The 72,089-nt window shown below is 38.0% G+C and overlaps 1 long non-coding RNA gene across 1 annotated transcript; it reads right to left on the bottom strand.

Annotated features, from left to right (window-relative positions):
• Positions 1-30,063: 30,063 nt before the first annotated feature.
• On the bottom strand, positions 30,064-71,525 carry LOC131810804 (uncharacterized). The gene is made up of 5 exons (XR_009345721.1): positions 70,492-71,525; positions 64,701-64,812; positions 62,347-62,414; positions 54,518-54,711; positions 30,064-30,524 (listed from the first exon to the last, which is right to left on the bottom strand). It is a non-coding gene; the product is annotated as an uncharacterized LOC131810804 (long non-coding RNA).
• Between the last annotated feature and the right edge of the window lie 564 nt (positions 71,526-72,089).

Raw genomic sequence — 72,089 nt, 5'->3', positions numbered from 1 at the left:
TTAAATGTGTAGATTGCTTTAGGTAGCATAGACATTTTCACAATATTTATTCTTCCAATCCAGGAGCATGGAACATTTTTCCATTTCTTTGTGTCTTCCTCAATTTCTTTCATGAGTACTTTATAGTTTTCTGAGTATAGATTCTGTGTCTCTTTGGTTAGGTTTATTCCTAGGTATCTTATGGTTTTGGATGCAATTGTAAATGGGATTGACTCCTTAATATCTCTTTCTTCTGTCTTGCTGTTGGTGTAGAGAAATGCAACTGATTTCTGTGCATTGATTTTATATCCTGACACTTTACTGAATTCCTGTATAAGTTCTAGCAGTTTTGGAGTGGAGTCTTTTGGGTTTTCCACATATAGTATCATATCATCTGCGAAGAGTGATAATTTGACTTCTTCTTTGCCGATTTGGATGCCTTTAATTTCCTTTTGTTGTCTGATTGCTGACGCTAGGACCTCTAGTACGATGTTGAATAGCAGTGGTGATAATGGACATCCCTGCCGTGTTCCTGACCTTAGCGGAAAAGCTTTCAGTTTTTCTCCATTGAGAATGATATTTGCGGTGGGTTTTTCATAGATGGCTTTGATGATATTGAGGTATGTGCCCTCTATCCCTACACTTTGAAGTCAGTTTTTGAACTCATTTTTATCTAGCCCTCATTTGACTCTTAATACTCAGTCTGACACAAGAAAAAAAGAATTCCTTATAGCTCTAAGGGGAATGTGGTTTGAGTCTGAGATTACAGGAGCCTATAGAAAGCCCTTAACCCTCAGTTCTTCACATAGTTACATCAAGGACAATACAACTATAGCTAGTAAATTAGACTGGATGGACAAAGAAACAACATCTAGAACTTTTCTTTTTCTACACTGTGTAAACATTGTCTGAAAATAGTTTGTTCCAGTGCAACTTCTCACAGGTACAGTAAAGGCAACATGGTTAAGTACTTCAAATACCTCAACTATTACCACATTTGTAATAGGGGGAGAAAAGTGAATACTGCAAACCTTTCAAAGCATGGTGGCAAATTTAACAATAAGGAAACGTTTTCTTCAGTATATAGTAGATACCTTCAAGGTGACATCTACATTAAGATGTTAGATTAAGTGGGCCAGACACAACACTATGGAATGGCATATAATTTGTAAGGAATAAAAGATAAGATATTACATTATGTCAAGCTGGGAAAGATTAGTTGTTTAATGGAGCAAGAAAGAACCTTAAATTATGAATATATAGGAGAGTGAGGTCAAGGCAGTAAATAGTTCTACTCAACTAACCACAAGTGCTGAGGAGCAACCAAAACACTGTAGATCCAATTTAATACCTTTAAATATGCCACCAAAATCTCTACTAGAGATTGCTCTACTAGATCAATCAGGAGTCATAAAACTACAGCCTATGATCTGTTTTATAAGGCCCATAAGTTGAGAAGGTTTTTTTATATTTTTAAAGTGTTGCTAAGAAGGGGAAAAAATGGAATGGAAAGAAAAGTGACACAGACTTTTCCCACAAATATGATTCATAAATTATAAAATATTTGGTACTTAATCCTTTACTGAAAAAGTTTGAAGACCTCTGTTAAAGATCAATGAAAGAATGGGCATGTTTCTAGGTTGGCAAGAAATAGCATGAAAACCCTAGAAGACTAACACAATTGCACAATTTTATTTACCCAAAAAACAAGGTTCAACAACCTATACCAAACTAATGTGCTTGTTTACTAAGTAAACTTATTGATTTTGGGGCTACAACAACAGAGTTCAGTCATTGTCACAGAGACAGTATGGCTTAGGACAGCTCACATCGTCACTATTTTGACTATTTAATATTAAGTTTGCTGACTTTGAAATAAAGGACAGTAGTAAGGCTCTTGCTATTCACTCTGCAATGTCCTTTTTCATACTGGTAGATTCTGCTCCTCAGAAGCAAGGGACACATCAGCTTTTTCTAAAAATACTTTAATCATGGTGGCTATTTTTCCTTGAATGGTTTGTTGTCCTTCTAGCCACTGCTGTTTTGTGCTCCATCATGTTGCTCTAGACTTTGCTACTGGAAACACAGACAGTTGTGAAGACACAATACTTACTGACACAAACATAAGGCATGCTGATCCCATGATTGGTAAAATTCAACCAGTTATTTCTACCTCAGACAATAACTGATTAAGATCTTTTGGTTGAAACATTATATAAGAGTTGAGTTGAATAATCCCTCTGTAAATAAATGGGTGTAAGAGAAATATATACTATAACAATATGATCACCTTTTCTATATTAATTTTATTGAGGACATTGCCATTCATGTAGTATAATTATATATTGAGTGTCTCCTTTCAGGGTTTTTTTTTTATGAGGACACTTGAGACAATGTCCCCTTTTCAAGCTGTGTCTGGTGAAACATGGACCCATGTACAGTTTTCCTGGGCACTCCAGAGGACAGATTTCTGGCAACTTCTAAAGCACATATTGCCAAGACCAGCATATTCTCTACAATCCAGAAAGCAGCAACTCTGCCCTCTCCACAAGGCCTGTATCTCATTCCTGAGGGGAAAGAAGGTGGTACCTTCCTTAGGTACTCTCTCTCAGCCATAGGAGTAATGGCTGCTCCTTATATAAGTTATTCCTTTGTTTTTTGGAAGTTATTTTTATTTCTTACTACCCAATGTCTTGTTACGTCAACCTCCAGATAGAGCTAATAATATTTTATCTTGAACTTTCCCTGTTAAAATTACTGGGTGGTTTCTGCCTCTCTTCACTAGACCTAGACTAATTCACCTCTTGTTTCTTTGACTATTTGTTTATAGTTAATTTGTGTATGTATCCACTTACATACATCCACATATACACTTGTATAATGTATGATTTAATAATAGAAATATGTTCTTTTACACATCATTATATATTCTATAATCTTTAGATAAATGAATTATTTTTAAAATATTATTTATTGAGTTTACTATACACATTTAAACAAATGCATCTATGAAATTATGCTAAATAATAAATAATTATTATTATAAATAAGTATAAGCAATTAATTATAAACATACCACATTAATATGTGTTTAGTTTTAACTACCAATCCCTGAAAAGTTGATAATCCAGGAATGACTATTTCAGGATTTTAGTACTACCTCCAGGGCTGCCACATTGCACAGCTGGCTCTTGTGCCTTGAAGTCTGGTTTTATTAAAGTCTTCTGACTCATTGCCGAGGCTCTTTCTAACATTGAGCTCACATATGCTCTTACCACCCGCGTTGTGCTAGTGGCACCTGCTATGGCTGCCTTGACTACATCCTTCTCATCTGCATGAGCAGTTCTGTTTCTTGCAGGAAACCCTGCCACTTAGGCAGGAAAGGGAATAGATTTCTCCAAGGATGCTGGAGGAAAAGCCATCTTCAAGGAGTAAAACAAACCCTCTTCTATGGTGTTTCTTGTTTCTCCTTGAAATATATTCCCTGGCTATAACAAAGGTGCCAGCTCTCAAAACAACACTTTTTCCTTTCTTTTTTGTTTTGTCCCCTCACCCCCGCTATTGACTCTAGGAAAGGGAGTGCCCGACACCTGTTAATATCACCAAATTCAGCAGTAGCATAGTTGGAAGTTCTAAATCTTGTGTCTGAGAGAAGGCATCAGAGGAGTTGGGTAGTTCTTAATACATCTACATCTAAGTCATAAATTTAAAACCAAGTCCTAGCTCATGATCAAGAACAAGGATATACAACTCAGCATTTTTAAATAGAAAAAAATAAAAGTACTTTAAATGTCCTATACTAGTCAATTATTCAAATAAATCAGGCTTCCCTCCACAATACACTGGCATACCATCATTAAGAATTAGGTCACAGAATAATATCAGATGACACAAAGAAATTATTCTCATGCATTATTAAATTAAAACAAAAGCAGTAAACACAAATTTTATTTTTTTAACATATATATACCAACAGACAAAAACATGTACTCAGACCACCCATATAGGTGAATAAAAAAAAAAAATGAACAGTTGTTTTCTCTGAGTAATAGAACTATGACCGTACTACTGTACTACCTTGCCTGTGCTTTTCTAAAGTATTCAAACTCTTTTTAATAAATTTGTGTTCTTTCCATAGTTAGAAAAAATACCTTTAAAAAGGACACAGAAATGGTTGAATTAAGTCAAAACTTCCAAATTCCAGAAAAATCATAATCCTTGATATAGTTGTAGAATAGAAATGCATTCTTGCTTGCTTTCTTGGTATTCATTTTAATAACAACACTTCCTGATCAAGATTGGTTGCTGACCTAATGGAAGCAAAAAGCAATTCCATAGAATCAAATGTTTTAATAAGTTAGTTTTAGTTGATTAGTTATTCAACAATATAAGTCTCTAAGAGTCCAGCCAGCATGGGGATGGTTTTAGCCGCCAGATGTATGGATTAGCTTGGATAAACGATGACGATGAAGATATAAGATAGATGATAGATGATAGATAAATAGATGATAGATAGATGAGAGATAGATAGAGATAGATAACATATTTATCATGGGATTGACAAACAGTGAATTATTTTTTTTTAAAACCATCTCTTCCGGGGTGCCTGGGTGGCTCAGTGGATTAAGCCGCTGCCTTCGGCTCAGGTCATGATCTCAGTGTCCTGGGATCGAGCCCCGCATCGGGCTCTTTGCTCAGCGGGAGCCTGCTCTCTCTCTCTCTCTCTGCCTGACTCTCCACCTACTTGTGATCTCTCTCTCTCTGTCAAATAAATAAATAAAATCTTTAAAAAAAAAAAAATCTCTTCCATGGAGGCAGTGTTGCATTTACCTAACTTAAGATTTTCCTTATCAGTAAAGGGGAGATCAAAATAGCTAAGGAAATGAATGAATGAATACTAATACATGGAAACAAAATACAAAAGCATTTAAATTATTCCTGATAGAAATTTGTGTTTTGGGTTTAAGAAGACATACATCATTCTCTGTCTTTTACTATTTGCTATTTGACTGACTGCTTGCCTAGAAACTAATCCTAATTTAGCAACTATTATAAAAATGTCAGATATTCAGTGAAGCATTTGAGAAATAACAAGTTACAATTATACACATATGTAAAAAGTATTATATATTATTGCTATTCCTATCGTTATGATTTTTATAATTGTTACTGCTACCAATTATATATATAATATATAGTCATATGCATACATACATATATAATAATAATATGGTGGTTATTATTACTGCTACTACATTTACCATTTGTAAATGTTTACAACATGCCAGGTATTTTGGGTCATCTGGTTAGCTCAGTAGGTTAAGGATCTGACTCTTGATTTTAGCTCCAGTCATGATCTCAGGGTCATGAGATTGGGCTCTGTGTTGGGCATGGAGACTGCTTAATATTCCCTCTCCTCCTCTCTTTTCCCCTCTCCCTGCCTCTAAAAATTATTCCAGGTATTTTGGTAAGCCCATAATCAATATCATCTTATTTAGTTTTCTCAACTTTCCTATGATGTAGGCATTATTATTAGAAAAGGAAACAGGGTCGGGAGAGGGTGGCTGGGCTATGGACATTGGGGAAGGTATGTGCTATGGTGAGTGCCATGAAGTGTGTAAATATGGCAATTCACAGACCTGTACGTCTGGGGCTAATAATACATTATATGTTAATAAAAATTTAAAATTTAGGGGTGCCTGGGTGGCTCAGTGGGTTGAGCCGCTGCCTTCGGCTCAGGTGGTGACCCCAGGGTCCTGGGATCGAGTCCCGCATCAGGCTCTCTGCTCATCAGGGAGCCTGCTTCCCTCTCTCTCTCTGCCTGCCTCTCCATCTACTTGTGATTTCTCTCTGTCAAATAAATACATAAAATCTTTAAAAAAAATTAAAATTTAAAAAAATTTTTTAAAAGGAAACAGGATCAGAAAGATTGAGTGACTTGCTGAATGTCACACTGTAAGTATCTGAAGCAGTATTCTTGATTCCCAGGTCTGTTCTCTTTCCACTATCTTAATATACTGATTTTCACATAGCACAGTGTTTTGGGGGTGGTCTTGAAGATACTCAAACTAGCCGCTTAAGTCTCTTAAGCCCAAGGATATGAGGATTGTTTACAGAAATGAATTACCAAGAACTCTATCAACATTGAACCAACAAAAGAATTAAACAAAGGGAAAGATGTGGTGAGAAATATAATCAGACTCTGCTCTTACTTACCAGATCCATGAGAGCTAGAGGGGGATAGTGCTTTTATAATCATTTTTGATTCCAGCACTGGTAGCACAGAACTACCTAGTCATAAATTGTTTTGTGAAGTCAGAAGTCTCTTAAAGAGATAGCTGTAGACAATCCTTTCTGTCCAAAGCAGTGAACAGAGTAAACACCATTATTGAGTGAAAACTGTGAATACAGTTTGAATTCACCAATTCCAGTTGTAAATTTTCTTTTTAATATCTATATAAAACAGGGAAATCACTGAATTAACAGGTAGAAAACTAGAATTCTAGGACCAGTTCTATATATTGCTGCAATCCCCTTGGTGTTCATATTTCTCCCTTTTCAATGGTAGTATATAGATCTATTATATTTATTTTAATGATTTTTTTTTACAAGAGTCCAGTGGCACAGTGAGCTTGGAAATGTTTTGAGGAGTATTAAACATTGTGGGATATGTGTCAATTTGGAAGACATTTTTTTTATTTCAAATAATTTCGTCAGTAGGGGTCAACTTTTCAAATAACTTTTATTTGAGTGTTCCTTTTCCTATTACAAAAATAATACATCTTCAGGGTCCAAAGTGTCAAAGTTATAGGAAGAAATAATTAAAAGTCCCTTATGTAGTGGCTGGCTGGATTGCCTTGTTTTAATATGTGAGAGTCAAATGTGTGCATCTCTTCCCAATCACATGTCCATTGATATTGTGCTGGTAGCTTGAAATCAACCATGGTGAGATTATTTACACCACAGAAATGGGCAAATGTTACAAAGCAGAGCTTTCTTTCCTGAAGAACCATTTTTTAAACATTTATCAGCATACTACTGCCCATAATCCTAAGGCTTTGTCAATTTGGTGAATCTTAAATCAGATTGCTATCCTTGTAGCAAGTAAAAGAATCAAAAGAGATTAAAAAAAAAGAAGAAGAAGAACCAGATAGTCTGTCTTCAGCCTTTAAAGTGTCATCATCTAACAGAGAAGGTAAAAAGTATCTGAATAAACAATGAGAAAATATGCTTTATGAGCCCTTCAAGGCCTGCATTGGCTTAGGTCCTTTGCATGAGTTGGGTATGTGAAAGGGTTACACAACCTGTGGGTTTTCCTCCTTCCATCCTTCCTCCCAGACTCCCACGCTCCCTCCCTCTCTCTTCCCTCCTTTCTCTCCATCCCTCCCTTCCTTTCTCCTTCCTTCATTCCCTGCCTCCTTTTTTTCTTTCAATATCGTCCCTTCTTTTTTAAAGATTTTTAACCATAAATGCCACCAGTCAGAGGTCTGTAGAGGTTTTGCCTATGCCAAAGTTGTTTCATTAGTGTCTCATTCTTAATGAGAGCATTTCTGATCTTGGCATTGATGGCCAAGAAATAAGGTTAGAAGCCTTACCTTAAACATTTGAGTTCCCTGTTCAAGCTCCAGTTTATGTTTTGTTCCAATACACTATTTTGATGGCAAATAGGGCCTGGAAGTGCCACCCCAGCTTGCCTTTTATCCCCTTATTCTATGAAACTATGTTCATAGCTGTCACCACCCCCAGAACATCAGGAACTAATTTTCCAGGGATTTCAGAAGTTCAATGAGGACATTTGAAACATAAGACTTATTTTCTCCATACTTACCCATGTTCAGTCCATATACACAAACTTTAAAATGACATTTTGTCCACCAGAGGGCACTCATATTGTTCCAAGTATAGAGCTAAGAATTATGACGATTTAAAGAGAAATCATAGAGTCAGAAATGAAATAACGCCCCAGGACTACTTAAGTCTTCACTAAATCTAAACAGAAGAATAAAAGTAAATTTTTAAATTCCATTTTATTTCCTCTTCTCCTACCCCTTCACCCTCCTGCCAATACACACAACACAAAACACAAAATATTTTCAAGTATATTTGTAAATTCAAGAAGAGGGGGGAAAAAAGAAGAAGAAGAAGAGCTCAGGATGATAGTCTGTATTCCACTTGTTCAAAGTGCTAGCTTTAGAAGAGGGTATACATTTTTTTAAAATGTGGGAGTGTTGGAAGTGCAGAGAAATATCAAGAAATTGGCTTTCATAATAGTACATCCTTGGTGCTTTAAGATGGTACGTCTCAAGTTGTTTTCCATTGTGGAGCTCATGAGCTACACGCTTCAGATGAAAGGACTCCTGCTCTTGTCTTGGAACTTTACACTTCTTGGGCACTAGAAAACCAGAAGCTGCCACAAGACTGTGGTCTATTGTGTTGACAGCCTCAGCCACAAGTTATTCTAAGTTCTCATGACAAAAAAAAAAAAAAAAAAACAACCTTGTGATTTCTGAAACATGTTATGTAACTCATTAGTGGTTTCAACTAAGTCCTGTTTATTGATCTTAAACTTTCGCTCTCTCTCTTCAATGCAAGTCGACTTTCACCTATGTCTCCATCTTTTCCAAACATTCCAGCATTATGAATCCACCAGCTAGACCTTAGCAATTGCTCAGTTTAAGGCACTAGATCTGAAGTAAGTAGTCGCTCTCATTCCAGTTTTGCTACCATGTCAAACATTGGTTTCATCCGTTTTTATTTCTCTACAGGGACATTTTTATGCAGATCTTTCAAAATTAGACCAATAAAAAGATCCATTAAATTATATCCGCTTCAGAATTGCTCACCAAAGAAAAGTCTCAATTTCTTCTCAGTTTTAAAAAGTTGTCAGTTATATTGGTCTGAAATTCTCCTTTTTGGTAGGGTCTTTGCCTAGTTTGGGGATCAGGGTAATGCTGGATTCATAGAAAGAGTCTGGAAGTTTTCCTTCTGCTTCAATTTTTTGAAACAGATTCAGGAGAATAGGTGTTATTTCTTCTTTGAAAGTTTGGTAGAATTCCCCGGGGAATCCATTAGGTCCTGGGCTCTTGTTCTTTGGGAGGTTTTTGATCACTGCTTCAATCTTATTACTAGATATTGTTCTATTCAGGTTGTCAATTTCTTCCTGATTCAATTTTGGGAGTTTATAGTTTTCCAGGAATGCATCCATTTCATCTAGGTTGCTTAGCTTATTGGCATATAACTGTTGTTAATAACTTCTGATGATTGTTTCTACTTCCTTGGTGTTCGTTGTGATCTCTCCCTTTTCATTCATAATTATATGTATTTGAGCTTTCTCTCTTTTCTTTTGGATTAGTGTCACCAATGGTTTATCGATCTTACTGATTCTTTCAAAAAACCAGATTCTAGTTTCATTGATACGTTCTACTGTATCTCTGGTTTCTACCTCATCGATCTCAGCTCTAATCTTGATTATTTCCCTTCTTATGATGTGGAATTAGTTTGATTTGTTGTTGATTCTCCAGTTCTTTAAGGTGTAGAGACAACTGCTGTGTTCTGGATTTTTCAATTTTTTTGAGAGAGGCTTGGATGGCTATGTATTTCTCCCTTAGGACCACCTTTGCTGTACCCATAGGTTTTGGATCAAAGTGTCTTCATTGTCATTGGTTTCCATGAATTGTTTCAGTTCTTCTTTGATCTCCTGGTTGATCCAAGCATTCTTAAGCAAGATGGTCTTTAGCTTCCAGGTGTTTGAGCTCCTTCTGAACTTTTCCTTGTGATTGAGCTCCAGTTTCAAAGCATTGTGATCTGAGAACGTGCAGGGAATAATCTCAGTCTTTTGGTATCGGTTGAGTCCTGATTTGTGACCCAGTATGTGGTCTATTCTGGAGAAAGTTCCATGTGCACTTGAGAAGAATGAGTATTCTGTTGTTTTAGGGTGGAATGTTCTGTATATATCTATGAGGTTCATCTGGTCCAATACCACTGATGAATATGGATGCTAAGATTCTCAAGAAGATCCTAGCAAACAGGATCCAACAGCACATTAAAAAGATTATCCACCATGATCCGGTGGGATTCATCCCTGGGCTACAAGGATGGTTCAACATTCGCAAATCAATCAATGTGATAGAACAAATTAATAAGAGAAGAGAGAAGAACCACATGGTCCTCTCAACTGATGCAGAAAAAGCATTTGACAAAATCCAGCATCCATTCCTGATTAAAACGCTTCAAATTATAGGGATAGAGAGAACATTCCTGAATTTCATCAAATCTATCTATGAAAGACCCACAGCAAATATCATCCTCAATGGGAAAAAGCTTACATCCTTCCCGTTAAGATCAGGAATATGACAAGGATGCCCACTCTCACCACTCTTGTTCAACATAGTATTAGAAGTCCTAGCAACAGCAATCAGACAAGAAAGGGAAATAAAAGGTATCCAAATTGGTAATGAAGAAGTCAAACTCTCTCTCTTTGCAGATGACATGATTCTTTATATGGAAAACCCAAAAGACTCCACCCCCAAACTACTAGAACTCATACAGCAATTCAGGAACGTGGCAGGATACAAAGTCAATGTACAGAAATCAGTGGCTTTCTTATACACTAACAATGAAAATACAGAAAGGAAAATTAGAGAATCGATTCCATTTACTATAGCACCAAGAACCATAAGATACCTGGGAATAAACCTAACCAAAGAGGTAAAGGATCTGTACTCGAGGAACTACAGAACACTCATGAAAGAAATTGAAGAAGACACAAAAAGATGGAATACCATTCCATGCTCTTGGATCGGAAGAATAAACATTGTTAAAATGTCTATACTGCATAGAGCAATTTATACATTTAATGCTATTCCGATCAAAATTCCACTGGCATTGTTCAAAGAGCTGGAGCAAATAATCCTAAAATTTGTATGGAATCAGAAGAGACCCTGAATTGCTAAGGAAATGTTGAAAAACAAAAATAAAACTGGGGGCATCACGTTAGCTGATTTCAAGCTTTACTACAAAGCTGTGATCACCAAGACAGCATGGTACTGGCATAAAAACAGACACATAGACCAGTGGAACAGAGTAGAGAGCCCAGATATGGACCCTCAACTCTATGGTCAAATAATCTTCAACAAAACAGGAAAAAATATACAGTGGAAAAAAGACAGTCTCTTCAATAAATGGTGCTGGGAAAACTGGACAGCTATATGTAGAAGAATGAAATTCGACCATTCTCTTACACCGTACACAAAGATAAACTCAAAATGGATAAAAGACCTCAACGTGAGACAGGAATCCATCAGAATCCTAGAGGAGAACATGGGCAGTAATCTCCGCGATATCAGTCACAGCAACTTCTTTCAAGATATGTCTCCAAAGGCAAAGGAAACAAAAGCAAAAATAAACTTTTGGGACTTCATCAAAATCAAAAGCTTCTGCACAGCAAAGGAAACAGTCAAGAAAACGAAGAGGCAACCCACGGCATGGGAGAAGATATTTGCAAATCACAGTACAGACAAAAGGTTGATATCCAGGATCTATAATGAACTCCTCAAACTCAACACACACAAAACAGACAATCATAGCAAAAAATGGGCAGAAGATATGAACAGACACTTCTCCAATGAAGACATACAAATGGCTAACAGACACATGAAAAAATGTTCATCATCACTAGCCGTCAGGAAGATTCAAATTAAAACCACATTAAGATAACACCTTACACCAGTTAGAATGGCCAAAATTAGCAAGACAGGAAACAACATGTGTTGGAGAGGATATGGAGGAAGGGGAACCCTCTTACACTGTTGGTGGGAATGCAAGTTGGTGCAGCCTCTTTGGAGAACAGGGTGGAGATTCCTCAAGAAATTAAAAATAGAACTTCCCTATGACCCTGCCATTGTACTCCTGGATATTTACCGCAAAGATACAGATGTAGCAAAAAGAAGGGCCATCTGTACCCCAATGTTTATAGCAGCAATGGCCACGGTCGCCAAACTGTGGAAAGAACCAAGATGCCCTTCAACAGACAAATGGATAAGGAAGATGTGGTCCATATATACTATGGAGTATTATGCCTCCATCAGAAAGGACGAATACCCAACTTTTGCAGCAACATGGATGGGACTGGAAGAGATTATGCTGAGTGAAATAAGTCAAGCAGAGAGAGTCGATTATCATATGGTTTCTCTTATTTGTGGAGCATAACAAATAGCATGGAGGACATGGGGAGTTAGAGAGGAGAAGGGAGTTGGGGGAAATTGGAAGGTGAGGTGAACCATGAGAGACTATGGACTCTGAAAAACAATCTGAGGGGATTGAAGTGGCTAGAGGGTGGGAGGGCGGGGTACCAGGTGGTGGGTATTATAGAGGGCATGGATTGCATGGAGCACTGGGTGTGGTGAAAGAATAATGATACTGTTATGCTGAAAATAAATAAATTTTTTTAAAAAATTTTAAGAAAAAAGTTCTCAGTTAAACCAGCTTGGAATGATCTAAAAATCCAGCTATTTAGTATCTTGGTAGTACAAACACTTACCAAAAATACTTCACAAAAGGAAGAAAAAGCAAAATAATTTAATGGTTTTGGGTTTTTTTTCTTTTTTTTTTTTTTTTTGTCCATTTGGATTACTGATGGCAAACTAATCATCAGAGAATTGTTAAATAAACATTCATAAGCTTGACCTTTATAGCATTGGCCCAATGTTGCCAAGTACTGTAAAGCTTTGAAAAAATTGACCCTTTGGTACTGCCAAGACTGAAAGCAAAATTGGACCACCTTGCCCAATTCACATCTGAGTTCAGTTTGTTCTCAGAAGAGTTTAACCCATCTTGCTGAGTTGGTCTCAATTCAGATGAGAAAGCAACAATGTTATATGAAGGAGCCGAAATAGGTGAATATTCACTTAAGTCTTCCCTTGAGGGGAAAATGTAGTTTATTATGTTTGAATGGTCCTTATTTAATTGCCTGGTATTAGGGAATCAGATAGCTGGCAAGAAGTCTTCAAAAATAATGTACATTATTACAAAGGCTTCCAACTGAGTAGGATTAAGCTGAAGAGAATTAACTCCTTTTCTAATACATGAGATGAGATACAGAAAGAATTCCATAATTCAGATTTAATATGAGAAATAAGGTATAAAAGTTATTATTTCATATGGGTATAGAGAATGGAAATAGCAACAAGATTAAGAAAAATGCAAAAGGGCCATGATTTACACTGAATTGTTGTGTTGTGTGTGGTTTTCTTTTTTTCTTCACTAGTTCTTCTCAAGAACGTGGCCGGTGGCAATTACTCTCAGAGTATGAATTTTTGTGGGTACATCACCTTCAAGTTTGGAAAGATTTACTGAAGACAAGTTGTTATCATAAGACACACTGTAACTTCACTGACTAGGTTAAAAAAAATAGCTGAGTAGGCATCTATTTATTAAATAATAGTAATGATAGTACGAAAATAGTATCACATGCATATCCACTGCCTTTTTTTATCTTCCCAGTGACCTAGTTAGTATCTACTCCTTCTGTCAGATGTCAGTCCAATTATGAATCCTTGGGGAGAACTTCAAACACTCTGATTAAATCAAATACCCTCTTCTCCTGCCCCACCTCCAATCCCATGATAAGCTTTCAAAGTATCATGACTTTCTCCTTACAAGAGCTGGCAAACTTGCAACTTTATATTTATTTGTGTAGTTCTTTGACAAATGTTTATTTTTTTGCTCCTCATAATGTAACTTCTAAAAAATAGACTGTAGCTAGTTTTGCCCTCCACTGAGTCACTAACATCTCAAACAGTGCCTGGCATGCAGGAGGTCCTCGAAACTTACTTGATTATTTCTTGAATTACGAATGAATGAACAGGTAAGGCAACCATGAGATTGATGCCATATTACAAAGCAGTTAGTAGACTCAGAATATCGAGTTAGTAAACTCAATAGAACATGGCCATTTAGTAACAGAGCTAGGTGGGACTTAATTTCTCATCCTATTTTCTTTTCCTAGTGTGTCTTATGAGAAAAAACTTTAAACCAAAGTATAAATGACTCAAATAAATTCAAAAAAATGTGGAAACTAACTAACCAAATTTGTTTTACAACCAGGGTAGTAAAATAAATCAAGTGTTCTCTGCTACTTGCACAGCCATCAGCGATATTCTAGGTGAATGATATTTGCAAAAGAGGGTTAAACATCCTTCAACCAAATAAAAATGCCTCCTCAGAAAATGGATACTTACTTTTTAGAGGAAAGGAGAAAATAATTATATCTTATAAAGTCTGCACCTGCTTAAACTAGGTATAAAAGCAGATGCTTCCTAAAAATAGGCAGATCAGGTAAACAAGAACAAGGGTTTTTATTTTCTTTGCTGTTCCTTAACAATTACATACACATTTAGTTTTCATCACTGATAGAGCACCTAACAGAGGAGAAAATCATGACCTAAAAAGGAGAATTAAGTTGCATGAAACCTATATGAAGCTTATACTAGTTTCTAGTTTTCTTGGGCTGTCATAACAAATAATACAGACTGGATGGTTTAAACGTAAATTTGTTTTCTCACGGTTCTGAAGGAAAAAAGTCCAAGATTAAGGTGTCAGCAGGATTTGTTTCATCTTAACCTTTCCAACTGGCTTGCAGATGGCCATCTTTCCCTGTGTCTTCACATGATTTTTAGCTCGAAGTATATCAGTGTTGAAGACAGAGAATCTTGAGTGTAGTTATTGTGACTCATTATGGGTCAGGTAGTATCAAGGAGATTATCAGATGACTTCTCATCAAAGTTATGAAGGCCAGTAGGCAGTGGGATGATAGATTTTAAGTGCTAAAAAATATATTAAAAGAAATATGTGGAAATGCTATGACAAAATGTATGCCAAGAAAATTAGACAACCTAGATGAAACAGACAAATCCCTAGAAAGACACAAGCTATGAAAAATCCTCCCATAACCTTTAAGCCCTTTATGTTCTTATCCTACATAACAGCCTCATCTATCATCATACCCCTTTTAATTTACTGTATCTCAATTACTCTGGCTCTCATTTAGTTCCTGGGATCAGGGAGTATACAATTGTTCTATAATTATTCTACAATTTTTACTTGTTGATTGTTCCCTTTTATCTTTGAGGACTCATTTAAACTCTATTTCCAGAAAGACTCTTGAGCCCCTTATAATTAATAAGTAACTATTCATTAAAATAATACAAACTGCTTTACCAAAGAACATTTATTTCACAATATCTTTTCCTCACATATTTGGTTGGCTTCTAAACTAGTTCCAATTAAGTTTCATGTTCCAGTAAACATGTCCAAAGTTTTTACCTAGGTGAAATTCTCAAGACTGATTTAGGTTTTTGCTTCCAAGTTCTCAGGGCAATCTGTCTGAAATTAATAGCAGATATCTTGAGGCCACCTGAAATCAAAGACTTGGTGGGAAGGTCACATAACCTTTAATCTGATTTTTTCTCCAAGGTTCTGTGTAAATTAGCCACTGTCATTCAACACCCCTTCAGATCTCATCTGTTATGGTTTGGGGTCTCTCAAAAGGCAAGATTTTTTTAGAGTATCCAAAATTTGAGATTTTCATGATTTCCTTGCTTTATGAAAACTGCAGTTTTTTATCTGGATTTATCTTTATTTTTCTAGTAACATCTGATGAAAGATGGAAATGAAAGCCAATTTACATGATCATTCTGAATCTTTCCAACTACATACCCTAGAACAAAGTTTCTCAGCTTTAGCATCATTGACATTTTACAACAGATAATCATGTTATTGCAGCGATCTATCCTACACACTATTAGTTAACAGCATCCCTTGGCCTCTACCCATTACAAGCCAGTGACACCACCCTCATCTCCAGTTGTGAGATGTCTCTAGATAATACCAAATGTCCCATGGTGTGCAAAATCACCCATGATCAAGAACTGAAACTACAGGCTCATTAGGTCCATCTTCTGCCTTCAAATTATCAGAAGCAATATCTTTACCAAATTTTTGCTCAAATTTACAGCATGGGACTTCATTTTTCCAGCCTCTTAGAGTTTTTTGACTTTCTAACACATTACTGAGAGGTCAATATCACCTATTTAAAATATTTGTCATAGATAGCACTGTGTTTCAAGATTCAGAATGAGTTTCCAGATTAGTCGCCATAATTCTAGCTTCAGAATAAACAAATACCAACATTATTGTGGGTAAGCCCAATATATATTAATTTATTGCATGTAGCAGTGCGATTCTGGCATTTGATGGGTGGCCTTCTGTGAGGTTCAGAAACCCAAGCTGTTTTCAGTGTGTGGTTCTGCCATTTTCAACATATAGCTTCAAGAGTCACCATAACTCGTGTGTTTCAAGCCATAAAGAAAAAGATTATGGAGCATTATATAAATGGGATTTTATGGACTATTTTGGGGAAAAAATAGGTTTTATTATCAGCTTTTAGTGTATGCTACTTTTACTCATCCTATCATTGTACCCTTTATTTTTTTCCTTTATGCTATTTATTAAATCTACTATAAAGTAATTATTTGAGCAGCCATTGGTTTATTATCCACCTGACCTCAAGGGCAATATGCTCCACAAAGATCAGAATTAAAACTATTTTGTTTGAAGCTTGCTCAGTTCCCAACATCTAGAAGAATTTTTGGCATTGAGTACCTTCTTAATAAAGACTTACTAAATGGATGAATAAATGAATTAATACATGGATGAATGAATTAATGATATATATGATCCTTGATTTGGATATGACCTACTAAATCTTTATAATAGCATATTATTCTGCCAGACACAGATCCAGGCATTGGTCAACAAGAGATAATGACTGGCTGACCTAGGAGAACAGAGGAATATCCTAATGATGGAGGATGAGGATGGGGATGCTAGCAAGCAAAAATTAGAATTCAGTACAGTAGCGTAGAGTTTTCTCTCCTGAATTCATTATCTCATGCTTACCCAGCTTATTAGAGTACTTAAGCTGGTTCTGCTCTCCTCAACTATAGTGAGGAGAAAAGGGGTTATGTAGTCTTCAGAGCCTACCTCTTACTAATTGTATTGGTTCCTGAGGCACCTTCTGCCTAATTGTGATAGTTAATGTTATCTACCTACCTTGGCTGGGTCACAGTGCCTAGATATGTGATCACACATGATTCTGGATAGTTCCATGATGGTGTTTGTTTGTTCCTTTTTTATGTTCAGTTAGCCAGCACATAGTACATCATTAGTTTTTTTATGTAGTGCTCAGTGATTCATTAGTTGCATATAACACCCAGTGCTCATTACAACACTTGCCCTTCTTAATACACATCACCTGATTACTCCGTCCCCCCACCCTTCTTCCTTCTGTAACCCTTGGTTTGGTTCCTAGAGTCCAGAGTCTCTCATGGTTTGTCTCCCTCTCTGATTTCTTCCTGTTCAGTTTTCTCTTCCACCATTTTCATCAACATGGTTGAAACTGGAGGGAATTAAGTTAAGTGAGATAAGTCAAGCAGAGTAAGATAATTGGTTTCACTCATGTGTGGAAAATGATGGTGTTGGAACATGATGGACTTTATGGTGGGCAGAATGCTCTCCATAATGTGGGTAGGCTTCATCTAATCAGGCAGAGATGAACTATGAGAGACTGTGTACTCTGAGAAACAAACAGGGTTTTGGAGGGAAGGGAGGTAGGAGGTTGGGTGAGCCTGGTGGTGGGTATTATGGAGGGCACATATTGGATGGAGCACTGGGTGCTTCATAAACAATGAATTCTGGAACACTGAAAAGAAATTAAAAATAAATAAATAAATAAAAATTAAAAAACAAACAAACAAAAACTAAAGACTGATTACTCCTGAGCAAGAGGGAATTCTGCAACAGACAGCCTTAAGACTTGAACTCCTTGCCTCTTTGGGTCTTCAGCCTGCCAGCACAGCCTGCATATTTTGGACTGACCAGTGTCCATAATCATGTGAGCCGATTACTTAAGATAAATCTTTTTCTAAATACAGATTCAGATATAGATATATAGAATAAATATACAGATATAGAGTAGATATAGATGTACGTTTTATTTTTCTGGAGAGCCCAATACACTGTTCATGTACGTATATTGATTCCAGACTTCATTCTAGGTAATAGGATCATCCCTATATATTACATGAATACCTACTTTCAAAGAGTTTGCATGGACTTGTATTCATGTCTGAAGTAAAAAGAGGTCTTTAAATCTGTGGGAATTAGATTTCACTTATATATTCCCACATTTATTTATTTCACTTGGTTTTAAGCCCCTTGAGGGCAAATGCTGTATCATTTCCATCTTTTTATCCCTTGTATTCTGCCCATAATAAAAGATTTTTTAAGTATGTTAATTAAAGAAATGAATGAATACATGAATAGCTCAATACTTATCTGCTAAAATATAGGGGTTCATCACAAACCATTTTTCTCATATGGCTAAAGTAAGGGAAATCCTGATGTGATCCCCCACCAAATATCACCTTTATCTACATTCCCACATTTCTGATTACTTTCAGTATGTTGTGATTGTGTAGAAGTCTTTGAGGGTGTCTCCTTAGAGAAAAATTTAGCCAGCTAAAAATATAGGGCTTGCACTTTTTTTCCTCCTGTTGTAACAATATGGAAAGTCAAGTGGTAAGTATCACATAGTGTTTACCAGCATGGGCTGACCTGACTTTAATCTCTAGCTCTGCCACGTATGAGTCCTATGACCATTCAAGTCTTAGCTTCCTCATCTGTAAATGGGGATAATAATAATAACTACATTATAATGTTGGTGTGAATTAAATGAGATCAAGCATATAAAGCATTTATCAAAATATCTGGCCATAGCAAGAGTTCAAAAAACATGAACAATTAATAGCTGTTATTGTGTCCTAGAAAGGTGCCAAGGTCAAAGTCAGGACATCAGTCCAAATAGTATTTAATCAAAAGGTAAACTAGTAATAAGAACTGCACAGTAGCCAATGTCAAAGAGGTTACTGCCTATGTCCTCCAGGATTTTGATGTTCATCATCATTAGCCATCAGGGAAATTCAAATCAGAACCATATTGCGATACCACCTTTCACTAGTCAGAATGGCAAAAATTAACAAGACATGAAACAACAAAGGTTAAAGAGGATGTGGAGAAAGGGGAACCCTCTTACACTGTTGGTAGGAATGGACGTTGGTGCAGGCCATCAAAACTCAGCCATCGAAAAGGATAAATACCCAACTTTTGTATCAGCATGGATGGGACTGGAGGAGATTATGCTAAGTGAAATAAGTCAAGCAGAGAAAGTCAATTATCATATGGTTTCACTTACGTGTGGAGCATAAGGAATAACATGTTTGACATTAGGAGAAGGAAAAGAAAAGTGAATTGGGGGAAATCAGAGGGGGAGATGAACCATGAGAGACTGTGGACTCCGAGACACAAATTGAGGGTTTTAGAGGGGAGGGGGTAGGGGGATGGGTGAGCATGGTAGTGGGTATTAAGGAGGGCATGTATTGCATGGAGCACTGGGTGTGGTACATAAACAATGAATCTTGGAACATTTAATTAAAATTAAAATTTTAATTTTAAAAATAAAATTAAATTTTAGAAAAACTGCACTTTAATAGCAAATCAGAAGAAATTGAGGAAACTAAGGAATCTGAAAAATTAGGATCTGAGTGACGTAGGCAAGTGGAAGATGATATAAATGAGTTTTGAAAACTTCTTTTGTCTGAAGGATCTGAAATCTATCACTAGGGGGACTTTATTTGAACAAACTGGTTCATCTAAAAAGACCAGAACTAGATAGTGACAGTAACCTGGGATAGCTAGATTCAGAGAAATTATGTGTTATGTGTTAATATTAATTCCAAACCCTATACATCCCCAGATATTCCGGTATATATTAAGACCCAGAGCTTCCTTGCCTTGCATGCTCTCAGTATCTTATCAAAATATTAATGATATAAGTTCATTTTACTGGCTCATTATTACATACCTGTCAGTCAGGATCCCATCAGGAAACAGATGATACACCCAAACTATATATATATATATATATATATATATATATATATAAAAGATTTTATTTATTCATTTATTTGACAGAGAGAGAGACACACACACACACACAAAGAGAAAGGGGGAATACAAGCGTGGGGAGTAGGAGAGGGAGAGGGAGAAGCAGACTTCTGGCTGAGTAGGGAGCCCAATGCAGGCTTGATCCCAGGACCAGGGATCATGATCCAAGCTGAAGGCAGACATTTGATGAGTAAGCCACCCAGGCACCCCTAAAACTTGGAAAAATAAGCAATTTTAATAAAAAGATTCTTTTTTTAATTGATTTTTTATTTATTTTCAGCATAACAGTATTCATTATTTTTGCACCACATCCAGTGCTCCATGCAATCCGTGCCCTCTATAATACCCACCACCTGGTTCCCCCAACCTCCCACCCCCCTGCTACTTCAAACCCCTCAAATTGTTTTTCAGAGTCCATAGTCTCTCATGGTTCACCTCACCTTCCAATTTCTGCCAACTCCCTTCTCTCTAACTCCCCATGTCCTCCATGCTATTTGTTATGCTCCACAAATAAGTGAAACAATATGAAAATTGACTCTCTCTGCTTGACTGATTTCACTCAGCATAATCTCTTCCAGTCCCATCCATGTTGCTACAAAAGTTGGGTATTCGTCCTTTCTGATGGAGGCATAATACTCCATAGTGTATATGGACCACATCTTCCTTATCCATTCATCCGTTAAAGAGCATCTTGGCTCTTTCCACAGTTTGGCGACCGTGGCCATTGCTGCTATAAACATTGGGGTACAGATGGCCCTTCTTTTCACTACATCTGTATCTTTGGGATAAGTACCCAGGAGTACAATTACAGGGTCATAGGAAAGTTCTATTTTTAATTTCTTGAGGAATCTCCACCCTGTTCTCCAAAGAGGCTGCACCAACTTGCATTCCCACCAACAGTGTAAGAGGGTTCCCCATTCTCCACATCCTCTCCAACACATGTTGTTTCCTGTCTTGCTAATTTTGGCCATTCTAACTGGTGTAAAGTGATATCTTAATGTGGTTTTAATTTGAATCTCCCTGACGGCTAGTGATGATGAACATTTTTTCATGTGTCTGTTAGCCATTTGTATGTCTTCATTGGAGAAGTGTCTGTTCATATCTTCTGCCCATTTTTTGCTATGATTGTCTGTTTTGTGTGTGTTGAGTTTGAGGAGTTCATTATAGATCCTGGATATCAACCTTTTGTCTGTACTGTGATTTGCAAATATCTTCTCCCATGCCGTGGGTTGCCTCTTCGTTTTCTTGACTGTTTCCTTTGCTGTGCAGAAGCTTTTGATTTTGATGAAGTCCCAAAAGTTTATTTTTGCTTTTGTTTCCTTTGCCTTTGGAGACATATCTTGAAAGAAGTTGCTGTGACTGATATCGAGGAGATTACTGCTTATGTTCTCCTCTAAAATTCTGTTGGATTCCTGTCTCACGTTGAGGTCTTTTATCCATTTTGAGTTTATCTTTGTGTACGGTGTAAGAGAATGGTCAAGTTTCATTCTTCTACATATAGCTGTCCAGTTTTCCCAGCACCATTTATTGAAGAGACTGTCTTTTTTCCACTGTATATTTTTTCCTGTTTTGTTGAAGATTATTTGACCATAGAGTTGAGGGTCCATATCTGGGCTCTCTACTCTGTTCCACTGGTCTATGTGTCTGTTTTTATGCCAGTAACATGCTGTCTTAGTGGTAACAGCTTTGTAGTAAAGCTTGAAATCAGGTAACGTGATGCCCCCAGTTTTATAACGATTCGGGGTCTCTTCTGATTCCATACAAATTTTAGGATTATTTGCTCCAGCTCTTTGAAGAATACTGGTGAAATTTTGATCAGAATGGCATTAAAAATATAGATTTCTCTATGCAGTATAGACATTTTAACAATGTTTATTCTTCCGATCCAAGAGCGTGGAATGGTCTTCCATCTTTTTGTGTCTTCAATTTCTTTCATGAGTGTTCTGTAGTTCCTCAAGTACAGATCCTTTACCTCTTTGGTTAGGTTTATTCCCAGGTATCCTATGGTTCTTGGTGCTCTAGTAAATGGAATTGATTCTCTAATTTCCCTTCTTGTATTTTCATTGTTAGTGTATAATAAAGCCACTGATTTCTGTACATTGACAGAGATAAAGAAGGATACTACATAATTCTTAAATGGACTATCCACCAAGATGATCTAACAATTGTAAATATCTATGCCCCCAATATGGGAGAAGCCACTTACATAAGAAAACTGTTAATCAAGATAAAGAGTCATAGTGATAGGAATACATTAATAGTAGGAGATCTTAACATGCCTCTCTCAGAAATAGACAGATCATCTAAGCAGAAAATCAATAAAGAAACAAGAACATTGAATGACACATTGGACCAGATGGACCTCATAGATATATGCAGAACATTCCACCCTAAAACAACAGAATACTCATTCTTCTCAAGTGCACATGGAACCCTCTCAAGAATAGACCACATATTGGGTCACAAATCAGGACTCAACTGATACCAAAAGACTGAAATTATTCCCTGCATGCTCTCAGATCACAGTGCTTTGAAACTGGAGCTCAATCACAAGGAAAAGTTCAGAAGGAACTCAAACACCTGGAAGCTAAAGACCACCTTGCTTAAGAATGCTTGGATCAACCAGGAGATCAAAGAAGAACTAAAACAATTCATGGAAACCAATGACAATGAAGACACTCCAGTCCAAAACCCATGGGATACAGCAAAGGCAGTCCTAAGGGGGAAATACATAGCCATCCAAGCCTCTCTCAAAAAAAATTGAAAAATCCAGAACACAGCAGTTGTCTCTACACCTTAAAGAACTGGAGAATCAACAACAAATCAAACCAACTCCACACATAAGAAGGGAAATAATCAAGATTAGAGCTGAGATCAATGAGGCAGAAACCAGAGATACAGTAGAGTGTATCAATGAAACTAGAAGCTTGTTTTTTGAAAGAATCAATAAGATTGACAAACTACTGGCCACACTAATCCAAAAGAAAGGAGAGAAAGCCCAAATTAATAAAATTATGAATGAAAAGGGAGATATCACAGCGAACACCAAGGAAGTAGAAACAATCACCAGAAGTTATTATCAACAGTTATATGCCAATAAGCTTAACAACCTAGATGAAATGGATGCATTCCTGGAAAACTATAAACTCCCAAAATTGAACCAGGAAGAAACTGACAACCTAAATAGACTGATATCTAGTAACGAGATTGAAGCAGTGATCAAAAACCTCCCAAAAAACAAGAGTCCAGGACCTCACAGATTCCCTGGGGAATTTTCCCAAACTTTCAAAGAAGAAATAACACCTATTCTCCTGAATCTGTTTCAAAAAATTGAAGCAGAAGGAAAATTTCCAGACTCTTTCTATGAAGCCAGCATTACCCTGACCCCCAAACCAGGCAAAGACCCTACCAAAAAGTAGAATTTCAGACCAATATCACTGATGAATATGGGTGCTAAGATTCTCAACAAGATCCTAGCAAACAGGATCCAATAGCACATTTAAAAGATTATCCACCATGACCAGGTGGGATTCATTCCTGGGCTACAAGGATGGTTCAACATTCTCAAATCAATCAATGTGATAGAACAAATTAATAAGAAAAGAGAGAAGAACCACATGGTTCTCTCAATTGATGCAGAAAAAAGCATTTGACAAAATCCAGCATCCATTCCTGATTAAAACGCTTCAATTTATAGGGATAGAGGGAACATTCCTGAACTTCATCAAATCTATCTATGAAAGACCCACAGCAAATATCATCCTCAATGCGAAAAAGCTTTCATCCTGCTCTTTGAGATCAGGAATATGACAAGGATGCCCTCTCTTACCACTCTTGTTCAACATAGTATTAGATGTCCTAGCAACAGCAATCAAACAACAAAGAGAAATAAAAGGTATCCAAATAAAAAGATTCTTGATTGCTTGGTGCTCAGTGTAAAGCCTGCTTGAGATTCTTTCCCTCTCCCTCTGCCCCCCCACTCATGCTCTTTCTCCCTTTCTAAAATAAATAAATAAATCATTAAAAAAAGAAAAAAAAAAAGGATTCTTGGCCAAGTTGTGGAAAATATAGAACATATGGAAAAACCACATGGGGTAGTGCACTATCCCAAAGTAATTGACAGAGGATCACCATCACCAACCCCAGGCTTGAAGAGACAAGATGGGACTGCCACTTATGAACCTGGGAAGATAGAGATGTGGGTGGAGGACAATCAACGGAGCTGGGACTTTCACTTGAGAGAAACACCAAGTCTGAGGATTTTAAGGAAACTGGAGTGACAATATCAGAGTAATGACCTCATTTTACTCTTTGTCTCCTGCTAATGGGTCCAACCAAACCCAACCAGAAACCAGAGTTCAAGAGAGTCCAAGATCCTCTCTGGCATTCAGAGAAGGATGGAAAAGGATAGAGAGTCAATCTGGAGGGTCCGCAAACATCAGATACCCAGCATGTTGCCCTATCTTCATAAACCTCTGGCACTCCTACTTCATATGGCTGCTTCAAGATAAAGCCAACAGTCTTCTTTAATATACTTATCCACCTCACAAACCTGTACCCCCAACTCTCTCCCATCAGGGTGGAAATTCTTTTGCATCTGGTACAGTGTTATTTGGGCCTTCTTTTTTCCCAGCTAGAACACCAGTGGGTACATGCCCCCAGGCTTGGGGACAGGCATTGACATGTCAGAATTAGCTGGACATGTCTATGCTGAGACTTCCATGTTGAGACCTTCATGATACAATAAAATATGGTAAGATGTACTTAGCACTGAACAGTGACTGATTTCAGTGGAATCTTTCTTTGATAAGTTAGGCAAATCAAGAATCTGCAGGGCTTCAGGATTCTGAATGTCAATAGTTATTGTACAAAAGTGTATAAAATGTAACTCTGGTTTTATTTTACGAGGTTGATTATTTGCATCCTGGATAAATAGCACTTTACTGCATGTTCCATGTTAATAACATCTGACATTTTTTTTAAAAAAAGGTTTTTGATCATTTTGTAAACCAGCTTTGAAATTCCTAGTTCTCAATACTGGCCAGAACCCAAAATGGAAACTGAGAACAAAGAAAAGAAACTGTTTTTATAAATCAGAGGCGGCAGCTTCAGAAATCATGAGAGAGGTCAGAAAACATTTTCAGACTGGTTTTACAACTCCTGTTAGCCTGGTTAATTGATATTGCCACCCAAATGTACCTTGACTAAGCTTTGAAAACTTTTGAAGTTCACCTTCCTAAATGAATACAATTCTAAACTCCATGAAGAATGCTAAGTGTTACTCCTCCCCAATAATAAACTGAATTGAAATTTTATACGATGTTGGAAATTCTTAAGTCAAGTTTGAAGAATCACCTTGAAGCCATTAATTACCAGATAATGCTTAAACCAAAGAAAACGCTCATCTATACAGATGAATAAAAGAACTCACAGGGTGGCCTACCACTAAATTATTTTCTTGGGACCATTGTGAAGGCAATGTCTCTTGGATGGCAAGTCTGGCAGTAGACGCAATGAAGCTATTTTCAGTCATGTGGGCCCCAGGTGCCTTTATAACTCTTACCACTCTCTTGCTCTCCCTGGCCTTCACTCAGGCCTCCTGATCACTCAATTCTCTCCTACTTTAAACATTCCAAGGCCAGAAGACTTCCTTATCTGTTTGGATGAGAAAGCTTAAATGCTTCCTATTTCCCTTTCCAGATAATATGCTAAAAACCGTTTGGTGTTTAACTCCAGTTTGTGACTTTTAAGAGAATCGGCCATGATGGAAAGGCCTAGACAAGGAATCGGGGAGTTTAGGTTCTGGTTTTAATCATGCCATTGTGACATTGGCTATTGTGACTTTGGCGTCACCACTTTATCTCTCTGAGTCTGTTTCCTCTTCTGCAATAGGAGGGTGTTGCATTTCGTTGGTGACTTCCATGCTGTTTTTCAGTCTTCGTTCAAATGAAATCTTACACGAAGTTCAATATGCCAAGCAGAAAAAGAGCTTCTTTGGCTTGAAGGAAATGTGACTTCTACCAATCCTGTGCACCTGACCATTTATATATCTTTTAAATTCACCTGGCATTCAGAGTATGATCTTTAGCCCATGCATTCAGCTCATGATCCCTGAAGTTATTAAAAAGCAGAACTCTACAGGGAGGAGGTGGGTGGGGTGATGGATGAAATAGGTGAAGAGGATGAAGCCTACAATTAACTCATGAACACTGAGTAATATATGGAAGTGCAGAATCACTGTATTATACACCTAAAACTAATATAACACTGTATGTTCACTATGCTGGAATTAGTATTTTTAAAAAACAGAACTCTACAAGAGTATTGTAATAGTGTTGTATAATGACAGAAGCTAGCTACACTTGTGGTGAACAAGGCATAAAGTACAAACTTGTAGAATCACTATGTTGTACACCTGAAACTACTGTAACATTGTGTGTCAATTATACTGCAATTAATAAATTAAAAACAAACAAACAAAAAAACCTCCAATAATTTTTTTTGGACAAAAAAAAAAAAAAAAAAGCAGAACTCTGGGCCCCGCCTCTACCATCTACTAAATTAGTCTGTCTGGTTAGAAGTAGGGCTCAGCAATATTTAAACAAGCATCTCAGGTAAATCTCGTGAACATGAAAATTTGAGCACAGCAAAGCACACTGAAATGCTCAGGGCCAGGTATTTCTGAAGTCTTTTTCTACTTCAACACTCTAACTTTCATTGTTAATACTTAAGTCTGACAAATCCCTTTGAAATCTGATGAAAGCAATAAATCTTCTGAGAAAAGTACACACACACATACACACACGAGCACAAAGTACTCACACATGAACACAGACACATACATGAAATTTGCCTAGAATTTTAGCAAGTTTAAATACCCAGTTATGGGGTGACTGGGTAGTTCAGTTAGTTAAGTGACCAGCCCTTGATTTCAGCTCAGGCTGTGATCCCAGGGTTGTGAGATTGAGTTCTGCTACAGGCTCTGCACGGGGCTTGGAGTAGATCCTGCTTAAGATTCGCTTTCCATCTCCCTCTGCCTCTCCCCTCTATTCCCCCACCCCACTTGCTCACTCTTCCTCTTTCTCTAAAGACAAAATACCCAGTTATGTACCTTCCTGATGTCCATCCATGAACACTATGGGCCCATAGTTAAAACCACTCTGACATCAATGACATAACAGTGATATTTCAGGGTGAATGTGGTGATTTATTAGAGAAGGAGCCCTTCTGGGATTAAATCAAACACTCTTGACTGCTGGATATTGCTCTAAATCAAAGCTTCCTCTGATTTATGACCTGTAAACCAATTTTGAACTTGTTCAAAATATTTGATTTTTTTGTTTGTTTGTTTCTCTTATTCACCAGGATAGTGTCATCCTGAATTTTCCTCAAATACTTCACTATAGGTATGAGGATGAAATTGCTAAACTAGCTGATACTTCCCCAAGATTCTTGATATAAGGACTGTTCAGTTCCTAATTGCTTTGCTTCCCAAATTGCATGCATAGACATTCTCACGATGGAAAAAGAGGGTCATGTCTTCCAACAGGAATGATGTGGCCACCTCATTTTTGGAAGCCCCAACATTCTTTTCAGAGGACCAAGGGTGAGCATGGAACTAGTTTTCAATCTGCCAAACAATAAAACTGTGTGGTGGCGCCAAGCACCCCTATAAAGGGCTGTTCCATAAATATTCATGGACCATGACAAGGAACATGATGGTCCCTCCTCAAAAGTCTGTCTCCATTTTTCACAGTGCCACCCAAATATACCATATGATATGTTGGAGTGGGAACATAGGCAAGGCTCTGTACTACCTGCATGATTTCTTTGTGCTTTTTTCCCCCTAAACTTTCTCTTGCAATTTGAGTGACTCGGGCTTTCATTCTGCCTTTGGCCAGACCGCAAAAGCCCACCTCCAAATCCACTCCCCCACCTACGTATTCCCAGTCAATAGGGAACCACTTAACTACATGAACATTAACTAATTTGAAATTTGCTTTTCATCCCAGCACTAATAGGAGAAGAGGAATGTGTTTGTGTTTGCAAGTTTTCCATATGGGTTAAGTAAAGATTGTTTGCTCAAGTTTGAAGCTTGGAAGAGAAAGGAAAAACAAGCCCCGTGTCTCATCTTGTCCTTTGGAGGTAGGCAGAAGAGTCATTGTTCCCATTGCAGCTGAAACCTGTGGGCTGAGACACCACTAGAGTCTCTTCTCTGAGGTTTCTAAAAAAGTTTCCCACAGACTTATCCTTGTTAGCAACCGTGGCAGGCTATTGTGTTTTGCCCTTCATTCCTTATTTATTGCTAAAAAAGTGGTAATGACAGCTGAGAATGGAAAGAGTGGCAGGAAAGGAGTGAAACATAGGAATGAGGTATTGATATAAACAAGAGAAGTTGCTAAAAAGGGAAAGGAGTCCGTTGTCCTCTAAAAGCTCAAAGTGCCTTTCCTCATCTGGCAAGACTGGACCGAAAGCAAAATTATTTATAAAGGCAAACAGATAAGAAAAATTACTAATCCAGGATGCCAGGTATACCCCTACCTCTTCCCACAAACAAAATGTTGCCTTTTAATTCTTTGGAGTTAAAACAAGGCCCAGAACAATGAAGAAAACTATGCTTGAGGGCAAAAATTAGGATATATAATATGGAAGCAGGAGCTAGGATTCTGAAAATACAACCCCACCTTTCATAATCTCAAAGAAAAAAAAAAAAAAAACCCTGTGGAACTAAGGGTTCTCTCCACTCCTTAGCTGAGCCATGGCCAAACTAAGGATGCTGCTATTGATCAAGGGCTTATTAGGGGCTCTAGGTTTTTGATCTTGGCTTATGTCTTTAGTGAGATATGCATCATCTTCCATGCTTCTCCTTACACTATAGTTTTTATAACACGTCAGCAGCCTCTATTCTGAATGCAGCTTTAGCCCATTAGTAAAAAGAAATGGCAATGTAGAATGAAAAGCTCCAATGTCTCCCCATCACCAAAATAACAGAATCCTAGGTCTTCAACATGGTTTACATGGACCACTACAATCTGCCCCTTGCCACTGTTCCAGATCCAAGTCCTAATATTTTGCCTCTTATACCTTAGGTTAAACAGTTTCAGAAACTTTAATTTCCTCCAAATGACCGTGCTACTTTAGGCTTCTATGGGTTTTCCTATGATATTTTAATTCTCCCCTTACTCATTCTTTTGTTTGTACCTAACCTCACCTGTCAATATAGAACTCAGGTGCCATCACATCTAGAAAGTCATTCTTAGCATCCCAGACCACTCCTTCATGTGGAATTAGGCACCTGTGAATGGTATCCTCAAGAGAATTACCATTTTATTGAAATTACTTATTTTTGTGTGTATCTCCTCTATTAAAGCACAGGTTCCTCAAGGATAAAGATGATGTCTTATTTAGTGTCCTCACTGCCAAGCAAAAAGTAAACATCTAATTGAATTTAATCAAAGAAAGGGAGCCTTCATAAGGACATGATAGGCAAGCCTTTCTTGGTCCTGTACTCATCAGCTGAAACTGACATTATTGTTGACATCTTCCATCTTCTCCAGTTGCCAACAAGGTTCCTTGGTAAGCTTTAGGCATGGTCTGCATAGCCTAGTTCCACATTCCCAGTGTCCTCTGAGCCCCAATTCTGAGTCTCTGCTCAAGTCTTTCAATGTAAACAAATCCATTTTCAATTTCCTCATCCATCCAGGAACAGCCAGCAGCTGACATCTCTGGAAACACTAACCCAGGACCAGACAGAACCCATACTCCCCTCTCCTAGCAGTCCATTATTCCCAACATGATTATTGAAATGACTGTCTTAAATTTGAATTTCCTGTAACAAGAGTGAAAGAGAGTGTGTGTGGTGGTTTCACTTATTTGACTGAATCTTATTCATTTATTTAAAATTTTTTTTCGCCTGAAACATAGGATACAGGGGATGAAGAGAAATTAATTCATTAAACATAACTCCTATAATCCCTTTTTTAAAAAAATATTTTTATTTATTTATTTGAGAAAGAGAGAGAGCACAAGAGTGGTGAGGGGCACAGGGAAAAGCAGACTCTCCTTGAGCAGAGAGCCTGATAAAGAGTTTAATCCTGGGCTCTGGGATCAGGACCTGTGTGGAAGGCAGATACTTTACCAACTGAGCCACCCAGGTGCTCCCATAAGGTCTCTTTCAAGGCTATGATGATGTGTTTTGTAGCAGAAATTGATAATTGTTTACCAAAATCTGGGTGCTACCCTTCATAATGTCAAGTCATTGCTGGGAGGAGACTTCTTAGCCAAAGACTACATTTCCTGGAACTGTTTACATCTATTGTGGCCATGTGACCAAGTTTCACCAATAAAATAGAAATAGAAGAAATGAAATGTCTTCTCTCATCCTAGGCTTTAAAGACGCATTTATAAGTTCTCCATGCACTTTTATTCCTGCTTGTTGAATGCAGAGGACACAGGGACCATGGAGCGAAGGCTGGCAAACTTCTCTGAAAAGGAATAGATAGTAAATATTTAATACTTTGTTGTCATCTGATCTCTGTTAGAACTGCTCCACTCTACCTTCATAGTACAAAAGAAGCCATGAGCAACACATAAACATTTGAAATCATGTTCTAATAAAACTTTATTTACAAAATAAGTGGTAAGTCCACAAGACATTATTTTCCAACCCCTGCCTTAGATGATAGCAGAACATGAGATAGAAAAAGTTGACTCCTCAAATTCAACATGGAGAAAAACCAGCAACACATGCCAGGATCACAGGACTTCACTTATTACATGAATATAATAGCTAACTTCTATTTTGTTGGGCCACTGAGATTTTAGAGCTTATTTATTAAATAAGTTAGGGCGGTCTTCACTAACATGATTCTAGTACAAAATTTAAAAATTGAGAATTAAATATGTAAAGTTGAAGAGCCACTAAGATGAGCATAAGGCAGAGCCACAAGATCCTATTCTGCTGCTCACCAGTCTCCTGATCCATGCTGGTTCCTAGAATCAGTTACTTGTTCTCATCCTTTTCTTCCTATTCTCCTGTCCTCTGTCTTATACTTTAACAGTTGGTCATATAAAAAAGAAGTAAAACATGATATACTTTACTCCATAAACCTGCTTCAATACTGTACTGCTACACTTAACTCCGTACATATTTCTTTAAACTTTGTAGCAAGTTGTCATAGATAACCTGGTTAAGGAAAAGAGCAACCATGTGCCACACACAAAGGTATTACTGTCTTCTATGGCCAAAGTTGTAAAAGTAAAAGGCCTGGTGCCTTCTTTGTGTTAATGTCCATTAGCGGGCCCTAAAGCAATATAGCTTGAAACTAATGTGCACCACAATGTGGTAAAATTCTTGCTTAACTTCTAATTACAAAACTATCTCAGCCTATGCATCAAACATGTGTCCCAAGTTTGGGGGCGGGTGGTTAGGAAGGATGGAGAGATGGTGGGGGAAGGGGATGGAGTGGTTGACGCTTTTACTAGGAACAAGTTCAAAACACAAGCTCACTCTAAACTCATCATCATTTCTGTCCTCCAGCAATTAAAACTGTAAGTGTGTGTATTTTATCATGCCTTCAGTTGTAAGTAATAACAAATTCAAATCCAAATCAACCATATTTAAATGGCAGAAGGAACTTCTGGTCTCATTTAAGTGAAAAAAAGTAGGACGGGGTTTAGGAATGGCTTGATCAGGGATCTGGCTCTATTTCCTTAAAATTCACTTGTCTCTTCCTTCCTACATTTGATAGCTATATTCAAACATCTTCTCTTGTGGCTATAGTGGCCTCAGAACTTGTACCTGTACACTATATCTTTCAAAATAAGACAGGGACCCTATCTTTTCTCTAATTATATATAAAATAATTCCATATTCTGACTTAACTAACCTGGTCAGGTAAATGGCATATGTTCATTGGTTTAGACCTATGGTTATTGCTAATACCTGAGCATAAATGCTTTGCCAAATGGGATCAAAGAATGCTGACTGGCTTTTGCTAATCAGGGCCCAATCAATCTGCAGAGTAACCATGTAATAGGTGAGGAGTGAAGCAGACTTTCAAGGGTAATTACAATGTCCAGTACACTAAGTCAAGGTTAGCATGTCTGGCCCCTCTCCTACAGTCTCTTCAAAGACATGCTTCATGTCTTCATATAGGTAGATCCCATGCTACCACACCCTACCAACAACTCACTAGACCTTGCTTCACTGCCTTGTGAGTAAGAAATTATCCCTATTTCACTGCTGATGGAATTGAGAATGTTTAAATCAAATCCCCCCTTAAAATATTATAGCTAATAAGCAGTACACTCAGGGTACAGACACAGCTCCACCTGATTCAGTTCCATGTTCTCATACCCCATATGATGTCTCCCACCCTGATACAAATATAAGCCAAAGTTAGATGTTATCACCCCACCCTGGCTTACCATGTTAAGAAATTTCCCATCTGAACAGTGGAATCTGCTTTGTTTTCTTATGTATATGTAAGGATAATATTTTCTATAAGTACAGAATCCACAGTTTAAGTCTGGAAAGAATACATTCTGGGTCCTTGTGTCTACGTATAATCATGTATTGAATAGAAAGTGTTTATGGTGGATGTGAGGGTGCACATGGATATATGTTCTATTTTCTGGTTATCTTAAAATCTTAACAATAGATGGCTTGCATGGCTCTCTTTAATTTTGAAAAAGCTCCACAGGTTTATGGCATATGGCTAGGCTCCCTCCAGAAACACTCCAATATGTCCCATAAAATCATCCTGGTGTTGTTATACAGTGAAGACATCTGCTTGTCTAACTTGTCATTTCCACATTAGTACCTAGACATACACACACTTAACACAGTCCTTGGAGAAGGTATCTTAAAACCTTCTTCGCTTTTTAACTCCATCATCCTCAAAGGTCTGGGAAGTTAAAAGGTATGTTCATATTATGCAAGTATTGAATATGACTAAATGCAAGAGGTGATAGTGAGATCACCTTAAATTTCCTACTCAACTTGCCTACTTAACAGCCATAACTTTGGGCAGGTTATTAACCTCTCTAAATCTTAATTTCTCTTATCTGTAAAACAGAGATAATAATAATAATAATTATTATTATTATTCTATATGGTTGTCATGAACACATTGGCACATTGAAAACATTAAAAAATGTTCACTGCTACTATTATTATGATAGATATTTGTATCTGTATCACCCTTATGATTATTAATTAGAATTAGTATTTTACTCAAATGACCAAATTCATTTTATTTCCTTACTGTTGGATATCAGTTGCATAAAATTTCCATCTACTTAATATACTGCCTTTGGGAATCTAACCTTTAATTTAGATAAAGGTCTGTTTTTCTCTTTCATATAAAAGGAAAATAAACAAACAGACACAAAACATATTTTTTAATATCTTGGATATTTACTTTCTGATTTATGCTATCCAGCACTGTGCTTAAAGTTTTTCTTCCATTTCTTTTTTTGTTAGCTAAAGTAGCAGATCTTCTTACAATTTCCTTTAGTAATTACTTTTGGTACTTACCAGATCTAAGCAACTAAGACACAGACCCTATAAAGAAAATGTCATCTCTACACAGTCAATAGACCCAGGTTTCAATGGGCTTAACCTGAAGCTCTGGTCTGCCAAGCACTTTGGTGTTACATCCCAAGGGCCCTGGAGCTAATGAAACATGTTGCACTCCTAATATCTACTTAAGCAAATTGAATGTGGCCATCCAAGAAAATTACTCCGTTGTCATGGTAACTCTTTTACTACTTCTTTAGGTCAAGAAGAACAGGCAAAAAAAAAAAAAAAAAAAAAAAAAAACCTGGCAGCAAACTTTACAATCTAAAATAAAGTTGTGGGAGGTATGAGGCAGAGGCAAAGACAAGTGAGGGATTTAATTCAATATGGAGGAAAACACCTGAGATACAATGAGCTCCCCATAATGTGCTCCCATTCACCATGTTTAGACATAAGGTTGGGGGTGTCTCAGCAATAGGTTCACAGAGTGTGAAATATGGAAAAGCTCTTAGGGTATCTAATCTGAGCCCCTCATTTTACAAATAAAGAAACAAGCCCAGAGGGGTAGGACAACTCACACAAGTTAGCATACTAAATTACTTGGCCCACACCAAAGCGGAAACAAGGTCTCCTGCTTTTCTTCCCAAGTTTCTTTTATCATTATATCCCCAGAATTTAAGTGCATAAAAGAACTATCCAAAAGACCTTTAGGAATCTTTGCTATTATGCTAATATATATATTTTAAATATTTCTGCATTTATTTGAGAGAGAGAGAGAGAGAGAGAGTCAGAGAGAGACTGAGAAAGAGAGAGAAAGACAGCATGAGATGGGGAAAAGCCAGAGGGAGACAATCTCTGGGACTCCAGGAGCATGACCTGAGCTGAAAGCATTCACTTAACCAACTGAGCCACCCAGGTGCCCCTTTGAAAATTATAAAGGATTGATTCAGTGCAGAAGAGGAAGACAGGTTAGTCTTAAACTGATTCCAGGACTGGCCAGTTATTGAAAAGTTGGAAAGATTTCACTCATCGTACATTAATTACACATTGGCACTATATTAGGTGGATCGCAGAGATCCATGATGGATCCCAGAGATCACAGATGATATAGTCAAATAAGTTAGGCCACTCATGGTTCTCGTAAAAGCAGAACACTTCTTATGTTTATGCTTAGAGTCAAGAGTCTGAAAATCTCCACTTTCAAGAAATTTATTCTTCATTTCACAAACGTTAGAACATACGGAAAAGTTATGGTACTAACAAGCAACAGACATGCCCTGATTTTAATTCTATGATGCTATCAATACAAAGAAAGAGTATAAATTGTAAAATAAGAAAAAGAGAGGAATTTTAATGTCTTTATCAATGAAAAGGTAATACTAGTTGGTTAAAAAAAAAAAAAAAAAAAAAAGAGGACCTAGGAAATTAAGCTAGTACATAGCAGCAAACCAATAACATGGAAAAGGACCCTTCTATGTACAACATTTCTAAGATGTGTATGTAGGTTAACATCACTGTATCATGTCCATCTTGATCTAATACTAGTCCATTTGTTGGCCAGACCAAAAACAGGTACTTCAGTCTTATCCCTTAATGGTGCTCCTTGCTTTTCTGATTGAACTTCTCCCCAGCTATCCCTGGATTCCAACTGCTGGCAGAGGAAATAAGTCTTGGTACCCCATTCTTAGGCTAGTTTTTCCTAAGACCAACAACAATCTGATGATTATTCAGACTTAAACCCAGAAGGACTTGCAAAAATTGAGAGGGAGCCTATTATAAAAGGATTGATTATAAAAGGAAGTGATTAAACAAGAAGACTACCTTATAGAGATGTGGAAACATCACACCAAAAGAAAATATGACCCTGCCATGGTACTCTATAGTTGGATTCAATTTCTGTAATCAGACTATCACCTGGGCAAAAACTAATGTTCCTTGGATGGATGGAGAGGTAGGTAGCTAGAAAAGAACAAAGCCATGGGTACAAATGATAGTGTTAATAAATTCTAAAACAAGGATAACTTATGGGCACATTCATCTAATCAGTCACTCACAGAACCAGTATTTGTTGTGGAGTTACTATGTACCAGATTCTATTCTAGGTGTTAGAGTTACAGTCGACTGTAACTCTCTTCTTCCCAGTGACTCTTCAAAGAAGCCCTTAGAGTTCACAAATACATAATCTACTGTCATTACTCAGTCACTCTTTCGTAAGCCCAGAATCTACAATATTTCATTGACCACACCAAATGACTTATGGAGCCAACCAGACAGCAGAATTCAATTCAAGTTGGCAAATATTGAGCTTCAACATGTACTAGCAACCACCTGTGATACCTCATGGTACCCTCATAGACTTTACTATTCTGTAAAGAAATGATATAATATGAACACACACATGCACACACACATACATACACATGTATAAGAGACAGAACAGTAATGTCATCAGAGAGCTACAAAGAAAATGTTCTCAGAACTCAGAGGAGTTAAAAACATCCTGTGAAGGAACTGGAAAATGCTTTATAAATTAGTTTTTGGTTTTGCTATTAAAGAAAGGAATTGGCAGGACAGAAATGGCTCAAAAGAGCATTCCAGGTAAAGAAAAGCAGCAGGAAACCCTGGCTTATGTTTAAAGGTCAGCAAAACTTTCTACCTTCAATGCTTTTTTAGGAAAGATGGCTGGGGATGAGGCATTTCTACACTCTTCTTAATGATTTTCCAAGTCGAAAGTTTTGATGATAAGTTAGAGGTGGCAAGACCTATTTGAGAATTTGACAAAAGTAATAGTTCTGCACTCCCCCAAAACATACTTAGTCCCCAGGTAAGAAGTCCCAAGTTAGACTCCTTCCCAACTCCTTTAAAAACTTCAGCTGCCACTTTCCAGGAAAAGTCATGTCAGCTAACTTTCCATCTGACCCCACTCCTGACTACTTCTACTAGACATAGATGTGACTAGCTTTAAATGAAACTGGAAATGGACCTTCCATTTGTTCTGCTGTAATTAATACAAGTCAGACTGCTTATATTGGTAAGCACAAACTGAACTGGAGGGCACTGAACGCCCCCCCCCCCCTTAGGAAGGTTCTCCAGTGAATGATGACAGTGCCACACTGGCCAGAGAAAGAAAGAATTAATGCATGCTACATGGCAGCAGCTTGCAAGTATGAAATTGCTACATGGCTCCTTAAACACTTGAATTGGCTGAAAATCAAATGTGTATTCACAAACATGTCCCCATTGTATACAAACATTTATACATCTTGATGACAATCATCTGAATTCAGTATTCAGACTTTACCAACATCGTTCTTTTCTGCTTCTTACCAGAGATCACATACAGACTTGGACCTTACCTAACTAATAATATGAGCAGGTTATTCTCAATTTAGTGTTTTGCCAGCAAACTGGTTAGACTCCACCAGAAGACCTCCTTAAGAGATTGTAAACTATTGTTCTATGGGGCATGTTGGGCCCAGAGATTTATTTTATTTAGTGCATAATATTTTTTTAATCTTAGACTGTTCTTAACATTTTGAAATCAGGTAATTCCATATTAAAATTTAAATTGCTGAGGACTTTTTAAAGAATCTGGAGATCTTATAATAATGAGCATAATTTTACATAGCAATAATCAGTTTAAGATGAATTATGACAAGGGAAAGTGTAAGGTTTTATAGGCAAGGTAAACACAACACCAGGCGAGTTAAGCGCAAGGCAAGATTTATTAATGGCACTCTCTGGGGACACCTGGGTAGCTCAGTGGGTTAAAGCCTCTGCCTTCAGCTTAGGTCATGATCTCAGGGTCCTGGGATAGAGCCCTGCAACTTTCTGAGCTTTCTGCTCAGTGGGGGGCCTGCTTCCCTCCCTTTCTCTCTCTGTGAAATGAATAAATGAAATCTTAAAAAAAAAAAAAAAAAGAAAAGAAAAAAGAAAAACACTCTCCAGTGAAGTTTCAGGGCTCAGGAGAAGGGGAGCCAGGAAAGTCATGCCAGGAGGAGATCAGCACTCTCGGGCAAGGTTCCAAGACTCGGGAGGAGGGAGCTGGGAAAGTTCGTGCTGGGAGGGAGTCAGCAGGGTCTTTCATCAGGATAAGGCAGGTTCACATCCATACATGGTAAGGTATTTGGTGATGGGAGGGAATGGGGGAGTCCTGATACTCCTGTTTCCTGCATAGGTATCAGGTTACTTATGGAGACGGGACCTCGGCATACATCCTTTTGGCAGGAGAGTCAAGGGTTAAGAAAGGGGAGGGGGGTGGCCTGGAAGATGGTGGCCTGGTGGTCATTTCTATTTTTCCTCCTGCATTCCCAAAGCCTCAACAGAAAGAGGCAAGATGGTGGAGGAATAGCAGATTGAAATGATGTCAGGTCATAGGAGTTCGGCTAGATAGTTATCAAACCATTCCGAACACCTACAAACCCAACAGACTGACAAAAAGAAGAGCAGCAATTCTAGAAACAGAAAATTGACTACTTTCTGAAAGGTAGAACATGTGGAGAAGTGAATCTGAAGCGCCAGGAAGATAAACCGCAGGGGGAGGGGCTGACTCCCAGCAAGCGGCAGAGCAGTGGAGCACAAAATTAGAACTTTTAGAAGTCCGCTCCACTGAAGGACAATGCTCCAGAGGCTAAGCGGGGGTGGAGCCCTCGCGGGGACAGCATGGTCTCGGGTCCCACAGGGTCACAGAAGGATTGGGGGTATCTGAGTGTGGCAGAGCTGCCAGGTATTGGAGCAGGGAAGCCAGCTACAGAGACAGAGCCAAGGAGCAACCTCTCAGTTCAGGATTACCTTAAGCCATGATCTGCAGCACAGTCGGGCCATTGCTCTTTAGGCAAGGGATCCCACAAGTGGCAGATCTGGGGAGACTCACCTTCCTCCTCTGGAGGCAGGAATCTGCTGAGTTTGGAGATTCCAAATGGGGCGGTGTGTCAGAGACAGAAATGCTCAGTCACAGAGTGGGTGAGCACAGAGCGTGGCCAGAAACCAGGGAGACGGGAGGGATTGACCCTTTTTTCTGAGGGTGCACTGAGGAGTGGGGCCCTAAGCTCCTCCAGGCTGGAGATTGGGAGGCCGTCATTTTCATTCCCATCCTCCAGAGCTCTACGGAAAGCATTCAGGGAACAAAAACTCCCAAAAGGGAACTCGAGCAGATTTCTTAGTGTGGCCTCTGGCAAAGGCGGTGCAATTCCGCCTCAGGAAAGACATTTGAGAATCACTGCAACAGGCTGCTCCTCAAGAAGATCATCAAGAACATCCAGCCAAGATCAAGCCCACTGATCAAGGAGAAGAGAGGAACTCCAGAGAGAGGCGAAAGCATTGCATGGAATTCATGGCTTTCTCCCTATGAGAAAAGTCGCAAAGTTAAATTAAATTTTTAATTTTTTTTTCTTATTCTAATTTTTAAAATTTGTCCCTTTCCTCTTTTAACATATTTAACTAGTTTATCTTAATGCCTTTCTAAAAAAATTTTTAAAGCCTTCATTATTATATTCATATTTTATCCTTTATTGTATTTAACCTTATTTTTTGTATACATATAGGATATTTGTTTTTGTTTTTGTTTTTTTAATTTTGGAATACAATTTCTTCTAATAGATCAAAATATGCCCTAAATCTAATACAGGGCTTTGTTGTAGTCTCCAGCCTAAGCACATTACCTCCACCTCTTTTTCCTTCTTCTTTCTCTTCCTGAGCAACTTATCTTATCAAATCCTTTCCTGATTTTTTTAAAATTTTTTCTGTACAGTCATATTCCATCCCTTTATCATGTTTACCCTTATTTTTCTGTATATATAAGGTTTTCTTTCTTTCTTTAAAATCTTGGGAGGTAGTTTATATTAATAAACCAAAATACACCCAAAATCAAGTGGGTGGCTCAGGTCTATTCACCAAAAAAGAAAATATACTTTATATTTTTATATATTTATATATTTAAATATATAAAATATATTTTATATATTTATATATTTAAATATATATAATTATTTATTATTTATTTATTTTAATATATATATATATTTTTAACCCATTTTCTTCTCCCCCCAGTTTGGGGTCTCCTCTGATTTAGTTAGTGTACATTTTTCTGGGGTCTTTTCCACCCTTTTAGTATTTTATTCCCTCATTCATATACTTTTATCTGAATAAAATAACAAAGCAGAAAAACGCATCACAAAAAAACAAAACAAGAGGCCTACTGACTTCTATGGACCTAATTAATACAGACATTGGTAATATGTCAGATCTAAAGTCCAGTATGACTATTCTCAAGGTGCTAGCTTGGCTCAAAAAAGGCATGGAAGATATTAGAGAAACGCTTGTCTGGAGAAATAAAAACCCTTTCTGGAGAAATAAAAGAACTAAAATCTAAGCAAGTTGAAATCAAAAAGGAATTAATGAGGTGCAATCAAGAATGGAGGCTCTTACTGCAGGATAAATGAGGCAGAAGAGAGAATTAGTGATACAGAAGACCAAATGATGGGGAATAAAGAAGCTGAGTAAAAGAGAGACAAACAACTATGGGACCACAAGAGAAGAATTTGAGAGATAAATGATACTGTAAGACAAAAAAATGTCAGAGTAATTGGGATTCCAGAAGAAGAAGAAAGAGAGAGGGGAGCATAAGGTATATTGGAGAAAACTATAATATAGAATTTCCCTAATATGACAAAGGGAACAAGCATCAAAATCCAGGAGGTACAGAGAACCTCCCTCAAAAATTAATAAAAATAGGTCCACACCCCATCATCTAATAGTAAAACTTACTAGTCTTAGTGACAAAGAGAAAATTCTGAAAGCAGCTCAGGGCAAGAAGTCTGTAACATACAATGGTAGAAACATTAGTTTGGCAGCAGACTTATCCACAGAGAGGTGGCAGGTCAGGAAGGACTGGCATTATATGTTCAGAGCACTAAATGAGAAAAATATACAGCCAAGAATACTATATCCAGCTAGGCAGTCATTGAAAATAGGAAAGATAAAAAGCTTCTAGGACAAACAAAAATTAAAAGAATTTGCAAACACCAAACCAGCCCTGTAGAAAATATTGAAAGGGGTTCTCTAAGCAAAGAGAGAGCCTAGAAGTAACAGACCAGAAAGGAACAGAGACAATATACAGTAACAGTCACTTTACAGGCAATACAATGGGCATTAAATTCATATCTTTCAATAGTTACCCTGAATATAAATGGGCTAAATGCCCCAATCAAAAAACACAGGGTATCAGAATAGATTAAAAAAAAAAAAATGCTAAAAAAAAAAAAAATGCTGTCTGTAAGAAACTTATTTCAGACCCGAAGACACCTCCAGATTTAAAGTGAGGGGGGTGGAAAACAATTTACCATGCTAATGGACAATAAAAGAAAGCTAGGGTGGCAATCCTTATATCAGACAAATTCGATTTTAAGCCAAAAACTATAATAAGAGAGGAAAGACACTATATTGTACTAAAAAGGTCTCTCCAACAAGAAGACCTAACAATTTTGAATATCTATGCCCCTAACATTGGGAGCAGCCAATTATATAAACAAATAATAACAAAATCAAAGAAACACATTGACATTAATACAGTAATAGTAGGGAACTTTAACACCCCCACCTCACTGAAATGGACAGATCATCTAAGCAAAAGTTCATCAAGGAAATAAAGGCTTTAAATGACACGCTGGACTAGATGGACATCACAGATATATTCAGAACATTCCATTCCAAAGCAACAGAATACACATTCTTCTCTACTGCACATGGAACATTCTCCAGAATAGATCACATCCTAGTTCACAAATCACATCTCAACCAGTACCAAAAGATTGGGATCACTCACTGCATATTTTCAGACCACAATGCTCTGAAGCTAGAACTCAATCACAAGAGGAAAGTTGGAAAGAACTCAAATACACGAGGCTAAAGAGCATTGTACTAAAGAATAAATGGGTCAACCATGAAATTAAAGAACTGAAAAAATTCATGGAAAAAATGAAAATGAAAACACAACTGTTAAAAATCTGTGGGACACAGCAAAGGAGGTCCTGAGAGGAAAGTATATAGCCTTTCCTTATATACAAGCCTTTCTCGAGAAATAGGAAAGGTCTCAAGTACACAACCTAACCCTACACCAAAAGGAGCTGGAGAAAAGAAAGCCTAACCCAGCAGGAGAAGAGAAATAATAAAGATCAGAGCAGAAATCAATGAAATAGAAAACAAAAATCAATAGAACAAATCAACAAAACTAGGAACTGGTTCTTTGAAGGAACTAATAAGATTGTTAAACCCCTGGTCAGACTTATCAAAAAGAGAAGAAAAGGACCCAAATAAATAAAATCATGAATGATAGAGGAAAGTTCACAACCAACACCAAAGAAACACAATTATAAGAACATATTATGAGCAACCATACTCCAGTAAATTTGACAATCTGGAAAAAATGGGTGCATTCCTAGAGACATATAAACTATCAAAAATAAACCAGGAAGAAATAGAAAATCTGAACAGACCCATAATCAGTAAGGAGATTAAAGAAGTCATCAAAAATCTCCCAAAACAAACAAGAGTCCAGGGCCAGATGTCTTTCCCAGGGGAATTCTACCAAACATTCAAAGAAAAATGAATACCTATTCTCCTGAAATTGTTCCAAAAAATAGAAATGGGAGGAAAATTTCCAAACTCATTTTATGAGGACAGCATTATCCTGATCCCAAACAGACAAAGATGCCATCAAGAAGGAGCATTACAGACCAATATCCTTGATGAACAAGGATGCAAAAATTCTCACCAAAATACTAGTCAATAGGATCTAATACAATAGTACATTAAAAGAGTTATTCACCATGACCAAGTGGGATTTATTCCTGGGCTACAAGGTTGGTTCAACATCCACAAATCAATCAATGTGAAACAATACATTAATAAAAGAAAGGACAAGAACCATATGATCCTCTCAGTAGATGCTGAAAAAGCATTTGACAAAGTACTGCATCCTTTCTTGATCAAAACTCTTCACAGCGTAGGGATGGAGGGTACATACCTCAATACCATCCAAGCCATCTATGAAAAACCCACAGTGAATATAATTCTTAATGGGGAAAAACTGAGTTTTCCCCTAAGGTCAGAACATGGTGGGGCTGCCCACTATCACCATTGCTATTCAACATAGTACTAGAATCTTAGTCTCAGCAATCAGACAACAAAAAGAAATAAAAAGCATCCAAATCAGCAAAGAAGAAGTCAAATTCTCACTCTTTGCAGATGATATGATACTTTATGTGGAAAACCCAAAAGACTCCACTCCAAAACTCATAGAAATCATATAGGACTTCAGTAAAGTGTCAGGATATAAAATCAATGCACAGAAATCAGTTACATTTCTTTTTTTTTTTCAAGATTTTGTTTATTTATTTGACAGAGATCACAGGTAGGCAGAAGAGCAGGCAGAGAGAGAGGGGGGAAGCAGGCTCCCCACTGAGCAGAGAACCCAATGTGGGGCTCAATCCCAGGACCCTGAGATCATGACCTGAGCCAAAGGCAGAGGCTTTAACACACTGAGCCACCCAGGCGCCCCAATCAGTTTCATTTCTATACACAAACAGCAACACAGAAAAAAAGAGAAATTGCAGAATTGATCTTATTTACAATTGCATCCAAAACCATAAGATACCTAAGAATAAAACTAACCAAAGAGGCAAAGAATCTGTACTCAGAAAACTATAAAGTACTCATGAAAGAAATTGAGGAAGACACAAAGAAATGGAAAAACTTCCCATGCTCATGGATTGGAAGAGCAAATATTGTGAAATGTCTCTGCTACCTAAGGCAATCTACACATTTAATGTAATTCCTATCAAAATACCATCAACTTTTTTCAAAGATATGGAACAAATAATCTTAAAATTTATATGGAACCAGAAAAGATCCCAAATAGCCAGAAGAATGTTGAAAAAGCAAACCAAAGTTGGTGGCATCACAGTTTCAGACTTCAAACTCTATTACAAAACTGTAATCCTCAAGACAGTATGGTACTGGCCAAAAACAGACACACAGATCAGCGGAACAGAATAGAGAGACCAGAAATGGACCCTCAATTCTATGGTCAACTAATTTTCAACAAAGCAAGAAAGAAAGTCTAATGGAAAAAATACAGCCTCTTCAACAAATGGTGTTGGGAAAACTGGACAGCCACATGCAGAAAAATGAAACTGGACCATTTCCTTATACCACACACAAAAAATAGACTCAAAATGGCTGAAATACTTCAATGTGAGATGGGAATCCATCAAAATCCTTGGGCAGAACACAGACAGTAACCTCTTCTACCTGAACCACAGTGGCTTCTTCCTAGAAACACCATCAGAGGCAAGGGAAGCAAGGGCAAAAATTAACTATTAGGAATTCATCAAGATCTAAAGCTTTGCACAGCAAAGGAAACAGTCAACAAAACCAGAAGACAACTGACAGAATGGGAGAAGATATTTGCAAATGACATATCAGATAAAGGGCTAGTGTCCAAAATCTATAAAGAATTTATCAAACTCAACACCTGAAGAACAAATAACCCAATCAAGAAATGGGCATAAGACATGAACAAACATCTCAGCAAAGAAGATATCCAAATGCCCAATAGACACATGAAAAAGTGTTCAAGATCACTCAGCATCAGGGAAATACAAATCAAAACCACAGTGAGATATCACCTCAAACCAGCCCAGAATCACTAAAATTAACATTAGGAAACAACAGATGTTGGTGAGGATGCAGAGAAAGGGGAACCCTCCTACACTGTTGATGGGAATGCAAGCTGATGCAGCCACTACAGAAAACAGTATGGAGGTTCCTCAGAAAGTTGAAAATCTCACAAAACAAACTGAGGGTTGCTGGGGGGAGGGGGTTTGGGAGAAGGGGGTGGGATTATGGACATTGGGGAGGGTATGTGCTTTGGTGAGTGCTGTGAAGTGTGTAAACCTGGTGATTCACAGACCTGTACCCCTGGGGATAAAAATATATGTTTATAAAAAATTAAAAATTTAAAATTAAAAAAAAATAAAGTTGAAAATAGAGCTACCCTATGACCCAGCAATTGCACTACTGGGTATTTACCCTAAAGATACAAATGTAGTGATCCAAAGAGGCACACACACCAAAATGTTTATAGCAGCAATGTCTATAATAGCCAAACTATGTAAAGAACCTAGATGTCCATCTACAGATGAATGTATGAGGAGGATGTGTATACACATGTGTGCGTGTGCGCACGTGCACGCACACACACACACAATTGAATACATGCAGCCATCAAAAGAAATGAAATATTGCCATTTGCAATGATATGGATGGAGCTAGAGGATATTATGCTAAATGAAATAAGTCAATCAGAGAAAGACAATTATCACATGATCTCTCTGATACAAGGAATTTGAGAGGCAGGGCAGGGGCTCACGGGGGTAGGGAGGGAAAAAGTGAAACATAATGGAATTGGGAGGGAGATAAACCATAAGAGACTCTTAATCTCATAAACAAACTGAGGGTAGCTGGGGTTAGGAGGTAGTAATAGGGTGGCTGGGTAATGGACACTGGGAGGGTATGTGCTATGGTGAGTGCTGTGAAATTGTAAGCCTGATGATTCACAGACCTGTACCCTTGGGTCAAATAATACATTATATGTTAATTTAAAAAAATTGTAATAAAATCCTGGCCCCTGAACACATTTGAGTCTAAGACCCCTAATCTAGATACTACAAATGATTAGGACAGTGTAATATAGTACTTAGGAGTATAAGCTATGGAATTAGGCCTTGCTGAGTTTAAATCTTTACCATCTTCCGACTGAATGAAATGAGTTATTAATTCCCAAGATGTTCAATTTTCTCATCAGTAAAATGTTGATGGTGTCTATATTACAGGGTTTCTGAATAAAGATAAAATTAGACTATGCTTTGCACAATGCTCAGTATGTCATCACCTGGCAATAGTAGTTGAGGTATATTGAATTGCTTTTCATTAACAATAATTTTTCCTCCCTGGAAAAGGATCATAAATTTTTTTGCCCTTTAACTTGGGCTTAGTCATATGACTGGTTTTGGCCAATGAAATGTGAGCATAAGTAAGGTGTATCACTTGCAGTGGAGTCCAGTTTGTACTTTATCACACGGTGCACACTGCAACTGATGATGGTGCAGATAGTGGCTCATCTAATGCCTGAGTCCAGGAATGAGCTCAAGGACAATGTGAAAGAGAGTCTCTAGCTGACTCTTGACAAAGAAGGAGAGTGAATGAAAAATAAAATTTTTTTTTGCTTTAAGCTACTAAGATTTCAGGTGTTTCTTACTGTAGCATAACCTAGGCCATCCTGATACCATAGTGATAATAATAATAATAATAATCATTATTATTATTACTTTGATCATCACCATCATTATAATAATTATGGCTGTTACTGAAAGTGATTGCCCTTCCCAGGTCCTCCTTTCCTATATTTTGAGGTCAAGACCAGGAGACACAGAACGTGTGCTCTTTTCTTTGTGGTCAGCTGCTCTTCCCCCTCCCTATTCTATCAACCACTCTGAATCCCCTTACTGGCTTCTCATAGACCCCAACACTCCCAAGGACTGGAAGATTTTGAGAAAGGGGAAAAGAAAAGTCATTCCTCTTTATACTAAGATTGCCTCTCCCCTTTCACTATGAAAGTAACCAATTTTATTCATATTGCACAAAGATGCGCAAAGAAAATGACAATTGTTCCTACATTTAATTTCATCTTTCTTCTATACCTCTAGGAGGAATTTATCTTTAGTCAAATCCAAGAAACTCAGTCTGATACAATGATATAAACCAGGAATTGGCAAACTAGGGTCTATAAGCCCACAACCTATTTAAATAAGTAAAGTTTTATTAAAACACTATATATATTGTTTATGGCTGTATTCATGCTACAAGGACAGAGTTGAGTAGCTGTAAAAGAGTCTATATAGCTCACAAAGTATAAAATATTTTCTATTTAACTCTTTGTAGAAACAGTTTGCTGGTTTCTAAGAAGAAATTTCTTTTAAGTAAATTATCAGTCTCTTTGGGATAAAATTCTCAGTATTTCAGATTTCTGTCTCTTCACTCCTCTCCAAGATGGTATCTGGTTTTTAGAGTGTTTGTGGTGCCTGTGACTTCATGATAAAAGGAGGAGGTAGTGCATGTGGCACCTTCAGGATTTTTGTTTATATCTACTGAACAGTAATTTGTATTGATTCCTCTCTGGATTAATGACCACAGACACAAGACTAGTCTTACTCCTCAGTGTTCTGTTGACATTCAATGCCAAAGTTTGCAACTGGTAAAACTCACAGTGTGTTCCCTTCCCTGGTCAGGGTGTGGTATCTTCCATGCTGACTTAACTACTGGTAATTTCATAGACTCCATCAAGAGCCAGCTGTTACTCCCATGAAGTCCTCAACTACAGGACCACTTTTTCTTTATGCCAGGAATCCCTTCTGGCAAACCCCCCAGACAAAATTTCCAGTAACCTCCACATCCTATCTCAGGGACATGTGGGTAATTCTGACTCTTACTGAAGCTTCATGAGAAGTAAGAATAGTTTGAGAGGGCTACACCCCAGTTTTTCCCTCCACTTAACCAAACTGTGATGCTTAGTTGCAAGAGGGATAGATGGTCTATAAGGAATTCACCTTCTACCATCCTAAGTGAAGAGGGAGCAGAAATCTCTTACCCTTGAGCATTCCCTCCTACCCCTTTAACATTCTTCTCTCCCCTGATATTTCATTCTAAAGGAGGAAGACTACGACAGATAGCTAACCATCTGCTGCTTCTACTTCTCTCTTTCCTCATCCTCTTCAAATCCCTCTAACTGATATGAGTATTTCCACCTGGATCTTCCTATATATTAAGGATGTCTGTAAAACTCCATTATCATACCTACCAGGTTAGACTCTTAACATATTAATAATTAATAGGCAAGATGGGGAGAAAGTGAAGATACAAGATATTCAGTATATTAGTTTCCCTCAACAAACTCGGGCATGAAGACCATTGTATTGTTAGAGCTCTGAAAAACCCTAATTGGGATGCCAGATGCTGAATTTTATCTTTCTTTTCATTCTTGCTGAAATACATAATAGATGTAGCTCTTGAACTTACTGGAGAGAAAGTCATATACACTGAAAAGTGGAAGAAAAGAGCACATTAAAAGCATTTAAAAATATTGTTCACATTACATATGCACAGGATCAAATCCATTTGAAGAGATCAGGCATCCATGAAAAACTTAAAAAATTAAATATGGAAGCCCTACCACCAATGCAGAGGGATCATATTCAAGCCTCCGTTTTAATCAAGGTTTTTGGATCACCCCTAACCCCAAGATGTGGTCTAAGTATTTTACAAGGTGAGATTTTCATTCAAGTAAATGGGCATTTCTTAGCCCTTGTCTCCCTATCTTTAAAATGAAATAATTGGATCAGAAGCTGATTGAGGTTATTCTTGGCTCTATAATCAATTCCAGAATGAGACAAGGTAGAATAGAACAGTGTTGGGGTCTTACAGCCCTGGATCTGAATGCTCTCTCTGACACTTAGTCGCTGTGTGTAACCATTCACAGCCAGTACCTGAGCTTCTATATCATGGGTCTCTGTTCCTAAGGGATTAGGAACTCACGATTGTATTTGATTATTTCCTCCCATCCAGACCGCATTGGTTTACATTATGGGCTTGCCACAGGCAAAAAGTTAACAATCCCAACCACCCTCCTTTAAACAAAAATATATTTATTACTTCTAACCAAAAGGATAATTGTTCTACCCAGAATATCACATGTATCAACAAAGTTAAATTCCAATTTGGCAGACTGTCAGAATCTCATCAAACACCCCTCCTTTCTTATCTTTCCTATACGATTGTTGAAGCCCCAGTTCCCAGACTTGAGGCATGTAATGAACTTGGAGGCTGAAGCTTTCAAGGGTCCTCCATATTTACAGTTCCTGATGCCTGAAAAATCCCCAAAATGTCTTTCTTTGTGATCATGTTATGATTTCTCCAGACTGTGAAGTCACAACTCAATATGATACCTGATCACTCATTCAATGACCACTCTAAAATTATTTTGTCAGGTGCTAGAAAGTTGGAAAGAGACAATGATGTTAAGTGTTTTAAAGACTTCAGGCCATGGGAAAAATCTGGGATTGGCCACAATTTTGATCAACATCAAATCTTGGCATGGAAATTAGAAGATCAGTATCATCCAAAGACTAAAAAGAACTAAAGGAAAAATAGTTTTGTTTTTGTTTTTGTTTTTGTTTTTTTACCTTTGCTAAAGTATTCCTAATATTTCTTCAGGCTAGAAATCACCATTTACATAGTTAGTTACAACGACCTTTTCATTATTAGGGAAAAAGAAGTATGAAAGTGCCATATCTAGAAGTTATGATGACAATTATCATATACACGTGTATGTATGTTCACTAGAGGTCTGAAACACTCCTCAAGAACTATTATCCTTTGTAACCTTCAATACAGACTTTCCCACTTTACCCAGCAGAAGAGGAAAAGAAAAGGCTCAGGGTCAGAAGGAGTGGGGAGAACATCTGTTATACTAAAGGAGGAGTCCAAGGGCAGGGCAGATTCAACCAATCTCCTTGAGACTATGGGATGGGTGTGAATCTGAAGCAAGGGAGAATGCCAGAGAACATATGAGGGGCAAAATAACATATACCAGGTCTCATTTACTATTAATACCAAGCCTATTAGTTAGGAATAGATAAGTTATATAAGTTGCCCATGGTCATATAGCAGAGTCAAGATGCAAAACTACACAGACAGAATCTAGACAGAGCTTCTCCACCACTCTCTCTACTCCCTCCACATCATAGAATATGGAATGCATAAATCATAAGAGAAGAAATAAGAAGTAGCTAATATCAGAAAAGTTGAGAAATTGAGTAAAAAAAAATTTAAAGCAAGACAGTGCAGAATGTAGACCATACACAGTATCTAGGTATCTATGAATGTTCTTTGTGGGGATCTTCAGAGTCACAAAGACTCTGAAGTGGATTAATAATTTGGATGTTAGGTTTTTCATAGATCACTAATCCAAGAACTATTGCCTTTAGTAAAAGGGCAATGGGAAGTAAGCAGCTCTTACATATAAATAAATCTCTAATTAATCAAGATAACTGGACCAAAAGGGGAAATTTCAGTGAGGTCAGTACAAAAAGAAAGGACAAATAGTCAGGAATGGGATTTTAGAGACTTGAGAAATTATCATTTCTTTGATAATCACCAACATAGTTGCTCAATTTTTTAGGATATAGACGTAATTCAATAAATACTATTGAGTGCATCTGTTAGATATTTAAGTTTCAGGCTATGTATGAAAAATAAAAAGAAGTGATTGTCCCTGGACTCAGAGGGCTTATAATCCAGTGAGATGCATATATCCATGAAGAAAACAACCAAATTTATATGTTTCTTTAAAAAGGGGACATGTGAGGGTGTGCCTAGGTGACACAGTTGGTTGAGCATCTGCCTTTAGCTCAGGTCACAATCTGAGGAAATTAATTTTGCTTAGCAGGGTGTCTGCTTGACCCTCTCCTTCTGCCCCTCAACCTGCTCATGCTCTCTCTCTCTCTCACACACACACTTGCTCACTCTGCTCTCACTCTCTCTCTCAAATAAATACAATATTTTTACAAAACAAATAAATAAAGAGGCACCTGGGTGGCTTAGTCATTGGGCGTCTGCCTTCAGCTCCCAGGATCCTGGGACTGAGTCCCACATCAGGCTCCTTGATGGATGGGAGGCCTGCTTCTCCCTTTCCTGCTCCCCCTGCTTATGTTCCCTCTCTTGCTGTCTCTCTCCCTCTTTCAAATAAATAAATCAATAATCTTTAAAAAATAAAAATACATAAAATAAATAAAAGGTGGACATGTGAATGCATGTTCAAAGTGTGTAAACTGTCATTCTTTCTCTTTTTGGGGCACTGATTAAAATTAAGTTCCTCTCACCCCAACACATACCCTTATACTACAGTTTCCATGGGGACTGAGAATTTATATTGTGTGCCAAAATGTCATTAGATTTAAGAACCTTAAAACACTAATATTTGCATCCATTGGAGTCACCAGGAGAGGTGGCTAGGGGTAAAAAACTAAAGATAACCGAGTAACATTCACACTCCTTTGTAAAGATTTGTCCTTTCTCTGAACTCTAAAACACAATTTAGCTCTTTATCATAGTGTCCTTCTAACTGTTCCCCAGTTGTTAACTTTATGTCCTCATCCCCAAACTAGGTTACAAAAGTCCGAAGAGCAGAGCCTGAGTCTTCAGCTTCCCCTGTATTACCCTCAATAAGCCAGCTCGATGTCAAATACAGAGGCAGTGTCTGGTACTGACTCCCTTGAACTGAATGGGAAAGATCTCAGTCGAGAGAGAAGGTTCAGAGGTATTTGGTAAGTAAAAATTAGGATAGGTTTTGCATTTTACATCCTCACATTTTGGAAATATCTGAATTTTCAGGGAAAGGTATGCAGATAGCACAAATCAGAGATAAAGTTAAAGGCAGCCTAGAGAGTCAGGAGACTGGATGAGCCTCAATTTCATGCTTTATCATTATTTCCTTACATTTATTTACAATGAGTATATATGTTTCCCCTTAGTGATGTCTCACAGTAGAAACTATTAACCCAGGCTACACACAAACCAAGAAATCAAAGTGTTCACTAAATACTCACTGATCCCTGTAGTGTGTCCAGTAGGGAACTGATTATGTACACATAAAGCTCTCTGGTGGCCACAAAGGGCAGCAAAAGCCACAACCCCTGTCCTTTCCATACCTGTGGGATTTAGTGGTGGCTCAAATAGCCCCCAGGATAGTCACCTGTGTTTCTCTCTGTCTTTTGTTCGCTCGTTGATCATTTATTCTCACAGTATATTATTGAAACTCTAAGATATGACAGGACCAGTAATTATGCCATGTGTCTAAATAACACTAATGAAAAGTGTGGCACCCCTTGTGCATTCAGAAGCCAATGTCTGAGGAATTTGGTGAGCCATAAAGAAGGGTAGAGTCCAAAGAAGAGAGATAGTAGTGCTATATTTGGGCTCATTTCTCAGCAAGGATCTTTTCATGCTTAAATGTATTTTTCTTTTTCACTGAACTTTCCCACATAATCTCTTCTTTAGGCCTGGATTGTGCTTGAGTTTTTCTTTAACTAAAGACAGCAGAGATTCTGGTATGAGGGCCTCACTTAGCTTTCAGAGAGATGGCATGTTATTAGGCAAGACTATGGGATTTTTAGCTTTTCTCCTACCCTCTCTTTTGCAACGGATTTGTTTTGAAGTTATCTGAAATCCTTGACTTTTCAATGAATAACTAAAACATATAAACAGTCTGAGGGGTTTGAAGTGGTGGGGGGGTGGGAGGTTGGGGGAACCAGGTGGTGGGTATTAGAGAGGGCACGGATTGCATGGAGCACTGGGTGTGGTACAAAAGCAATGAATACTGTTATGCTGAAAATAAATTAAAAATAAATAAATAAATAAAACATATAAGCTGGTATAAACTTTCAGACACTGACTTGGCAAGGGGCTATACACTATAATTCCTCACAATTGGATGGGATGCTAGAAACGATGTGGAGGAGGGGTGAGCTGGTAGTGAATATACGCATTCCTAATATGCTCATCACCTCAGCATCTACATCAGGGGAAAGCTAACAAATTAGAGGGACCAGCCAGACTGTAGTTACTAAAGATCCAAACCCAGTCTGTCCTTTTCATTCTTTATCCCTTGCTGTCTTCCCACAGCCCATGTTCCACCCCTTCTGAGCTAAGGAGAGTGTTTCATGAGATAGTACCTCTTTTGTATCAGTTCTTCCTTCTGTCTGTATAAACACCCCCCTCAGAGCCTTAGCATATGTCATCACACTGCTTTACAAGTCTTTACTTGGCTGTCCCTATGGTTTCTCTTTCCCACTAGCCTAGGATGCTCATGAGGGTATGACCATGTGGTAATCACTCTGAAGCTCTAGAATTTAGCACAATGACTGACACGTAACAGATGCACAATGGATATTTAAAATAAATGATCTTATGGGATTCCAGGGTTGCACAGTCAGTTAGGCATCCCACTCTTGGTTTTTGGCTCAGGTCATGATCTCAGGGTCCTGAGAAAGAGTCCCATGTCGCGCTCCCTGCTCAGCATGTAGTCTGCTTCAGACTCTCTCTCCCACTCCTTCTGCCCTGCCCTGCTGCTCACTCTCTCTGTCTCTCTCTCTCAAATAAATAAATTTTTTTAAAATAAAATAAATGAATTTATAGTAATAATTAATATTTGTTCCACACATACTGTGTCAGTTACTGTGATAAGCATTTTATACACATTAATTCATTTAATCATTACTCATTTCCATGAGATGGAAACTGTTATCTTCCTCATCTCAAAACCCTCTTTGTGACTCAGTTTTCTCTTCATAGAAGGTGATGACAATAGGACCTATAGAGATAACTAAGGCAGAGAGAGGCACAAAATGAATTGTTCAAGGTAATTGCAAGAGTCTGGGGCTGAATTTGAACTCAGGCCATTGGAACACAGAGCCTAAGCTCCTATTCACCACACAGCACTGAATGAATGAGAGTGCTCAGGCCCCTCTGAGATCCAAGTGTCTTTTCACAAAATAAACTCAGAATGATGTAGTTAAAAACCATCAGTTTTTTAATGATGTATTTTTTTCTTTTTTTTTTAAGATTTTATTTATTTGACAGACAGAGATTACAAGTAGGCAGAGAGGCAGGCAGAGAGAGAGGAGGAAGCAGGCTCCCCACCAAGCAGAGAGCCTGATGTGGGACTCGATCCCAGAACCCTGGGATCATGACCTGAGCCGAAGGCAGAGGCTTTAACCCACTAAGCCACCAGGCGCCCCTTAATGATGTATTTTCAATACTAATTTGACATCTAGAATAATAGAATTTATAACCAAAAGAAAAACAGGAACTCCTATTGTCCAGTGGTTTTCAAATTTTCTTGGCAGTGGGACTTCTCTCAGGCAAAATCTTTAGGAGAAGCTCAAGAGGTAAAACAAATGGCAGTGATTAGTTGAAGTGGGCTAGGGATGGGGAGTTTGATATCCCTACTTTAAGACCTCCTCCCCTTCTTCATGGGTGACTAATAAGCATCTCAATACAGAAGTAGATGTAGATGTAGAACATTTAGATCTTACTGCTCTAGCCCAGATCCCTTCAATTAGAATATGAGAAATAAACGATTCTGAAACACTATACCATTTTCCCAAGGACACACAGCCAGTAAATAGCAGAAATCAGGTGTTCTGGCTCCAAGCTCAGTGTTCTTTCCCCTACATCATGCCAATAGAATTGATTCCCAACCCTAGTTTCATGCTACCAGAGGCTGTCCTAGTTATCTCATACTGCAAAGGATGTAGCAAAATTCTCAAAGCAAAAGTGGTAATTTACTTTAAAATTTTGTAAATGCCATATTTTTGGTGTTGACCAGGGAATGGGATAAACTTCATATAATCAAATGATAATAACATAGTATCAGTGCTAAGGTATTGCACATCTAAAAAGGTTGAAGTCTACAGTAATATTCAACCATGCAAATTACACCCACATATTCAGACTCTGACCTTGAACAACTAATCCTTAGCAAATCCACAATCCATTAGTTTTACACAGTCGTATTTGGTAGGAGCAGTGAGTGAGTCGATGTTTTTCAAAACAAGGTGATGAAAGCCCAGTGTTTACTGTACTAACGTGGGTTCCTCTTTGCTCAGAATTTTCAGAATTTTAATAATAACCAACGTCAAATGTTTAATTTAAAGCTAGAGCACACTGGTTAAGAAACTGCTAAAAATAATCTGCTTCATATTGATGGCTTTGTCTTTGTTGACTCATAAAATGTCAGGGTTGAAGAAAAATAACTAACGGAAGCTTCAGCTGTGATTGTACCTTTAATTATTGATGCTCCATTCTTAGTCTTCAGGCCCAAAAGCTAAGATCCGAAGTGCTGGAAGAGAGGTCACATGATGAACTAAGCATGGGGTGGCTCACTCTGGATTCTGTCCACAAGACTCCCAAACTTAGCAGCTCACAGTAAAAACAGTGTAGTCCAAATTTCAACTGGTTTCATAGGATCCTTCACACTGGATGGTTAAAAAAAAAGGGGGGGGGCACAAGTTGCCAGATCTGAGAAGTAGAGAGAAACTAAGAGATGCCTATGTCCTTAACACAACCAAATGTGAAGATCTGTGCTTGTAAATCTAGGAGATCGGTTTCCACATTCTTCCCATTAAGAGCAAAGTCTTCAGAATCACCCAGGAGATTCAAAACCCATCACTGTTCAGATGGAACTGTTTATTGGGGTTGAGGACCAGCCAAGCTGAGTTCTAGTGCTGGTTTTGCCTTATGTAATATATATATTACTAAATCTCATAGGGTGCCTCCCTCACTGTATGCCTAACGTAACTAAAAATCCTTACTGACCTTACTGAGGCCAGACATTGTGTTGGGTGTTTTACATACATTAAATTATTTCATTCTGTACTTACATAAGGGACTAATGTTTTTATCTTTGTCCCCAGATAATGCTAGTCAATTCTGTGAACCCTGTACTCATAAAGCGAAAAGCCAGACTTGATTTCTAAAAATCACAAATGGAAACATGACACAGGCTTTCCAGGAGGTATCAACATGCAGGTGAATCACGAATTGCTTATGACAATGGGAATAAGTCAGCATTCAAAGTATTTTTTTTTTGTCTCCAGTTCCTTTTTCTAAAATTTATCAATTTCTGACATTTTCACGCAGCAAGAATATAAAGTCAAAGGAAACCTATGCACTCACCACCCCCCACGGGATCTGATTCAATGGTTTGCAGCTTTGAGGTACAGCAGGCAGACAGAGCCTTTGGACATTTCGAGAGCAGTTAGAGAAGCGCCTGCCGCAAGATGTGCCTCTCAACTCTGCTGGCCTAGCAACCCAAACCCAGACCCACCATGGGGTGGGAAGGCATCACAAGCTGCTTCATTGTGCTTCTAGAAAGCCAGAATAGAGAGGGTGGTTCTGAATAACAAAACTCAGACCAGCCTCAGAAATATTTTCATGTGACACCAGTGTCAGCTGCACATGGAATTGCTTCTCCCAAAGCAAAAAGGAGTTTGTCCTGGACCAGCCACACTCTTGGGCTCAGACATATTTCTTCCATTCATCACCCATGCAATCAACCTTTTCTGAGAGCCAACTTGTACCAGCTGACTGGAGGCCTATACCTTATACAGCAAAATGGGGAAATGGGGAAAGTGTTAATAACTAACATGGTACCCGGTGCTAAATCCTATATGAACAAAGAAGCATGGAAATGAAGATAGATTATGGGGGGTGGGGGGAGAAGGTCCAGAGGAGTTTCCCAGATCAGTTTGCCAGATTTGGAAAATCAAAAATAGAAGATTCCAGTTAAATTTGAATTTCAGATATACAACAAATACTTCTTAAAATATAAGTATTTGGGAACAATATAAGAAACACTGATACTTTAAAACAATATTTGTTATATATCTTAAATTCAAATTTAGCTAGTGTCCTATATTATATTTGGCAATATTCTTCCCAGAGGAAGTTGCCTGGATTTGTCTTGCTTTGGGAAAAGGTTGGGAGATGTTATATCCATAGACTTGATTTATTGAGGATGAAATAGAAGTGTACATAGGAGTGACCTGACAGACTCTGTCCCATCCTTGCATCCTGCTGATGCCATTTAACCTTGACCTTCAGGTTCAAACCCACCCAGGTTCTGATCCTATTCCTCTTAATCAAAAGAGTCAGTAGGACATGTGATTTAACATCACTTATCTTGCTCCTGATCCTGCTCAGTACCTGGCATGACCAAAATAATTTTTTGAGCTATATGAATAAGTGAGGGTCTGAGTTACTACCTAGGTTTTTTCTCAATTTTTGTGCCCAAGTTCAGGAAAAGGACTCCTGCTAGAATCAGGCATATGATAGATACTTGATAAATACTGATGTTTAATTTCAGCATCATGAAGAAATGGACCAAAAGGTAAAAGGTTTGGCCTCAAGTTTGCATCCTTACACAACTTCTCCCACTCCCTAACCTTTGGTTCACTCATCTGTAAAATTACTGAGTCAAATATATAGGTGATCTGTCTCCCTAAGCCCTTTTAAGTCATCTGAACTGTTTTGCCTATGTGCATATCCATGGCCAGCCCTAGGTATTAAAAAAATTCATAAAGCTGTTCAATTTCCCTTTTAGGGAGACCAAGATTTAATGTGTTAAGATAATATTGAGCAATAACTCATTGGGAAGTTATTTTTGCTAAACTTAGCCATGTTTTAACTTCATAATTCAACACAAATCCTTCCAAATTTCTAATCCTGGGACCAGTTTCAAATCCTTGGAATTTCTCTATCTTTATAATGCCCCAAATAATAAGCAAGCCTTTTGACAAAAAAATATCTATTTATGCATAGTCTTGGTATAAATGCTGCTTCTTTAGCCTAGCTATTTTAAAAGGCAAACATTTTTCTCTCAACAGACAATTTTTTTCTCTGTTAATTTTCTTCAGTTTCTTTTTCTGTATATTAGAATTAACAGGCAAATTATGGCTGAAGTTTTCCCCTCAAAGTGTATTCAATTAAATTAGTGGTACTTGACCTTAACTGCACTTTAAGAAACACCTGGAGAGCTTTTAAAATGACTAAGGACAAGGTCTCACCTTAGATAAATTAAATTAAAATCCTGTGGGGGGAAGGAACCCCTGACTGGCCAGTGATTCTAAAGTACAGCCAGGATTGAGATCTACTGAATTAAGACACCAACGTTGTTTCCATGGCATTAGGACTATATGTGAGGTGAATAGTAGGTCATTCAGTCTGGGAATATTATGGAGAGATGGATTGGGAGTGGGGTGGGGTGGGGTGCTGGTTAACACAGAGGTAACTCTAAGGGTCTAATTCCACAGAGGACATTTATCACTGTGTAGAGATGAATATTCAGAGAGGTCTCTGGGGTTTAGGAAGAGAAAATTCTAAAACTACTACACTTGCAATGCCACATGAGCACATAAAAGAAGAACTTGACATTTCCTCCCATGGACCAGATTGCAGATGCCCTTTCAAAAACTTCTTTCTGGGGTGCCTGGGTAGCTCAGTCAGTTAAGCTCCTGCCTTCAGCTCAGGTCAGGAGCTGGGGGTTCTGGGATCAACCCCCACATTGGACTCCCTGCTCAGTGGGGAGTCTGCTTTTCCCACTCGCTCTGTCCCTACCCGTCCTGCTCATGCTCTGTCTCTGCCTCTCTCAAATAAATAAATGAAACCTTATAAAACAAAAAACAAAACAAAACAAAAAACCTTCTTTCTTAGCCATCACATCTCAACCCCAGAAAAGGTAAGTCCAGTCCTTCAAAACACCTGATCTTCCTCCATCCTTATCCATTGCAAGCTTTCTTTGACTTTACCTCTTCTTCTTCATTCTCTTTCTCTTCCTCTCCCCAGCACCACTGCAAGTGTTTCTGAAAGAAGGAGGAGGAAAAGGCAGGTGCAGGGTCGTCTGCACAGAGTGACCAGTAAATAAAAATCTGCTTTTCTTTTTCTCCTGGTCTCATTCTGGGGGCATTCAGAGAGTTAACAGTTATTGAGCACTTACAGTGTTCCAGCTTGAGTTTCTCTTCATTTTCTTATCTTTGTCTAATTCTTGCTGCCATCCTCTGCAGAGTGACCAATATTATCCTCACTTGGCATTTGAGGAGCCGGAGACTTCGAGAGGTAAGAGCATGTATAATGCCACACACCGTATAATCATCAGAATCTATGTGCATCTTGATTGCTACTTCCTCTATGATCAATACCTCAACCTTTGGTGGAAAGTAACACCTCTCTCTGGGCTTCCACAGCACTTAGTTTCCCTTTTAAGCACATGCCTTGTTTGGCTTCCTGGGGTAATTTGTGAACCTCTATACATATTTACTCTGTGAAGGTATGTCCTATGTAAGTATGTCTTCAACATCAGCACATTTGGTATGGGGCATGGGCAATAAACACTAGGTGAGAGCTGAATGTATCTGGGAGTGAAGGAGTGTATGCTTAAATAGCTGACTATTTCATTTAGCAATTTATGGTCTCAAGTGCCGAGGAGGCTTCTGAGTAAAGGATTTGATATCTGGAAGCTTATTTTAAACTTAAAAATTCAGGGGCACCTGGGTGGCTCAGTGGGTTAAAGTCTCTGCCTTCGGCTCAGGTCATGATTCCAGGGTTCTGGGATCTAGCCCCACATCGGGCTCTCTGCTCAGCGGGGAACCTGCTTCCTCCTCTCTCTCTCTCTCTCTCTCTGCCTGCCTCTCTGCCTACTTGTGATCTCTCTCTGTCAAATAAATAAATAAAATCTAAAAAAAGTTGTCCCCTGGGGATAAAAATATATGTTTATAAAAAATAAAAAAATTAAAAAAAAAAAAAAGTAGAGGAAGGGGCTGGGGCACCAACCAAGCAGCCTGTACTGGAACTGTGTTTTAAAGGCTCTAAATTTGGGGAAGATATTATACTAGCAGCTGTCCAAAGTAAAAAAAGCTAGAAGAATCAGTCCAGAAATGGCGAGTTGATTTTGTCTCACGTAAATCATCCACTGCAATTGGTAATGATTGCTGGAGGAGCTCGACTGGGAATGATCTGAGACGGCACCCAGCCAGCAGGAACAGAGTACTGTGTTCGATTAGCAATGCCTACCCTGGGTAAGGGAAGGGGAGGGAGGGTTGTAGCCTAAGGAGGGAATAAGGAGATCAAGCCTAGGAATATCCACAAATACCATCTCATGGGGTCAGAGCTATTGAGAATCAGATGAGGTATCCAGGTGTGTATGACTGACTTAATGTATCAAGAATCAGAGTGAGCAGAAATCATGTGCTAAGAAGGACTACAGAGCCGGGAAGAACACAACCACAGCCTCTGCACCTCAGACTTGCATATTCCAGGGCCCACCTCAGAACTGTGAACTCAGTGCCTCACATGGAGAAGCATGGCAGCATCAATGAGGACGTAATGAAATTAGTTCAGTTAGCTTTAGTGGGTGTAAACAGATTAGATCCTGTGGAGAGCTAGGCTGATACTCATTTAAATTAATTCCAGATGAGAAAATAGAAGTGACAGAAAACAACACAATGCTCTTATTGCAAAACTCAGTCTTGTGTTATCCTATAGAGACAAAAATGTTTTTAAATAAATGCAAGAATAGAAAGTCCATGCCAGAATTCAAATAATTGTTATCACTTGGTTTGAGATCGCAATGATTAATATTTTGAATACATGCAAGTTAGTTCATGAAATGTGCTTCATTTGAAACCTCTATTCTCAAAACTAATATTTTTAAGAAGAGTAATTTTGCTTTAATTGGAGTTGTTAGCCTCAAAACATTTTAAGACTTGTTCTTGAAGAGGAAGTACAATTCATTGCAAAGATATTGGTGAAATGAGCATATTTTCATTGCTAGGTTGGAAACCCTTATATAAATAAGCATATAAGTGTAGGACTACCAGTCAAGGTAGAAATTGCTTGTTGTACTGTCCTCAGTTGGACACTAACCAGAGTTTAGATGTTATGATTCTCCATTGTAACCAAAGGAGTTAAAAATTCTGGCTTTCTTGAGTTACAAATAAAGATAAGTTTCTCCTTTCTCATGGTTCCAATCATCCTAGTAAATGTGTCTTCCTTTTAAACTGTAGACAATTTATCAAAGTTTCCACAATTTCACCCAATTGGACTGTGCAGAGTCACAGAAAGCCAAGGAAAGGAGCTGTATCATGAGGGAAAGTAGAGGAGAAGATAAGACAGGGGGAAGAAAAGTGGGTGGGTGGTGTTGGGGCATTCAGTAGGGCTGGATTCTATACCTGCGCCTTTGGTGCTGTGTACATTCTAAGATACTGGTTCTTTCTTTCTGTAACTTTATTTTTTAAAAGATTTTATTTATTTGTTTGTCAGAGAGAGAGAGAGCACAAGCAGGGGGAGCAGCAAACAGAGGGAGAAGCAGGCTCCCTGCTGAGCAAGGAGCCAGATGCAGGACTCGATCCCAGGACCCTGGGATCATGACCTGACCCAAAGGCAGATGCTTATCTGACTGAGACACCCAGGCATCCCAACTTCCTATAACTATAACATAAACTTTTTTTCTGTTAGAAAAATGAGACCCGTTAATTGTATTAAAATTTTTAATAAAAATATAGGAACGCAAAGAAAACTACAATCATGTTACCATTTGTGGCTACAGAGTAACTTAGGCATACAACTTTCCAGTCTTTAAATGTATATAATACATATAGTATGTATAATAAATCATACTGTATATACTGTTTTTAACCTATTTTTAATTTGAAATGTATCATAAGTATCTTTCTATGTCAACAAATATTTAATATACTAGGTTTTCAATTTCTGGATATTACTCCATTGAGTTAATGTACCACAAATTACTTAATTATGTACTTGCTAGCAGTTAGTTATGCCAGTTTTCACTATTATAATTGTTATAATAAATGTCTCACAGCAAAATGTTTGTGCAGGTGCATGATTAGTTTATTAGAATACATTTTTTAAAGTGGAGCACCTGTTCCAAAGAGTAGGTGCTTTCTTCTTTTCTACCATTTTATTTATTTATTTTTCCTTTTAATATTTTATTTAAATTCAAATTAATTAATATATAATCTATTATTAGTTTCAGGGGTGGAATTTAGTGATTCCTCACTTGTATATAACACTCAGTGTCCATCCCAACAAGTGCCTTCCTTAATGCCCATCACCCACTTACTCCACACCCCACCCACCTCCCTTCTAGCAACCCTCAGTTTACTCCCTATAGTTAAGGGTCTCTCATGAATTTCCTCCCTCTCTGTTTTTATTTTATTTAATTTTTCCTTCTCTTCCCCTAGGTTCATCTGTTTTATTTCTTAAATTCCACATATGAGTGAAATCCTATGGTATGTGTCTTTCTATGACTTATTTCACTTAGCATAACACCCTCTGGTTCCATCCACATCATTCCAAATAGTCAGATTTCATTCTTTTGATGGCTAAGTAATATTCCATTGTATGTATATACTACATCTTTTTTATCCATTCATCAGTCGATAGTCAGTTGGGCTCTTTCCATATTTTTGGCTATTGTGAACATTGCTGCTATATACACTGGGGTGTAGATGCCCCTTCAAAGCACTATTTTTGTATCCTTTGGCTAAATGCCTGGTAGTGAAATTGCTGGGTCACAGGGTAGTTCTATCTTTAACATTTTGAGGAAACTCCATACTGTTTTCCAGAGTGGCTGCACTAGTTTACACTCCTACAAATAGTTTAAGAGGGTTCCCCTTTCTCCACCTCCTCACTAACATCTATCATTTCCTGAGTTGTTAATTTTAGCCATTCTGACTGGTGTGAGGTGGTATCTCTCTGTAGTTTTGATTTGATTTGTTTTTCCCAAATGGTGAGCACTTTTTGAAGACTTTTGAAATATGACAACATATTTCCCACCAAAAAAGCTGTGAAATTTAATACACTAAGCATTTCACTGCAATCTCACCAAAACTGAATTTTTTGCCATCTTAAAAAAAAATTATTTTACCAGTATGATAAAAGGAAATGGCACTATATTTCCCTCTTAATTTTCATTTTCTGTGTGCCTTTTTAAAGGTCTATTTGTGCATCTATTCTTAGTTTCCCATGCCTATCTGTCTAGAACTCACACTGAAGAATGTGGCCATGGCTGACCTAGCTTGAAGCTTTCTCACCTCCTTTCTTCATGGAAAAGCTGATTCTTCCTGACGAGGTGAACAATGCCCATGTGCAAACTTCAAAGCTGAATGGATAAAGAGAGATAAGTTATCACCTACAAAATCCTGGCATGGCTAAAAGACATTCTGAAGATTCGTTAGGGAGAAGACAGATGAGGCTGTAAAAGTTCTTTCTCTCAGAGAGGCTCCCAGCTTGGATTTATTGCCACAGACAATGAGAGGTTACTTACGGTCAACCAGATAGATGGCCTAGAGGGCAGATAGTCACCCTGCCACCAGAAAGGTTCAGGCTTCATTAACAATCCTGGTAGCATTGGGTGAAAAAGAAACAGCAAAAGCTCATTCTCGTTGGCACAGACAGGAGAAAATCACAGAAGTCCTCTCAGTATCTCCAGAGCCCACTAATTTCTCTATAAAGTGGCTGATCATCTGCTTGAACCAATAATCTAAGAAAGGCAGAGAAAAAAAGAGAGAGAGAGAGAGAGAAAGAAAAAACACATTCCCTATCTCTTCATCTGAGAAGCCATACCTTGCTGGGAAAAATTAACACAGGAGTAGGTCCATTAGGCTTAGCTCCGTTGCCAGTACCACAGAGGGGTCCCATGGACTTGCCCACACTATCCCCCCAAGTGGCTGGGGATAAAGGAAGACTCAGAAGTCAGAGTCCCTGGGTTTGAACCTTCCTTTACCATATCCTATAGGTGAGGTCATGGACAAGCTATCCCCTCCTCTAAACACTAGTTTTCTCAACTATAAACTTAATGCTACTTTTCTCATAGTGTTTGCTGTGAACTGAGTTGTGTCCCTCCCAAATTCATTATCTTGAAGCTGTAACCCCAATGTAACTGTTTTTGGACATAAGGGCTTTTTAGAGGTAGTTAAGGTTAAATGAGTAATAAAGGTGAGATCCTAAGCTCACAGGATGGGTAACCTTATCAGAAGAGGAAGAGTTCTCTCTCTCTTTAACCATGCACATGCACCAAGGAAAGGCCATGTGAAGACACAGTGAGAAGATGGACAGCTGCTAGTCAGGAGGAGTGTCCTTACCAGATCCCAACCATGCTGGCACGCTGGTCTTGGACTTCCACCCTCCAGAGCTATGATATATAAATGTCTGTTGTTGAAGCCACCCCATCTATGGTGTTTTCGTGTGTCAGCCCAAGTTGACTAAGATTGTGTTGGTAGGGGAGAGCTAAATCACATTTTGTATAGGAAATACATATCACTTATTAAGTATTCAACAAAGCTTACATTTCTTATTTTCTACCCCCTATCCTCCTCAGAACCTTGTCACCAAGATATCTGCCCAGCATGTATCAGAGTTTCCAATATTATAATTTATTCTGTTCCTAGCACTTCTTACTCCTCCTCTGACCTTAATGTGTCTATCCTCATATTAATAAATAGTCTGAATTTCTGAATGTTCCCTCTTCTTGGCCATTTAGTTTTTATGTTCTTAATGCTGAATCGCACTTGATCTTGACTAATGAATTTGTCATTGGTAAGAAAAGACGTCTAGTACCTTAGAACAGTGCCTGGCACATAGAGAACCCTGTAAATGTAGTTATTGTCATTATTATTATCCAGCATCGTGACATTATAATTAAACTATTTTTCTTTGCTTTGCTACCTTTCAATAAGTATAGGCATGGTTAGTCATACTTTCCTCCAAATTAACAGCTGAAACAAGAATGTGCATGCTAGCTGTGGCCCTTTGGTGTGTGTATGGGGTGGGGGCGGGGTGGGAGAAAAAATTCCTTTTTGGATTACAAGATATCACAGACCAGGAGAAACTTGATACCAGGACGTATCACCAGAGCAAGGGAGAATATGAATAGAATCCTATAATCCCTCTCCAGTCCTCAGCGTTGCCCTCCATTTGCCTGGGAGAGAAAAATAAGCCATCAGAGAATCTAAGACTCATGAGCAGATGGAGCACAGACATGGGACACAGGACAAACAGCTGTAGATGTAGTCAGTAAATGCTGAGGCAGGACACCAGACTCTTTAGAAACTCCTTGCCACATATTTTGGCAAAATCCTACTTGATGTCTTGAGAATGAATCTCATCTGCTGTGTCTCTGCGTCTCCATTCAGAACTACTGAGTACCCAGTAAAAGAGCAGGGGTTCTGGTGAAAAAGAAGAGTGTTGATGGGAGACAGCAGAGACGTTGGCACGGTCATTATGAGAGTGTCTATGATGTTTTGAAGCAAGGGAGATAGAGCCAGTGTGCAGAGTCAAAAGCAAATCCTTAAAAGGGACTTCAGACTGGTTGGCCTAAGTAGAGACTAAAGAGAGAATAGAGAGGGGTAGACAGCAAAGGAGTTGGAAACCCCACACAAGAGCATACCTCAAATTGCTCAGGGTTGAAATCCATGTGGGCTAGGCATCCACTGGGGCATTTCTTCTCTTTAGTACTCAGTGCGTATTATCAGGGCAGTGTGCCTTCGAGTTGTATTAGGCTGTATTATAATATAATAATAATTATTATTATTATATTATTATATTTATTATTATTATTATTATTATATAATATTAAGCCGTATTGCCTAATGGGTGAGAGAGTTAACTCTGAGACAAGACTAAGTTCCTATCTCAGCAAAGATACTAAGCAAATTATTCAACTTGTGCCTTGATTTCTTTGTATATAAAAGAGGGCAAAAGATAGTATACAACTAATAGGGTTGTTTGTGAGAATTAAATAAAGTACAAGTAACATACTAATAATTCCAGATTAGAGCACGTACTTAATATGTGTTCTTCCTGTTCTCCTCCTTCTCCTTCTTATAGTCATCATCATCATCATCATCTTCATCAGCTCAAATATCGCTAAGTCCTAACAGGGAGGATAGCTAATTAAGAATAAGATTTATAACCTTGCCCTTATTCAGAACATCAGTTCTGTCATCTAGCTCTCACTTTTCAAATATGTACCAATGTGGCATTTTGATATAGCCTACAAATATAAGTACCAATTGTTGTATACTTATACTTTTCTTATACTTTATGTATATATACACATATATATACTTATACTTTACTTATACTTTATATACTTATACTTTATATAAGATATATATGTATCCTCTATATGTGTATATATAAAATCACATTTAGTCTTCAAAAAAATGTAAAAAAATGCCATTATTTGCTCTAGAGTAGGGGCCAAGAAACAACAAATTGCTGTCCAAATCCAGCCCGCTGTCTATTGTAAAAATAAAGTTTCATTACACAGCCACACCAGTCATTTACGTATTAGCTATAGTTATGTTCATGCTACAGCGGCAGGGTTGCTTAGTTGAGATAGAAGTTTTCAGAAAAAGTTTGCTAATTCCTCCTGCAAAGAGATAAAGACATTGAGATTCAAAAATAAATGTAGGGTCCAGGATCATGCAGCAAGCTTCAGAGAAAAGATTCAAACCCAAGTCTGCCTGTCTTCAAGCTCAGGCTCTCAATCACTATTATACAGTCTCCAAAGTTACTGGTTTTAATGGAAAGGCCAAGAGGAAGTCTCTAAGGCTTGATTAAATAAGCAGATGGAGCTTTGAACATCAATCAGTCATCTAAATATCTGACATCAGGCCCATGAGTCAACAGCATTTCCCGCCATTGCCACCCACTACATAGCCTGGCTGTCTCCAACCATCTTGCCAAATGCCAGGCAACATGGAGTGAGCTCAAAGCACATATTTCCCCTTATGTGCACTGCATTGCTCCAGCAGCACAGTTATTTCTTTTTGGTGTCACACCAAAGAGATTCCTACTAGTGGTCCTTCTGCTATAGCTGATACATTTTCTGATTTGGGGCTAGTCAGCAGCATTTTTATTTTCACATGAGTATGCCCATATGTGGACAGGAAGAAGAGGGAAAAAGAGAGAGGATGATTCCTGTTGGGTCTCAACATGGTCAGTTATATCAGTTTAGCTTTAGATTAAATTGTCCAGGATGACAGCAACATCTTAGAGCTGAAGCTAGAAGGTCAGCAAGCTATATTGGAATGAGATCTGGGCCATGAGTTCGAACAGTGTCTCTTGAACTTAAGAATTACCAGAAGAGCATTTTTAAAAAGATCTATTTATTTATCTTACAAAGAGAGTGAATGCACATACACATGCATGCACACAAGTAGGGGGCAGGGGCAGGAGAGAATCCTCAAGCAGATTCCCCACTGAGCACAGAGCCAACGTGGGGCTAGAGCTCATGACCCATGAGATCATAACCTGAGGAAAAACCAAGAGTCGGATGCTCAACAAATTGGGCCACCCAGACACCCCAGGAGAGCATGTTAAAATATCAGTTCCTGGGTTCTGTCCCCAGAGACGCTGACTTTATAATAGGCCCTAAGATTCAGAATTTCTATCAAGCTACCAAATGATGTTGAGCCACATTTTTGCAAAGCACTGAGCAAAAATGAACTGGCTCTGGCCAGTGGCATGCCATCTGAAACCTGAGCAAGTTGCTAAAACTTCCTGGGCTCTACCTTCCTCATCTGAAAAAATGAAGCTGTTAAACTAATAACCAATGCAAGAGGAGACTAACTCAGAAGCTGTTTTAATATTTACTAATAATGAGAATTGGAATTTCCTGAGTAGTTCTTCAGTACAATGCCAAGCACTGTACTAGGCACTTTACACCACATATTATCTCTGAGGTCTTCATAAGACCCTGCCAAAAGAGAAGTATTATCATCATTCAACAGGCAAGGACCCTGAAGAGATGCCTTGTCTAATATCCACAGCTAGGAACTACAAACCCTGCAATTCCAACCCAGATTTGAATGTCACCAAAGCATGCTTTTAAATCTCCCAAATAGGCATAATTAGTCTCCTATCTCTACCTGAAATTGTTTGTGTGGTAACTTCTACCCAGTGTGCAGGAGAAAGTTGAGCTCCTGACTAGAGGTAGCAGCCACAGCCTTCAGCCATCAGGCAAGTAAAAACAGCTTCCCCACTTGCCCTCTGTTGATGATGCTATTTGATGGAGTGTTGAGACCAGTGATTACCCACTCTAGAAAGCAATCATTCCATCCTTTATCCTTCAATGACCAGCAGCAGGGGTGCCTAGGGCTGAGAGAGCTTGCAGTCAAGGGTGGGGAGGAAAAAAAAAAAAAAAAACAACTTTCAAAATCCAGGGAGCTCAAAAGAACACCTCTTGAGAAAATATATTTCAGAATTAAACGTTTAATGCTGGGTTTTCACTTTGTAACAGCAATGGGCTGTGGAAACAAGTGCCAAAGAGCAGGAGGAGACTTGCAGCGACCCTCTCCAATAACAGAAAATTATTTGTTGCTTCCTAAAGTGGTATTTGAGCCCAGCGGGCTGCACTTAAGATGTGACTGGATAATGGCTGTGTGACACACCCCTCTAATGGAGCTGTCACACAGATACTGCCGAGCAGCCTGAGCTGTGGCTTTGTGCTGTTTAGGATGATGGTGATTCCCCTGGCTACTTTAGTAACTTTAGGGGATATTATGGTGAGGTTCCAGGAAAAAGGACCCCTCTCATTTAGTGCATGGGATATCAGAGAGCAAAATCCAACTACATCACCAAAGCCACAGATAGAGACTTTGTGGGGATATTGAGTGTGTTCCCCAAAATTGGAGCAATTGAAAAGCAAACCCATCAACAATTCTGTGCTGCCCTTTATGTTCATAGGAAAACCTTTACATCAAATCCCTGCCGATAGAAAAGAGGGTGTATTAGTTTCCTCTTGGGCTACAACAAATTACCACAAATTCAAGGGATTAAAACAATGTGCATTTATTGTCTTAGAGTTCTGTAGGTCAGAAGTCCAAAATGGGCTTCCAAAATCAAGATGTCAGCATGGCTGCATTTCTTCTAGAGCCATTTTCCACATGGTTATGGGTTATAGACCCTAGATCAATTCTTCTAAACTTTCAAGGAGTACATAAACTTAGCTGACATCTGGATTACCATTTTATCAATAATGTGACATTCTTCCCCCCCCCAGAACTACCTATTTTTTAGTTCATTCCTTAATCACTCATTTTCAAGAAGATTGGAATTTCAAAAACATTCTGACATTAGCAAAGAAGACCCATTCCTTCTCGCTCTTCTTCCTGTCTAAACATTGCTTCTTAACCAGGTAAGCCCTCACCCCATTTGCCACAAGTCTCTGCTCCCATTAAAGGAACAAAGCTTCAAGGACCTCTTCAGGGACTAAAATCTATGCAGCAGGGAGTTAGTGTGCAAATTGGACCAAGTGTCTCTTCTTTCTTCTGAAACCACTGCAAGGTGAAAAGCTTACTACCAAGAAAGCACATCCAAAGTCCCTGCATAGGCTTCAAATTACAATTGCACACAGCTTGCAAATTCGAGTTCTAAAATCTTAAAAGTCTCAAAATAGGGATGAAGATGTGAAACAATAATATATAATCGCAAAGCCATACCACTGATTGTATTACTCTTTCTCAGTCTGCTCTGGGAATTAAGACTGAGGATAACTCTGCTAAAACCAAAGGGTTACTAGACTGAGTGGTATGCCGGAGTCAGTTTGGTGTTAAATTTCCAGGAAGTTGGCAAACTGATTGTTATACATAACTATTATTAAAATTTTTATTATATAAATTTATAATTAAATAATGTTAAAAACAAAGTCAATAAATCCTCAAAACCCACCACTACTAATGATTTTATTATGTTTGATATAATATGTGCTTTTGAGATTATTTACACCTATGATAGCTGTAAAGTGGAAATACTTTAATGGTATATTGCCAGACATCTCTTCCTAAGCCTACATTCAGTGCTATCATGTTAGTAGCTTAAAATCAGCCACGGTGGGCATATCCACAGCATTGAAATATAAGTCAGGGCTTGATTTATTGTTTTGCTGACTATCGAGACTTAAGAATGTGCTGGAGAAAAAGTTAATAACACAGATTGCACTTTAACAGCATGTTATGTCTATAAGTGTTTGAGAAAATAATCTCGCTATACTCTAAAACTTTTATCAAATTCGGCAAATAAGCTGTAGTCATCACTGAGAAATGAATAAAATTCCAACATACTTCTTCTGTATTACTAGTTAATGGAAATGAAAATACCAGGGAGCATTCATGTCAGAACTATAGTCATTCATCAACTGAAACCACAGCGCAGGTAAGGATGAAAGGGTTTAGCAAAAACAAACAAACAAACACTCTGTGAGAATTAGTTCCCAATATAGAATTTTTGACAAAAATATCATATATTTTATTATTTGTAATACATGTACTTGATGTTGCTAAAATTTATAACAAATTTGTATATATGTACTGTATATATCTATACCTACACATACTCTTCTTCATAGAGCTGGGGACTAAATATTTACTGTCACGCTACTGGTTACTTTTTTTTTAGAAAGAGGAATTTGCCCACTAAGACAAGTTACAAAGATGAAAGCGAATAGTCTCAGGCCAGTCATAACATTCATCGTTAAAAGAGACATGAAGGTGGACCTACATATGGGTAGAGACTAGAGGCAAACTGGATAGAACCTGTATTAGAATTACTAAGAAACCTTCTGCAGGCAGGGTTAAAGACTACAAGAGAATCACTTTGAATAAAATCTTTTGAAGGCCCAGCTAAGAGTGCTCTTGAGAAAACCATCTATTGTAGAAAAGGAAGCCAATGGAAACTGTACAAAGATTTTTCAGTTTTTAGTCCCTAAGATGTCTCTTTTCTCTTTGGATTCTGCCACTCTTACATGCTTTGTCCTTTTGAGTTTACTGGCTTTCCCTCCTCTCTTTGTCCTACAAAACATTTATGGACTTTATATCCTGTGAGGGCAGGGCTTGTATCTGTCTTTTTCATCTTGTTAACCCTAGCACTGAGCACAGTCATGACATGTAGGAAGTATTAACAAATATTTATTTAAATAACAAATATTTAAAAAACAAAATGGAATCGTGACCCTTTTTTTTTTTTTACTCGTATTTCAACTGATTATGGGTGAAATTTTGTAAGGACATTATGAAAGCAAACACACACACTCACACACACACACACACACACACACATGCAAAGAGAAATAAGCAATATTCAAAAAGGTAGAGCTTACAAAATACAAGTTTACATTCTTATGGGAGGTAATAAGAATGCCTGCCAAGCACAAGGCCACTGTTCTGTTTTCATACCTTGTCTGAACCTCATCCATGTGTCATCCACTGGCAGAGCCATATTGTTTTCTGACTCCTAGGAGATAATCTGATGTAAACATTTATAGGTCAAAGGTAGATTAAAACCCAGGTTCTTTTTTTTTTTTTTTTTCGGAGCCATCCATGGCTTCTCTGAGGCCTCCCAAGAATCCACAGCTCCTTTGCAAGGTAGCAACAACAGTGTAGTGAACTTTCTTCAAGTTACCACTTTCACTTCACTTTTCATGGTTTTTATGTTCTTAGGGACAGGGGAAGTGAAGGAATGCCAGGTAGCTACTGTGAGTATCCAGGAGCAGAAAAAAACTGGAGTGCAGAAGATTTTCCCAGGCATCCCAACCACCAAGAACAGAGAAAGCAAATATGTTGGCAAGTTTGGGACATGAAAACATTGGAGACAAATATACGAGGCTCTAGAGCTGGGTAGAAATTGAACAGTAATGAGTGCAAACAATAGAGACAGAAGAAAAGCGAGAGAGGCAAGGTAATTGCCATGTTCGAAGCCATAGGTCCACCTAATACTCATGTTTTATTACCTCTGTTTGAATGACATGGTGATAGCCTTTTTAATTTAAAGGCATGAAGTCTGATAGACACAGACTCCTCCATAACCATCTCTGTGAGTAAGCAGTCTTTAGCTTTATAACTTTATGACATAAACTGAATTGAAATACATGTGGTCAACATTTTTACCAAGGCAAGAGAAAGGTTATTTCTTCATAAGATATCTCCTTAGGTTGTACAGAAGTTTTGCTTTCTTCCAAAACTTCTATTCTTCATCTAAGTATTAAGATCAAAGATCAAGGCTTAAAGTAGTAAAATTTTAAGTTTTTAAGTTTAAAGCTGGGATATAGATAGTTTGGTCATGGCAATAAATGGGTAAAAGATAGAACAACTTTGAAAAGAGAATTTAGGATCAGGAGGTGGTATGAATACATGAGACACCACCAACATATAAGAACTGAGTCTTCATGGAGTCAATTACTAGGGGTTGCATTCCAAAATGGAAATAAAATTTCAAGATAACAACAGCTTAAGGATGAGCTACAACAAATTCCATAAAGGAAAACTGAAAATTAAAAACAACAGACCTGTACCCCTGGGGATAAAAATATATGTTTATAAAAAATTTAAAAAAAAAAAAAAACAAAGGCAAAACAAAAGAAAACAAACAAACAAACAAAAAAACCCCACTTTGTAACAGAGTTCAAGAACGATGGGTGGATCAAGATGAATATGGAAAATTATGGAGGGATAAGATTTGTAGAAAACTGTCTCAAGACTGATTAAAAATGGGGTGGGTCTTCAATGGATGAATGGATAAGGAAGATATGGTCCATATACACTATGGAGTATTATGCCTCCCTCAGAAAGGATGAATACCCATGTTGTAGCAACATGGATGGGACTGGAAGAGATTATGCTGAGTGAAATAAGTCAAGCAGAGAGAGTCAATTATCATATGGTTTCACTTATTTGTGGAGCATAACAAATAACATGGAGGACATAGGGAGATGGAGAGGAGAAGGGAGCTGAGGGAAATTGGAAGGGGAGGTGAACCATGAGAGACTATGGACTCT

Source organism: Mustela lutreola, chromosome 1 (assembly GCF_030435805.1).
Source record: "Mustela lutreola isolate mMusLut2 chromosome 1, mMusLut2.pri, whole genome shotgun sequence".
Classification (NCBI taxonomy): Eukaryota; Metazoa; Chordata; class Mammalia; order Carnivora; family Mustelidae; genus Mustela; species Mustela lutreola.
This window is presented reverse-complemented; position numbering and strand designations above follow the sequence as displayed.